General features: G+C 37.8%; 1 protein-coding gene across 2 annotated transcripts; it reads left to right on the top strand.

Moving 5' to 3' along the window:
- The first annotated feature begins 7289 nt into the window (after nucleotides 1–7289).
- LOC106868120 (uncharacterized) lies at nucleotides 7290–53553 on the top strand. 2 transcript variants are annotated; one of them, XM_014913252.3, is made up of 17 exons: nucleotides 7290–7362; nucleotides 14222–14369; nucleotides 16428–16558; nucleotides 19797–19926; nucleotides 21849–21917; nucleotides 22766–22875; nucleotides 25525–25612; nucleotides 30333–30587; nucleotides 32589–32683; nucleotides 35818–35934; nucleotides 37017–37077; nucleotides 38570–38680; nucleotides 41386–41450; nucleotides 41642–41713; nucleotides 45970–46072; nucleotides 51117–51183; nucleotides 52700–53553. In XM_014913252.3, the coding sequence occupies exons 1-17, from the start codon at nucleotides 7352–7354 to the stop codon at nucleotides 52810–52812; spliced, it is 1746 nt and encodes a 581-aa protein (XP_014768738.1). In that variant the 5' UTR covers nucleotides 7290–7351; the 3' UTR covers nucleotides 52813–53553. The 2 variants fall into 2 exon arrangements, with proteins under 2 accessions (XP_014768738.1, XP_052834532.1); XM_052978572.1 differs by lacking the exon at nucleotides 7290–7362 and adding an exon at nucleotides 8303–8331.
- Nucleotides 53554–58370: the final 4817 nt, after the last annotated feature.

Here is a 58370-nt window from a genome sequence, read left to right as displayed (position 1 = left end):
TTGAGAAGACTCGTCAAGCCAAGTGATATCGTAGTTGTGGTTGATGCCAGTGCCATGTAACTGGCACCTTGAACCAGAGGCACATAAAAAGCACCCATTACACACTTGGAGTGGTTGGCACTAGGAAGGGCATCTAGCCATAGAAACCATACCAAATCTGATTGGAACCTTGTGCAGCTCTCCAGCTTACCAATTTCAGTCAAACCATCTAACCCATGCAAGTATAGAAAGCAGATGCTAAATGATGATAATGATGAACATTGCTGGATAATAAAATGACAAGTTAGCAAAGATGTTAAGACATTAGGTAATTGCCAGTGCCTCAAGTTTAACTACTAAGGTAAACTTTGCCTTTCATTCTTTGTGTTGACAAAAGTACCAATCCAGGGCAGTGGATTGGCAGAACTGTTAGTACTGGGCAAGATAGCTTGTGTCTGTTCTGACATTTACAAAATCCAACTAAAACATCTGGTTGATTGTCAGACATAGTTTCCCATTATAACTACCAGCTGCCCACATGTATACTTCTGCATATCTTCCTGCTTCTACTATTTTTGAACTATCCAGCTGCACTTTACTTCTACCCTTGCTTATGTAATGCACCAGCTATTCTTCCACTTGTCATCCCTATTATCTTTCACTTCACACTGAACAAGTCACTCATTCATTCTTCCCTGGATCTGCAGTCATCTGAAATTCTTCCCTCCCTTCTATATTTTTCCTTCACTTATTAAACTTGCCTGAAGTTCAAGCTGAACGTCTACAAAATTAATCTCAATGGGAGCACCCCTCTCCCAGGCTGATAGGCACTGACTACACTCCTCTTCTATAGATCCAGGCTAACCAAAGCCTTGTGTGTGGATTTGGTACACAGAAATTGAAAAAAAAAAGCCTATTGTGTGTGTGTGTGTGTGTGTGTGTGGCAGGAGATTTGGCCATAGAAAATCTACTTCAACAAATTCTAACACATGCAAACATAAAAAAGTGAACATTACATGATGAATTCACTTACAATATTAATTTGTCCTTGTATGTCTATTGAGGACGTGTGGAAATATTTCCAAATCCAGAAGGGTGGTCTGGAGTCCAAAGACCAAAGTGCTAAGTAGTAACTGTGCACAGTATTTCAATATCACTTGGGAAATGAATTTGTTTGATACGTAGTTGACAGTTCTAATTCATATGTACTCAGCCGACTTACTAATTGCAGTTAGGTCTTATGTCAAGGAGAGAGTCATTTCATAGTTACTCAATCTGCTAAAATTAGCCATCAAATTTTCTTTGCACTACATTTTATTATTTTAAAGGGAGTAGATGTTGGATAATGTTGTCTGGAAAGATAGTTGATCATGATGGGAATGGCTTCAACCCTAGATATACTTGACCAAGCTGATGTTGGGCTTTGCTAAGAAACTGCTAAATCTAGCTTTCTGTCTGGTTTTCTCAGGATGAATGATATATATACGAGGGGGTGCTGAAAAATTCTTGGCTTTGGGTAAAAGAAAATACAGGGGGATCAGTTAATTATGATTTTATTCAACATATTCCCCTCTCAGATTCACACACTTATTGCAGTGGTCCTTCAGTTTTAATAAGCTCTGTGAAAGAACTCAGAAGGCTGGGCCTCCAACCAGGCCTTTTGTGATACCCTTAAAGCCAGGAACTTTCCAGCACCCTTGTACAGTCTGACGGTGAATGACACTTAGGGCTGGTTGCCCTGTGAGTTTGAGTTTATTGAAGACTTCAGGAAGCGGCTGGTGTGTCAGGAAGGAGAATTTGGGAGGAATGTTGTAGCTTTTATTATTATTATTATTATTATTATTAGAGATGCTTCTAACAGGCCTTTTGATTGAGGAGTGGCCATTAAGAGGACCATATAAAGATAGTAAAGACCTTGGCAAGGGATCAAAAGGCTCAACTACAATTTTGGAGGTAGTAACCATAGAAAATGTTCTTTTAAGTGAACTGGTTTGGGGTGTATTATTTTGGTCACCTTGTCTCAGATGGGCCATTTTATTAATTCTGAAGGGCGCAAAAGCATTGTGCACTACTTATGACAGTGTAGTTGCTAGCAAACATGGAGACTTTTGATGTATCCACTTTTGATCCTGTGAAACATTGAAGATGTGACAGCCTGAAAGATGGAGGAGGCTTGCACCAAAATTCAGCTGATTTTCAGTTTCAATTGAGTAAACTAGGGTAACCTGAAATAAAGTGCCTTGCAGAAGGATACAGTGTGGCATTGGACAAACAGTTGAGCCCACAACTTTAGGATAGCGAGGCCAGCACCCTAGCCCAAGCCATACAGCTTTTGAAAGGTGATCATGTTAAAAGCAAAGAAAAGTAATACAATAATAAAATTGTTCACTTAAACCATCACCTGCATGGTTACTAGCAATATTTTTGTAATATTTATGCCATTTCACTTGGTTCTCCCTCTCTCTCTCTCTGGTTTAATCTAGTACGTGTTATCTATAACATCCAGAATGTAGGCCCTAGAACTTGATATTTCAGTATATGAAGATGTAGGTAAAGGAGTATATAGATGCTGTCAGTGTGTTTGGTTGCAGTGAGGAGTAGAAGAATTTGATGTTTTGGGCACAAACCCTTTAAGCCCTAAAAAAAAACTTTTTCATTTCACACGGCAACCAATAAACTCGTGGATTTTATTACCATTAATATATAACTGGAATGAAGGAGTCTGTACATGGTTACTCGATCTGCTCAAATAGCAGTCAAATCTCCCTAAAATGACAACTTGTCTTGAAGAAAGAAAGATATATTAGCAAATGTTATCCTAGTGACACAAAAAAATCCAGAGTGGTCACATTTGCAATGCATTTGATCACACATCTGTCCAGTTAGTTCTGAACTGATGTCAATACCAAGAAATGGAGTAGTCTGGAGCTAATAAAGGAAGCCTTTACTTCATTGCCCAACCTGCTGGAAACAAATTAAATCACCTCTCAGCCAAAATCTACAATTCCAAAAAAGAAAAAAAAAGTTTATGTAGTCCTATATGCTCTGTTTTTAGAGGAAACAATGGGTATTGATTGCAATGCTTCGATCATACATCTACTCAATCAGGGCTGACTTGGAGCTAATAGCAAAACTACTGGAATAAATTCAATCCAATATCATCTGCAAAAATTTATCTTGTGCCTCCTAAGAAATGAGATTTGTAACAATAATAAATGTTCCAAAATTTGGTACAAGGTCAGCAACTTTAGCAGGAAGGGGTTAGGTAATACCATCGACTCCAGTATTTGACTGGTATGTAATTTTATTGCACCTGAAAGGATGAAAGGCAAAGCTGACCTTGGCAGGATTTGAACTCAAAATGTAAAGAGTTGGAAGAAATGTTGCTAAGCATTTTGTAAGATGCACTAATGATTCTGATAGCTTGCTGCTTTAATAATAATAGTCCTTTCTACTATAGACACAAGACCTGAAATTTTGGGGGAGGGGGCTAGTCAACTACACTCAACCAGAATCTGGCCTTTCTTCACATAGACTATCTCATTAGTAATCATAAATAACACCCACAGTAAGACACCCAACTTACTGTTACTTGAGGTTTCAGGGTGATGAAACTTGGCACAGTTTGTATAAAACAAAGTAACAATAATATAAATAATAATAATGGTTTCAAGTTTTGGTATACAGCCAGCAATTTCGGAGTTAAGTCGATTACATTGACCCCAGTGCTCGACTGATACTTGTTTTATCGACCTCGAAAGAACAAAATGTAAAATTTACCTTGGCAGAATTTGAACTCAGAACATAAGGACAGATGAAACACAGCTAAGCATTTTACCGGTATGCTAACGATTCTGCCAGCTTGCCACCTTTTAGAAAATTACTGACATCTAATATGCAAGATATGCAAGATAAGGTAGACCACCTGAGAGAAACTTCACGGCGAGTGGGCTTGAGGATCAGCCAGGAAAAGACAAAAGTGCTGCGTATCAACAACAAGCAGGAAGAGCCAATCACAATTGAGGGGGCACCTGTGGAGGACGTTAGTGAGTTTGTCTATCTTGGAAGCAAGATCAGCAAATCAGCTGGATCAAATGAGGACATCACTGCAAGAAGCAAGAAGGCTTGGCAAGCCTTCGCTATTCTTCAGCCAGTATGGAAGTCCACTGCCATCTCAACTCGAACTAAACTCCACTTATTTAGTTCAAACGTAAAATCTGTGCTTTTGTATGGCTCTGAAACATGGAGAGCCACCTGCAGCAACTACAGGAAGATCCAGACCTTCATCAACAAATGTCTCTGGCAGATCCTCCATCTGAAGTGGTTTGACAGAGTACCAAACGCCAACCTGTGGGAAAGGGCCAACCAGGAACCCATACATGTTCAGATTAGACGAGGGAGATGGAGATTGGACACACACTGTGGAAAGAACCCTCAAATGTGACACGACAAGCACTTGACTGGAACCCGCAGGGGAAAAGGAAGCGAGGATGTCCGAAGCAGACATGGAAGCGGAGCATTTTGGACGAGCTCAGGACCACCGGCCTGACATAGGAAGCAGCCAAGAAACACTAATGATTGCAAAAAGTGGAAAATAACTGTTGAGGCCCTATGCATCATAGAAGAAGAATATGCACCATCCTAAGGCAGATGTTGACTGTCTGTATCTACCTAGAAGCTGTAAGGGGAGCATTTTGCCCAGCATTCTAACGAATAACAACAACAATAATGTTTTCAAATTTTGGCACAAGACTAACAAGTTCGGGGAGGAGGTAAGTTCAACTGGTACTTAATTTATCGACCCCGAAAGGATGAAAGGCAAATTTGAACTCAGAAAATAACGGCAGACGAAATACCGCTAAGCATTTCACCCAGCTTGCTAACGATTCTGCCAGCTCGCCACCTTTTAATAATAATAATAATAATAATAATAATAATAATAATAATAACTGAAAATAACGACTGAAAAATGGCATGGAAAACCTCTCAATGGCAAATACCCAAAGAGAGCGAATAATGCAGATATTGACAAAGCCCTTACCCACCAATGATTAATGGCCTCTGGCTTGAAATCAGAAACAGAGGGGTTTATCATAGCAGCCCAAGATCAATGCCTACCTACAAAGAACTACCAGGCCAACATATTAAAGAACGGCAGCTCCCCATTATGTTGTATATGCCAACAACAAAATGAGACCATCGATCATGTTGTCTCCATGTGCAGTCTGCTTGCGCCTACAGAGTATCTCAACAGGCATGATAGAGCTGCACAATATATTCACTGGGTAATATGCAAAAACCTGGACTTGCCCCATGATAAAAACTGGTGGGAACACAAACCACCCCCAGTACTTGAAAATGATCACATTGCACTCCTCTGGAACTTCACCATTCAAACTGACAGAAAGATAGACGCAAATAGGCCAGACATCATACTGAAAGACTTCAGACAAAAATCACGCCTTCTCATTGATATGACTGTCCCAATCGATATAAACGTATCTGTCAAGACCTACCAAAAACTGAGCAAATATAAAGATCTTGAAATAGAAATTAGCAAAATGTGGAATCTGAAGACGAAAACAATACCTATTGTCATAGGTGCCCTGAGAATGACAGCAAAACGGGCTGATTACTACCTAGCTCAGATACCAGGAAACCCCAAAATGGCTGAAGTTCAAAAGATAGTGCTCATGGGAACTGCCCATATCCTATGTAAAATACTGTCTATGTGATCTCAAATTTTAAAGCAAACACATAATTTTCTTATGGTTTCTTAAACATTCACTTGAACAACACTGTACAAATCCAAATATATGGTACCCTAGGCATAACACCTACACGAACTTCTAACTTGTTGTCGCTTGAGGTCTCTGGGTGAGACTTGGATCCAACTTGTACAAATGCAAAACAAAAGTCAAACATAAAATAATAATAATAATAGTAATAATAATAATATAAATGTCAGTCTAATTCATTTTTAGTTTATAGAAAAGGCTGGAAACAGCAGAAATGTAATAGATAGATAGATGAGTTCTTAACTTTTGTATACGATTGCCAAATTCCATCACTAAGGTAAACATAGCTGACGTAATCCATCACTACGGTCAACTCAATGACAAAAAGCGCAACTCGAAAGTAACTTATTTATTGGTCCTTTGAACAATATTTCAACATCTCGTGTGTCTTCAAAAGGTTCAAAATAAAATAAATGTCAGTCTAATTCATTTTTAGTTTATAGAGAGGACTGGAAATGAATTAGACTGACATTTATTTTATTTTGAACCTGTTGAAGACACACGAGATGTCGAAATATTGTTCAAAGGACCAATAAATAAGTTACTTTCGAGTTGCGCTTTTTGTCATTGAGTTGACCGTAGTGATGGATTACGTCAGCTATGTTTACCTTAGTGATGGAATTTGGCAATCGTATACAAAAGTTAAGAACTCATCTATCAATCTAATAATAATAATAATAATAATAATAATAATAATAATGATGATGATGATGATGATTCTTTATTGGCCACAAGAGCTGTGAAAAACATTTAGATCAATATAAAGACAAAAGTTAATGGAGGTCTACATAGAAACGTGTAAATAATAAAGAAAAACTATCAGTTTGCAAAAATTAAAAAAAAAAAACGTTCAATAAGGGGGTAAAAACGTCACCTAAGGGCAATCGAGGAGCTCCACAGATCCTAAGCCACCCTACTCACCAGGAGCATCATGTTAAGTATGCATCTCTCTCCCTTACTCCACACCCTACACGTACCACCTTAGACTAGGACCACTCTCTCGGGCCATCCTTACCTTATTCACTCGCCTTTCAAAAAATTTACGGTAATTTTTCAGATTAACACCCGCACGATCTTCACTAGGGTGTTAGGGTTAGGGTTAGGGTTTAGGGTTAGGGTTACAGTTAGGGTTTTAGGGTTTGGGTTAGGGAATTCCGCCCCTAACCGTAACCCTAACCCTAAACACCAACCGTAACCGTAATCCTAACCCTAACCTTAAAACTAACCCTAAAACCCTAACCCTAGAACCGTAACTCTAACACCCCAGTGAAGATCGTGCGAGTGTTAATCTGAAAAATTACCAAATTTACTTGGAGTGGGGTGCAGCACCTTTCCTCTCAACCCTCATCTTTCTTTTCCAATGGAATTTTAAAAAGTCGATGAGGCTTGACCGAAGATGAAAGTTATCTGTTTTCTGTGCTTTCTCTCTCGTCCAAGAAATACTAAGCAGATATTTTTTCAAGTGACTCATGATAAAGGGACACAACTTAAGTTTGTGACAAAGTTCGAGCCACGTATTTGCTTAGCAAGCTGCTGAGAAGGCATTTACTCTTATTGCAACTTACTTAACTTCTATGTCCAAGATGTGAGTAGTATTTCATTTATTCTTGTTTTAATTTGTTTTTTATATATATCTATTAATTATTTGTCTTAGCCAAATGAAATACCAAACTGATTGTTTTAATTTAAAGATTTGTACTTTCATTGTACGTTCAATTAACTTTCATTTTTCATTTATGTCGTGTTTATCATTTTCTTCGAGTGATGTTTTCCATAAATGGAATTTCGACCGACAGTGTTCTCAGTTTTTTTTAAATGGATCCACAATTAGCTGTTTAAAAATAAATTAAAATAGATGCTATAAAATAATTATATTTGCATGAATGACTGAATGTATATATAATACTTTTTTTTTCAACACGATATTGGTATTGAATGCAAAATAGCAAATACGCTTGCAGAAACTACGGTGCATATATATTTATAGGGATATAAATTGAAATCGACTCCAGGACGAAGTAATAAATCATCTTCGTGGTAATTTATTCCCGAAAATTTCCACGTTATCAGGAATTGTTTAGAAAGGCACCACTATTTAAATAAATAATGAAAGCAAAACCTGACGCAAGTAAACTAAAAACTGAATGTTTGGTTACCTCTTACTAGATTCTTATTCGTTTGACGCAATTGTTTGGTTCATGTTTACTTTATTAACCGGTTAACTTTCAGAAAATTCAGAAGGTTGGATTTTTTCCCCCCATCGAATGTTTTGCAGTATAAAAAATGCGCCAACGAGAGTTATTGGTGAACGACAACAAAAACCGGTATTCATTCTTCTGTGTCATCATGCACACGGGTATAGTCTTGCAGCCCCCAAAAGAAACTTATGAAGTCGCTAGGTTGGCGGTCAGATGGCTTGTATGAAAACTAAACGAGCGGCATTGTTTCAAGTAGCTAGGTCTCACTCATTCCGGGTCGAACAATGCACTTTTCAAAGCTTCCCCATAAATGCTCAATATTTTGAGTGTGAATAGAAAGGTATGCCGTTTGAAAGGTATTTATATAAAATTTCATTAAAAGATATTCATTTTCCTCAAAGTTACGAAGGAAAAAATCGGATCTTGTGAATTTTCCGAAAGTCCACTCTCCACCCTCTCGGAAAATATTTTCCTCATAAATTTCTTTTTAATCGTAATGTATGCCGTTTGAAAGGTATTTATATTAAATTTCATTAAAAGATATTCATTTTCCTCAAAGTTACGAGGGAAAAAATCCGACCTTGCGAATTTTCCGAAAGTTCTCTCTCCACCCCCTCGGAAAAGATTTTCCGCACAAATTTCTTTATAATCGTAATGTATGCCGTTTGAAAGGTATTTATATGAAATTTCACGAAAAAAAAAAAAAAAAAAAAAAAAAAAATTCCTAAAAGCTATGCGGGAAAAACTCGGATCTTGTGAATTTTCCGAAAGTCCTCTCTCCAACCCCTGTTGGTTTATGCACCTTTTTGTTTTCATATTCGTTTCATACACATTTTTTTCCACACCCGTTGCACTAGTTTTTATTTTGTTTTTCGTGATTGGGTAATAGAGTAAACATTAACCCAATTGTGTTCTTTAACTGCACACACAACGTCAGATTTTTTTAACATTAAAAGAAGAAAATATGATATGTCAGGTCTTTTCAATTATTAGCATAATAAATGGAGAGAAATGTCACAGTACCCCAAACGTTTACACCAAGTAATGCAGAATTCAGATCATGTTTTTGTCCTGAACAGAACTGCAGCTGTAATAATTTTTCAACACTAGAAAATGATTACGAATTTGTTTTCTACATACTGGAATTCAAAATTCAAATTTTTAAATATTTGGTAAATTTTCAGATTAACACCCACACGCTAAAAACCCTAACCCTAAAACCCTAACCCTAAAACTAACACCCTAACCCTAACCTTAACTCTACAACCCTAACCCTAAAACCCTAACCCTAAAACCTTAACCCTAACACCCTAGTGAAAATCGTGCGGGTGTTGATCTGAAAATTTACCAAATATTTTTACCCCCTCCCCTTAAATCCTAAAAATTTATGGGCGGAATTTTGGTTCAAGCACCCCACATAACCCCTCAGCTTTTTCTTAACTTTTTAGAATTTTCAGAAAACTTTTGCGAATTTGTGTTCTACACACGGGAATTCATACGATCATGCAAAATAAAATAGAAAAAAACAAGTTTTTTTTTCATGTGTGTTTAGGTGATTTAGCTGTTGTTTTTAGCACATTTCACAACCACCTGATAGTTTCCTCATTTCTTTGGCATTCTGACATGTATTGATGTCCTTCAATACTTTTCTCCCCACAAACACATTTAAAAGAATGATGATGCGTTCTTTGCTGGGATTTAAATGAAAAATTCGGACTGTTTGTATTTTCAACTTGGATTTTAAAAACAAATTCGAAAACGATCAAAACTTTTAGGATTGGGCGGGGTGAGGTAAAAAATTATAGAAGTAAATTTTGAATTACGAATTTCCATAAATTCGCAAAAATTAAAATAAATTTTGAATTATGAATTTCCATAAATTGGCAAAATTTTTCTGAAAATTCCCCAAAAAATAAGTTATGAGGGGTTCTATAGGGTTCTTAACCTAGAATTCCACTCATAAAACCTAATCTACTGTAACAACCATGGAGCCTGGGCAAAAATGCCCTTGAATGAAATGCCCCAATGCAAAGAAATAAAAATGTCCTTTGGTAATATATATATTTTTTGACAAAGCATTTATAGATGTTTTACAAATGCTTTTTTTGAGTATCCCATAGTCTAAAACGAAAAATTTTTTGCAGTGGAAAATAATGTGTCCAATTCATCAATGCAGATTGGAAACATTCGTCTTTCTTTAAAGATATTCTATGAAAATCCTGTCTTTTAAAGGCATTTCAGCTGTGACCATCCTATTCTTGAAAAGCGTTTTAACTGTAACCATCCTGCATTCAAAACATGATCATTTTGTCTTTTTATTTTTAAACCAAGATCTTCAAACAACATTATTTGGGCTTGCATGTCACAATTTGGCATTAAATGGTATGATGTGATTTGTGGGAAATTTAATTACCATGTAATGATGGCTGTGTGGTAAGAAGCTTGCTTCTCAACTGCATGGTTCCGGGTTCAATCCTAGTGTGTGGTACCTTGAGTAAGTGTCTTTGGGCTGGCCAAAGCCTTGTTAGTAAATTTGGTAGATGGAAACTGAAAGAGACTTTCATGTGTGTGTATATATATATATATATATATATATATATATATATATATATATGAGAATGAGATATGTATATGTATATATATATATTTATGTGTGCGTCTGTGTTTGTGCCCCCACCATCACTTGAAAACTGATGTTGGTGTGTTTATGTCCCTGTAACTTAGCGATTCAGCAAAAGAGACTGGACACATTCTCAAAGTAACATGACCAATAAGGTGAAGAGAGCATGGTGACAGAAGACTTAAGGACAGTGAGTGAAGGTTGCAAGAATGCAGTTCCACTTATTTCTTTTCAAGCATCATAATTTAGATGGAAAGAAGAAGGTGCGATCACAGTATGTAAGCGGTGGAAGTAGGGGGATTCAGAATCCATAAGTTGGGTGGTATAGTAAGGTATGCAGGAGAAGAGCTGATGCTAGTTTCCTTAGCACCCACCTAATTACAATGTGAGGGTCTCTGCTGAACTTATTGCTGATTATCACCTTACTGACTGCTCTCTTGTACAGGTTGAATGCTTTCGGCTCAGTTACAGGTGGCCTGGTATAATAGAAGATGGTGGAGAGATGAAAGGATATAGAATAGGTACAGTGGAGCAGAGGGGAAAGGAGGTAGTGGAAAGGTGTGAGAGTAGGAAATAAGCAGTAGGCAGCATGTTGAGGGTACATTATCCTACTGTTTTAGCCTCTTGTGTGCCCATTGTTTACACTAGGTGCACCTCATAGAATTTCTACCAATTCCTTTTCTGAAAGCAGAACACAATCATTTCCTTATTCCTATAAGGATTTTGTGTTCCCACACTACTAAAATTTTTGTTTTAGCTAAGTTACTTTAAGACCCTTCAATTCTGTGTCTGGCATATCTGCTACAGATTCTGCTATAAGAGCTAAGTTAGCAGCATACAGAAGTTCCCAAGAAGAGCTGGTTTCATATTCTTTTGTTATGACATGAAAGACTGTAATAAAGAGAACTGAGACATGATATATCTTTACATGCATGCTAAATTCTCTTCTGAACTTATTGCTGATTATCACCTTGTTGATTGCTCTCTTGTACATAACTTGTACAAGTCATTCATCTATTCCTAGTTTCCTTAACACCTACCCAATTACAATGTGAGGTCCTCTGTCAAAGGCTTTTTTCAAATTGCTAGGTATAGGGGTTTACTCCTAGCCATGTACATGCAATTATCTCACAAAGAATATGGCATCAGTACCTTTTCCTGGGGCCAAGCTGAACTGCTTCTCATTCAGGCTAATTCTGTTCCTAATCAGTTTTGCAATAACCCTTTCTGTAAACAACCCTAACATCATATACATACCATATATATAATTTATGTACAGCATGCCACCATTTCCACAGATTTTGTTAAAATTCTGGCACCTATAGAACTAGTCCAAAGGTACTTACTGAGCCTTTAACTTCAGACACAACATAAAATGAAGTACTTCTTTCTAATGTATAACACCTTACAGCTACTCCACAACTGTGAAATGTAATATTCACCTTTATTTTTATTTTTTCACAATGTATTGAACACACGCACACCTCTAAGGTATTAATCACAATGGATTGGAAATTATTCTTCTCACAGCAGGGTACAAATGTCCAAATGTCTTCTTTAGTAGTTGCTAAGTTTACATTAGGTTTTACTAGGTTTTGATTCCATGCCTGGAACTTTTCTCTAAATCTTCCACAGTCTCTGCTGTAAGAATTTAGTATCGGCATATAGGAGTTCCCATGTGCAACCATTCTTCAACTCCATTGTTATGGCTAGGAGGGGGCTGAGAAGCAAGTCCTGATGGACACCTACTTGCACTCTAAATTCCTCATTGAATTTATTGCCAAATCTTACTTTGCTGATTGCATCATCAGTATTACTATCAACATCATTTAACATCCATGTTCTACTCTGGCATAGGTTGGATGGGTTGACAGGATTCAATGAGTCCAAGGACTGCATCAGGCTCCAGTGTCTGCTTTGGCATAGTTTCTATGGCTGGATGCTCATCCTAATGCCAACTAATTACAGAGTGTACTGGGTTTATTTTTTCATGGCACCAGTACTACTGAGGTTGCCATGTAGCTTCCAAGAGTATACACTTCGAGGAAATGGGTTGTCAGCTTTATTTTAGAGATTGAGAGGACACAGTTTGACAGAAAAGTTGTGGGAAGTGCAGGTTCTTGTAGTAGAGCTGCATAGTTACCTAAATTTAGTTGGAGATCTCTTTACATAGATTGTGCTGCTTTCCCCAACCATTCAAATCACGATTTCCTTAGTAACTCTCAGACAATAGATTGTAGTACTCTGCTCGAAATCAACAAATGCTAAGTAGAGAAGCTTACACTTGGCTAGCAACTTTTTGCAATTGTCTCAGTATGAAGACATTATCTCCCACTCTCTCTCTCTCTCTCTCTCTCTCTCTCTCTCTCTTTCACACACCCACACATATATTAAACCTGTATTTTATTACATTATTTCATATCCTAATCATGCATCTTGATAATAATATTATTAGCCTTGATATTACACATAATGAGTGTTAGCAACATTCACATAAGTGTTCTCAAGAACAACAAATTAACTTATGTAGAAATACTTATCAAAACATATATTTAATATATTTGGTTAGAAAAAAGCTGTTGTATTTTTTATGAAATATGATAAAAATTTTTGTTTCATGTTTCCTTTTCTTTTTAGTCAGCTGCAAGCACTTGATACAAGCTAGAGAGAGATTTGTAAACGACCGTGCGAAAGGAGAAGTGATGAGAATGGCTCCTTTAGTACATGGCATGGTCGATACAAATAAAATATGAAAAAGAAATAAATGAGTATAAGTGCCAGAAGGAAAAGAGAGACACAACCGGGGTAGAATGTTTAAGAGAAGATTTTATCTATAGGTTAACATGTGTGTCTGTGTGTGCGTCATATAAACATAATAATAGACAGGTTGTCATGTATACAAAGCGTGCGTGTACAAACATGGGTGTATGCATGTGTGATAAGTACAGAGCATTGAAAGAGTCTATAATATGACGTAAGAAGAATGTTCAGACACAAGGATGATAAATACCAGTTCGTAGTCAAGGTATATGATAGTTGAAATGCTGTACCAAGAAGTTATGGCTGCAATGCAGAGCCGGTTGAGGTACTGTTGTATAAGAAGTTGTGGCTACGATGCAGAGCCAGTCTCTTGTTACAGAAGGTTTTCGCAGGTTGTATTTGCTGTTAACCATGATGAATTAATTCACAAACAGTGTGGAGATAGAACCTGTGCGAGCGTTGCTGATTGGTGTGTACGTTGAGAGATGATGTTGACGTTGAGAAGATGGAGGCGACAAAGAAAGAGATTGCTGTATGCTGTTAGTCAAGTGTTGATGAGTCTCCATGTAGCTGCTGTTATGTCTCAACGGAACTGGCTGTGTGCTCTGTGGTCAGTGGCTAGACCTCAAAAGGTCTGGAACCGAAAGACCTTGAGACGGTGTGAAGCTAGTGCTTTATACGATGCAGCTGGCTCACCAGAAGTTTAGAAAAGACTGTCTCACGTGACTTCTTTCTAATGTATAACACCTTACAGCAACACCACAACAGTGAAATGTAATATTCACCTTTATTTTTATTTTTTCACAATGTAAGGCTGCGATTGGTTGGCATTTTGCTGTTATCAATAATCACTTTATATTTTTCAGGGGTAAAGGTGGAAAACTTGAAGACTTATTTGAAAGGTTTTGGCAGTGGCGTCTTGAAGACAGCCCTGATTTTGCTGCTTTTTGTGGGAAAATGGAATATAATGATAGAGTAGATGACTTACGTGTTGAAGCTTATATAAAGCAAAAGGTACTGGTTTTTCCATCATTAACCCTTTTATTACCAAACTGCCCATGGATCTATGATGCAAACTTCCTATTTTAAAATGAACTAAATTAAAACCTTCCGTAAAAATTTCATGTTAATTTATGTACTAAACTCCAGTTTAATTCTGATAAAGTTATTTTACTAAATTCTTCATTATTACCAAAATTAATTAAAACAAAGGCAGTATATTTTAACAGGAATTCTGTTATGAAAGGATTAAGAATAAAATTTTATTCAAATTAGGCTGTTACACCCTAGTAATGTTTAAAAAGCTTTTCCAAAACAAAATATCATTGATTTTAAAGAAAAATATCACGTTGTACTCTTAATTTTCACAAACATTTACCACCATCTTTACCTGTGCAAAGATTTATTGCCTTCGACAGTTTTATATCTCCAACATTGTGAAAACTATATCCAATTTTAGTTTTACCTTTACAGCAAATAACAGTTTAAGCTACTAAGTAATTGTATTCAGCAGATATTCAACATATAGTCAGGTCTCAAATATAGGGATATGACTATCTGATTACTGGTGTTCTTAAGCCTAACTTTGTACTATGTTTGCATAGTCTAACACTACTCTAATAGACTGTGTTGGCTGCACACTGCCATGACCCAAACCCTGTTTTCATATATTTCTCTGTTTCTCATGCTTGACTTTTCATTATAAACAACTCACTGAACTCAAGTATTCAAACTTTGTACTTTATACTTCAACTTTCCACTCATTTAATGCATGCTGCTTCTATAACCAATGAAGTTGAATTAATATCCCACCATCAAGCAGGTTAAAGATGTACGGCGACATAATATAGTCTTACATGGAGATACAACTGGAGTGCTGTTTTGAGTAACAGTTGTGGTAAAGCAAGATCTACTAGAGACCTACTCATTCTTATTTCTTTACTGCCCACAGGGGGCTAAACAGGGGACAAACAAGGACAGACAAAGGGATTAAGTCGATTACATCGACCCCCAGTGCGTAACTGGTACTTATTTAATCGACCCCGAAAGGATGAAAGGCAAAGTCGACCTCGGCGGAATTTGAACTCAGAACGTAACGGCAGACGAAATACTGCTAAGCATTTCGCCCGGCGTGCTAATGATTCTGCCTGCTCGCCGCCTACTCATTCATGTCACTCACCAGTGGGATTTTGTCCTTGAGGCTCGTATTGTGTTCAGTATCTCAAGCTCTCAGATTAATCACTATTCTCAATCCTTTCTCCCCAGAGCTTTAGTCTGTTGAAAAATTTTTCTCTGAATATGTCATCTAGCTGCTATTAACTTTTTAAATAGGAACAGTAACAGTATAAATTTCACCAATCTTGGAGAGCTTGTGCAGACTTTGGGTGTAACCTCTTCTTGCAGATCAAACTGATAAAAAAAAAAAACAAGCAGTAGTACTTACAAAAAAAAGTTTCTTCCGTCTGCTACAGCAACTGCTTTCACTATTCTGAACCAGTAAGCTGCATACACTTCCATCCAGATTCATCTGTCTTATTTGTCTCTCCTTACATTGTACTCCCTGCATCTTACCCTAGATCCTGTTATAATTCCTTTGTTAATCAATTCTCAATTAAAGCTGCTGCCCTCTCGAATGCCCTTCTATGTTTTCTTCAAATGTCAACCTACAGAAGTTTAAATTAAACATCAATTTGCCCACAAGTCTGAAAGGATTTAGAGCTTGGCACAGTCTTCTGATATGTCAGTTCCTGTAAAACCTCTGCCAGCATGGAAGGAGGATGTTAAATGATGATGTTAAATAATGATGATGAAAGCAAAAATATTATGATGGAGTGTTTTCACTTCAAATAACAAAACAAGGAAGATAGTCTAGCATATAAAATTCTTTGTTGAAAAACTTTTGGTGTTGCAAAATTCTTTGCTAACAGTGCTTAGCTTAGAGATTATTCACCAGTGATGTTCTGGTTTGAATTTTACTGTAAATAATGTCATGTTGATTTTAAACTTTCTTCTTTAAACCTTTATAAATTGTTACTGTTCTTTTGTTTCTTTTCCTTTTTAATATGGTTACAGCCAATTATAGAAGGATTTTTGAAAGAAGCTTCTGCTATAGACATGTCAGATCTTGATCATGACTCCAAAATAAATCTTCGTTTACTAAAAGAAGATCTTGAGAGCACTCTTAAAGGTTTAGACTTCATGGGGTAAGTTACACTTTATTTCTTTATTAGCTTTTCAATCTCTGTCTGTCTCCTTCTCTCTCTGATAAACACTGCTGCTCTGAATCACCTGATGTGCATATCTCTCTTCTCTGTCTCACATCATCATCATCATCATCATCATCATCGTTTAACGTCCGCTTTCCATGCTAGCATGGGTTGGACGATTTGACTGAGGACTGGTGAAACCGGATGGCAACACCAGGCTCCAGTCTGATTTGGCAGAGTTTCTACAGCTGGATGCCCTTCCTAACGCCAACCACTCAGAGAGTGTAGTGGGTGCTTTTACGTGTCACCCGCACGAAAACGGCCACGCTCGAAATGGTGTCTTTTATGTGCCACCCGCACAAGCCAGTCCAGGGGCACTGGCAACAATCTCGCTCGAAAATCCTACAGGAGCCAGTCAGGCGGTACTGGCAACGGCCACGCTCAAAATGGTGCATCTCATGTGCCACCCGCACAAGAACCAGTCCAGGGGCACTGGCAACGATCTTACTTGGCTTGCCGGGTCTTCTCACGCACAGCACATTTCCAAAGGTCTCGGTCCGTAGTCATCGCCTATCAGCAACTTTAACTCAACTACTACTATGATAGTCAATTGATCAGCAAAAAATGGTTAATTCCTTTGACAATGGTTGGGTTCCAATTCATGAGTGATAAACTTTGGAAATCATTTTTTTCAGTTCTTTCTATAATGATGAATAATTTCTCAGTACACCAAATTTGCAACTTGGGCTTCAATTTTTATTTGAAACTACTTGAATTCATTTACACCAAAGACATTTTTGAGGAAAATATGAATATCAATGCTTTCATTCATACTCTTTTAAAACAAATCTGCTGTTAACAGGCCGTCTTGTAGCCATTTCTTCTATTGTTCTGTAATGTTAAAGTTTAAAATTTACATTGGTGAATTATTTACAGTCTTTGTCATCATCACCATCATTGTTTAATGTCCACTTCTCCTTGCTTGCATGGGTTGGATGGAATTTGTTTAGGTGGATTTTTTACAGCTGGATGCTCTTTCTGTCACCAACCCTCACCTGTTTCCAAGTAAGGTAACATTTCTCAATGACCAGACATATCTTGCAAGATTGGAAATGAAGGACACCGCTTGCATGATGGCGACACTCAGTTACAACTATCATATGATGTCAAGGCCAGAAGAAATAACACATGCATGCACACACACACACACACACACACACACACACACACACACACATGCACACAGACATAATGGCATGAAAAAAGTGCAACCGGTACACTCTGTGAAGTGGTTGGTGTTAGGAAGAGCATCCACTCAAAGCAACCAATGGGTGTGACCCTTGCAAGCATGAAATTTGGACATTAAATGATGATGGTGATTATATACGACAGGCTTCTTTCAGTTTCTGTTTATCAAATCCACTCACAAAGCTTTGGCTTGCCTGGGGCTGTTGTAGAAGACACTTGCTCAAGGTGCTACACAGTGGGACTGAACCTGAAACCACGTGATTTGGATGCAAATTTCTTATTACACAGTATTCTCTTGTTATTCTTTCATTGCCAAAAACTGTGTCTTTGGATATTCTGGTATCTTGTACCTAGTAGTAACATCTATTAGTTCTATCTAGATCTTGATTATAAGGTTTTATCGAGTAAAATCAGAGTTTTTGTTTTTCATTGGAATATCAAGGAAACATTGGATGTGAGATATGTCAATGATCTCTATGAACAAGAGCAACAATGTTTGTTAATGAGATTCATTTAAAATACAAGCCTTTTATTTATAGGGATCAGCTGAAAAGTTCACAGGCTGACCAAAATACTCTCATGGAATGTGACCAAATGAGGCTTATTTTTCAACATAGTCCCCTTGCAGTTCACCCATTTCTTCTATTGAGTTTGCAGTGCTGGGATCCCATTAATGAAGAAGCTTTCATCTTGTTGGTCAAAAAAGTCATCAACAGTCATCACTGCAATACTGCTTCCCAGCCAAAAGATTTCTCATGTCGGGCAACAGATGATAGTCAGATGGGGCCAAATCAGGAGAATAGGGAGGGTGATCAACCAGTTCAAAACTGCACTCATGCACAGCAGCTACTGAAAGTAAGGACTTGTATACTGGAGCATTGTCCTGATGAAAATGACTGCTTTCATCAGTTTTCCTGTGTGTTTAGTCTTCATAGCCTATCATAACTGCCTCAGCAAGTTGGTATAGTACTCTCCATTAATAGTGTAGCTCTTTTGAAGATAGTCAATAAATATGATGCCTTTTGAATCCCAAAAACCTGAGGCTGTTACCTTCTCTAGTCAATAAATATGATGCCTTTTGAATCCCCAAAACCTGAGGCTGTTACCTTCTCTGCAGATGAAACGGCCTTGGCCTTCTTTGTAGCAAAGTGATGAGGCCAACACTCATCCTTGAACAATGTCAGGTTTTCTTGTGTTGTGATCAGCCTGGTGTGTTCAAAAACACACCAGCAGAAACATTCTTTATGCCATATTCATTTTGCAAAATATTCTCACCCCTCTCATGGGATATGCTAATAGCATTCACCATTTGATTTATAGTCAGTCGCCTGTCATCCATCACCATGTGATGAACACATCAATGTTTTCCTCAGTAGTGGCAGTTGCAGGACATCCACACCTTGGGTCATCACCAAGATTCTCCCTTCCCCTCTTAAATTCACCAGCCTACTTTTGCACTGTTGATAAAGCTGGATTATCATCCTGTGCTGTATCAACTGTGTCAGCATGAATGTCCTTGGGGACTAAACCCTTTTTTGTGCCAAATTTGCCAAATTTTATCAGTTTTCAAGAGAAGTTGCTATGAGTTACTTTTGAAGTCATCTTTGAACTGTCGTATATCAGTTTACTTCAAAAGAAGCAATACAGTTATTAATAAGGAAGGTTGAAATTAATGCATGCAAAATTTCACAGCTCTAGAGCCACTCCTTCATAGCAACCAATGAACTTTTCAGCCCACCCTCATATAATCTGAATCTGTTTGCTCTCAACATCCTAAAAGCATTTTGGATTAAACTTTTAGTTCGATTGCTCTATCAGTTATTTGTTTATGAGTATATCTTATATATTTTGTTTCACTGTGTATGACCACTGGTCAAAAAATGACATGTTTCTAAGATTCACATGAGCTCATGAACTCATTATGAGAGCTTACAATCCTTTACTATTGTAACTTGTTTGTTAATTACTATTTTTCCTTATCTCCTAGCTACTACTTTCCTGTCAGTTTCCTAGAAAATCCACACATAAATTTTATGTTCCGTGTTGACTGGATGCAGTTTAAGGAAGAAGCTGACTACCAGAAATATGTTGCCTGTATGAAGAGTTTTGTAAAGCAGGTAAGTTAAACTAACCTCATAATAGATGAATGCAGTGTGTATGAGCAATTATTGCAAGTTCATGGCTTGCAATAATTATCTTGGTTTAATAATCTAGATAATACTAGGCCTAGAGAGATTGCAATGTAATATACAATAGATAACAGAAAATTGAAAAGTGTATATTTGATGATAAAAGATAGAATTGGATGAATTCTGCTGATTTGGCCTATACATATTAGAAGTAAAAAACAAAAAAATAATAAATCTGGCATATATCTAGCAATAAGGATCAAGTAAACCACTGTAAATTTCAAGTTTGTTATCTATTTTTTTTATTGATAAAGAAATGTTGATAATGATGACATAAGCACATCTTGGATGTTAATTTGAGCATGGAGTCAATGACTTTGAGAAATATCAAAGCAAACATTCAATAACAAGTCCATGTATAGAACTAATCATAGCTGTGTTACCATATGGCAAGTTATCAGAGATATACTTTATTAGCAAGATTGAATGCTAATGCTCAACAGATCGAGCACTTATACAAAGAAGGGGTCAAAATAATTTTGACAACTTTCCATTAAATAACCAGTTTTCAAAATATTTTATAAAATTGGTGTTAACATTCTGTTGTGTTGTGCTTAATATCTGACTTTCTGTGAAAACTGAAAAAATCTGCTCTATATAAACAGTAGAGTTAGTAACTGTTGAGCGTTTACTAACATAATTTTTATTTTGAATTTCATATCTGCTGTTCAGATAAGTTATAGTCTTTTGTGCAGTTTCAATAGTAGATGTGTAATGGTGTTGGGGTTCTACTGGATTTGTTGTTATTCTTATTGGCACCAAGTCATCTCTGATCAAACAGCAGTGATCTGTAACATTCCAAACATGACTGTCTTGTTTGTTTTCCCCATGTGTAATGTATCTAGGATCATATTTCCAAAGTATCTTCCTTTTCTAGGGTGGTAGGGTGTGATATGAGGGAGATATACAGTTGCTGTTTCTAGCAGGTTGAATGATTAGGTTCAGGTCTTTTGTTCAATGTACTGGATTTATTAAAATCAAAGCTCATGAGGGATATTAAAATTACTCTGTGCAATATATGTTAATCCCTCAAGCCTGTGAAGCACCTTCTATGTGGTCCCTTGACTTGCTAGAAATAACAGCTAATCTCCTTCAAATTACAGCCTACTGTCTTATAAAGTAGGGACATGTTGGATGATATTGTCTGAATGAAGGACAAGTTGGTCACGGATGGAATGCCTTAGCATACTCTGTTACAGCTGACTTTATTTCCTTGTCTTTATCAGTTTAGCTTTATGGCTGATTCAAACTGAGAACACTGCATTGATCTATGTAAATATCCATTTCTACACATCTATGGTAGCATTTTCTGTAGAAATTGCTGATCTTATTTTGAACAGCAGTGTCTATTAAAGATTTAGATGGGCATATTCTTCTTGTTTTAATTAACCCAGTGGAGGAAATGCAAATCTAAATCCTTGGAATAAAAAAAAAAGTTGTTTGACAGATAAAATTAAAATGGCTTTTTATTGCCAATTTGTTGAAACTTTGTAAAAATGCCTAACACATAATGCTACATATTTCTTTCATTTTTACCTAATGTTAGAGTTTGGTACCACTTCTATTGTAAACTTATCTTTCAGTAGAATTCAGTAGAATTACTATTTATTTTGTAACCTTCATAGGATCAAGAGTAAACTTTACTCGAGCAAGATTTGAACTCCAAATTTAGATTGTTTAAAGTATGTTGTCTAATGCTATTACTTCTGAAACCACTAACTAGATGCTAAATAATACAATAATGTTCTTAAAAGATTTTAGAAGATTTGAAGCTGAATATCTAGGAAAAGTTCTAAAGCTGATTGCTTCTAGTTGCTTCTATATTAAATTCTATAATAATTTTGTTTCAGTTGGGTGATATAGAAACTATTTTACTGGAGGGAATTGAGAAGAAGATGATTTGTCCTATTGAGTCAGTGGTATGTATTATCTAATCTATTTTCATTTATTACATTATCAGTATCATCATTATTTTCTGCCTGCTTTCTGAGCAGAAAGAAACGTTAGGAGTTGGATATGTCATCACATTCCAAGTTATTTGAAGTTATTACTTGCATACATGTTGTTTTTAGTTTAGTTTCTATGACTGGATTCCCTTTGTAATTCCTCATCCCTCTATATGCCCAACTCTGGGATCTTGTCTCATTCTCCCTTCACCTCTACACATTTTGGCAGTCTGCTCACCACTCATTCAATTTCCCATACAACCTTGCAAACTACCTACCTACTTATACTCAGCTTTTGCTTTGTGGTTGGGCCACCTGGGCACCTTAACACCGTTCTGGGCATTGCAGCTCTCTACTGATCATCCCCCCACTTTTTTTTTGCATTATAGATGTGAGTAGTTATACTGGTCCCTCTGCAGGAACCTTCTCTGTTTCCCTCTCTCATAGTAATCCTTTCATTCCCAAGCATGAATCTGACCCTCACCCACCTATGCCTGGGCTCATAATTCTTCAACCTCAATAGTGCAGGTGGCACAACAAAAAAAGGATCCAGTGCACTCTGTAAAGTGGCTGACATTAGGAAGGGCATCCAGCCATAGAAACCATGCCAAAACAGGCATTGGAAATCAATGCTGTCCTTAGACACTTTAGTTCTTGTCGAACCATCCAACACATGCTAACATGGAACATGGACATTAAATGGTGATGATAATTAAAAGAAATATTTTTTTAAAATATCAATATTAATAAAAACAAGTATTAAAATTTAAAAAAAAATTATGTTTTTCTTTTTTTATATTTATAATTTATTTATTTTCAAGAGAGAAGTTCCTCAACAATTAGAAGACTTAATAAAGAAAATAGACAGTGGAACTTCAGTGTTTTTAAACCCATTTAAAAAGACACCAACTAATGAGAAACTGTTAGGAATGTAAGTATTATCCTGAAGTTTATAATTTTCCTCGTTTTTGTTTTGGTGTTCACCTTATATGTTTGTTATATCTGTGGACAATTAGAGTATGCTTTTGCAGCTGGATACTACTTCATGAATTGTTAGTGGATATATAGTTTACAGTGGAGGCACAATGGCCCAGTAGTTAGGGTAGCGGACTCGCGGTCATAGGATCGCGGTTTCGATTCCCAGACCAGGCGTTGTGAGTGTTTATTGAGCGAAAACACCTAAAGCTCCATGAGACCCCGGCAGGGGATGGTGGCAAACCCTGCTGTAATCTTTCACCACAACTTTCTCTCACTCTTTCTTCCTGTTTCTGTTGTGCCTGTATTTCAAAGGGCCAGCCTTGTCACACTGTGTCACGCTGAATATCCCCGAGAACTACGTTAAGGGTACACGTGTCTGTGGAGTGCTCAGCCACTTGCACATTAATTTCACGAGCAGGCTGTTCTGTTGATCGGATCAACTGGAACCCTCGACATCGTAAGCGATGGAGTGCCAACAATAACAACAATATATTTTACAACTGAATATTTCTTCAGTCAGATACTCTACTAGTTTCTAGACACTTCACCATGATATGAGAATTATCCATTGTTTTATATATATCTTTTATCTTTTACTTGTTTCAGTCATTGAACTGTGGCCATGCTGGGGCACCACCTCAAAAGACTTAATTGAACAAGTGCTTATATTTTAAGTCTGGCTACTTATTCTAATGGTCTCTTTTGTCAAACTGCCAAGATATGGGAATGTAAATAAACCAACACCAGTTGCCAAGTGGTGACGGCTGACAAATGCAAACACACACACACACACACACACACACACACTCACACTCACACACACACACACACACACACACACACACACACATCTGCTTTCACACAGTTTCTGTCTACCAAAGTCACTTTGAAAGCATTGACTAGCTTAAGGCTATTGAAGAAGACACTTGCTCAAGGTCCTGTGTAGTGGGGCTGAATCTGAAACCACATGATTGCCAAGCAAGCTTCTTAACCACATAGATGTTTTTGAATTTATGTTCATTTATATATATTTATATTGTGAAGGCATGTAGCTTAGTGGTTAGAGATACTCAGCTCACAGTTGTAAGTTCAATTCCCAGCTGCATGTTGTGTCCTTGAGCAAGACATTTTATTTCACGTTGCTCCAGTCCGCTCAGCTGGCAAAAATGAGTAGTACCTCTATTTCAAAGATCTAGCCTTCTCACATTCTGTGTCATGCCGAATGTTGTTTGCAAAAGTATTTATGCTAAAAGGGAAATAAAACTGTTCTAGGCTAGACGACAAACTGTTTTACCGAGAACTTACAGCAGTTCTATGATTTTCATAGCATAATTTTTTGATTGGCAGTGAGTTCCACAGTGTATTAAGTTGTTGTAATACAAATGAAGACTACTTCCTCACTTCATCTTCAAAGTGTATCTTAGGTAAGTCAGTTTGAATAGATCAGCTCACTTCAGTTGACATATACACTTGAACTTAGCACTATAAACTCATGAAACATCATTTAAACAATGTTCTTTCAGAGGATAACAGCAAAAAGTTCCCTACTGTTACCTACCGGAGCAGTTCTTTACAGATAAATGGACTGTTTGTTGAGTGTTGTCTTTACTAGTGATACAGAACAATGATGGGTCATCAACTACTGATGCTTCAGCTGAGTATCCTATTGTCTTGGCCAGTTGTAACCTTGTGATGTACTTAGTATAGTTGAAATGTTTAAAAGCTTATTACTAATTTTAATATTTTGTGTCCATATTTCTTTCCCTACTTGCATGAGTTGACTTGTTCTGCAAATTTAGGTGTTTGTTTGAGTTGCTGTAATGTGTATTTTAGAGTGTGAGGATTTTTAATAGCTGCTATTCCATTAACTGAATAATATTATTGTTATTTAGTGTTTAAAATCCTTGCATGGAAAAACAATTTCATTTGACTATGGCTATTTGCCTTGTCTTGGACTCTCACCTCCTTGTGGAGTTGTAAGGATGTGTTGTAACATACAGTATTTCAGACATTTGGGCAATTTAAATGTGGCAGAGTTCATCCCTCTTTAGATCTGACTACAAGTGATTTCTTCCAGAAAGAGAGAGAGAGAGAGTGGAGGGGGGGGGGGAGTCGACTCTAGTACCTAATTGGCACTTTATTTATTGACCCCGAAGGAATGAAGGAAATTCTGTCACTTATTCTTACTCCTATCACCCAGTGCATTTTCATGATGAACTGTACATTGGCATAATTTTATCAGGAATGTTAGATCCTTTCAACCATTTTCCTTTTTGCATGAAGAATGCTGTTTATAGAACCCTATGCTTATCTAACCATTAATTGCAATTCTGATTAAAAGTCAGAGTGTAAGGCAAGCTGGCAGAATTGTTAGCAAACCAGGTAAAATACTTGGTGGCATTTCATCTGTCTTTATGTTCTGTGTTCAAATTCTGCTGAGGTCAGCTTTGCCTTTCATCATAAAATAAGTACCTGTTGAGCACTGAGATGAATATAATCAGCTTACCCCCTCCCCTGAAATTTCTGGCCTTGTGCCAAAACTTGAAACCAATAATATATATGTGCATATGTATACTTTGTGTTACTCTATTTTACTTTCTAGGGTGGAAGAAACTAAAACACAGCTATCTGAAATTCTCCAGAATCAATTGAAGCCAGCGTTGCAAAAGTTAAAAGAATTTTTTGAAAATGTGAATTATTTAAAAATTATATTTTTCTTGTGATAGTTTTGTTACATGAAAATGCGAATATTATTTTTTATTATGATAAACTTTGAAATATGTTGTATATGCATATGTGCGTATATTGTGTATGCACATATATACATGTGTGTGTATGTGTACACATGCATGTGATAATGGATTCGAGTATTCATTACACAGTTTACATTTTTATTTTATGGTAGTCAAAATAGTAGATGTTAATATATTGGACAAAATTTTAAAAGCCATTACATAACTAGAGTATCTATAAAAGAGTGAAAAGGGCCAAGTAGATATGTATCAAAATCTATCAATGTAAGAGGGGGTGCTGTAAAGTTCCTGCCTTTAAGAGTATTGCAAAAGACCTGGTTGGGCGCCCGACCTTCTGAGTCCTTTGACAGGGCTAAGAAAAATTGAAGAACCATTACAGTAAGTGTGAATCTGAGAGGGAAATATGTTGAATAAAATCATAATTAACTGTTCCTCCTGTATTTTACCCAAAGCCAGGAACTTTTCAGCATCCCACTGCCTTGTACATGTTCACATGCTACCATTTTTACATTACTATGGTTTACTAGCTTTGGGAATATGTGGCAGATTTCTGTTAAGTAGATTTCTTAGTTACTTGCAATAAATTTATGACTTTGTGGTAAGTAGCTTGCTTCCCAACCACATGGTTCTGGGTTCAGTCCACTGTGTGGCACCTTGGGCAAGTGTCTTCTACTATAGCCTCGGGCCAACCAAAACCTTGTGAGTGGATTTGGTAGACAGAAACTGAAAGAAGCCTGTCATATATATGTGTGTGTGTGTATGTGTGTGTGTGTGTATGTGTGTGTGTGTGTATTTATGTGTGTCTGTTTGTCTCCCCCCCCCATCACTTGACAACCAATGTTGGTGTGTTTATGTCCCCGTAACTTAGCAGTTTGACAGAAAAGACCAATAGAATAAATACCAGGCTTACAAAGAATAAGTCCAGGGGTCAATTTCTTTGACTAAAAGGCAGTGCTCCAACATGGCCCCAGTCAGATGACTGAAACAAGTAAAAGAATCAATGAATACTCAAAAATAGGTTTGCTTCTTTTCTGTTTAGTAATCAGGATATGAATATCAGCTTTTGAAAACTTGCACTTCATAAAAGGATATGTTTGCTGCATAGTTATTTTTTCATTCCTCCTTTTTAAATTGAAAATTTAACACTCCTTAAACTGTATTTATTTAATTGAAATAAGGTTACTTTAAGAGTATCAAGAAGTGGGTGACATTTCTATCCACAAGCATTTTGTTTCTGTTTATATCTATTGGAAGCATAGCCATCTTCAAGTTGGTTCTAAGTAGTTTATTTGGAGTGTGTGTTATCTGTGGAAGGCACTTAGTAGATGACAATGAGAGTGGGAGGTAGTTGTTACAAAGATTAGTCTGACCAGCTGTAAATGCTTGGGTAAAAACTGTAAATGAAAAATTAAAAATATTTCCAATGTTGAGTATGTTGATGTAGCTTGGCTACAAGGAGCCAAGCTACATCAACATACTCAACAATGGAAATATTCTTAATTTTTCATTTACAGTTTTTACCCACAACATCCTATAGCATCAGGTGGCAGCTATCATAACCAGAAGAGTCATGATAGCTGCCACCTGATGCTATAGGATTGCTTATATTTTCAGTTTCCTGATACTCTCTTACAGCTTGTGTCTAGTGTTGAATAAGAGTCATGAGTGACAATTATCAAGAGAAAATAAAACAAAACATTTCTGACGTTTGGGTTATTAAGTTTTAGCATATTTTTTTTAAGGAAAAAATATCAAAACTGAACAACTTTAACATTTCAGTTGTGTGCATGTGTTTATGTATGTATATATATATATATATATATATATATATATATATATATATATATGTCAGACACCTTTGAAATAGTGTGAATGAAGTGAATTATAATGTGTATATTAGAGGAGGAGATGAAGAGGAAATTTTATTTTGTTACATTTGCTTTTACATGCTGTGTGTATGTGTATATATTAATGTTTGTTTTTTATGTAAAGCTATATAAAAAATCAGTTGAACATTAAATTAAAGGACCATTAATATTTTTCAGTAGAGTACCATATGTTGTTTTACAAGGAAAAGGTTGAAAGTGACTTTGAAGTTTTGGCATACTTGTCATTGTCAGATTATGGCTTGGTTAGGCCTTCAGATCTTTTATATAGTTTATTGATGACAAGAGGGGTGGGTTGTTCATTTGATAGGTGAAACTATGAATATGAAAATTAGGCATGGTTCTAATCTCTTTGTAGGGAGAAAGAAGTGTTTGTGTAAGAAAACAACAAGAAAAAGTATATGCGTGGCAAGTATATGTTGGGGGTTTGGGTAGCTTCGATTCCAGGACCAAGTGATGTGTTATGTTCATGAACAAAACAGTTCATTTCATGTTACTCCAGTTCTCTCAGCTGGCAAAAATGAGTAATCTTGTGATGGACCAGCATCCCGTCTAGTTGGTGGAAATATATGCTACAGAATCTGGGAAACTGGTCATATGAACCAATGGCTCAGGGAGAACCTTTGATCTTTTTTTCATGTGTATGTAAATATATGTGTATGTATGTATACATGTATACAAATATGTATGTATGAAAGCATATATATATGTTTGCAAGCTTATGTATGTATCCTTGTCTGTCTGTATGTATCATCATCATCATCATCGTCGTTTAACGTCCGCTTTCCATGCTAGCATGGGTTGGATGATTTGTCTGAGGACTGGTGGACCAGGAGGTGACACCAGGCTCCAATTTGATTTGGCAGAGTTTCTACAGCTGGATGCCCTTCCTAACGCCAACCACTCCGAGAGTGTAGTGGGTGCTTTTACATGCCACCGGTACGAGGGCCAGTCACATGGGTACTGGCGACGACCACGCTCGAAATGGTGTATTTTACATGTCACCTGCACAGGAGCCAGTCCATTGGCACTGGCAACGATCTCGCTCGAATGTCTTTTCACGTGCCGTATATATATGCATATACAAATGCATATTTTTAGGGAAGTGTATGCCATATATATGCATTCATTTAGCTGTGCATGTATCGATGTGCATTTGCTTTATCTATCCCATAGACACACACACACGCACCATATGCATACACATACTCACACACTCCAATAGATATTTTACTTTAACAAAACTTATATCAACCCAACCCCTTCTACAAACTCAATTGAAAATTTACTTGAAGATAAGTTTTCAACACTAATCACCAACTGTGACCTATCCCTGACCTATATTTGGGTACAAATTGAACATGCTATGCTCATATTTATAAATTTCCTGGTATGAATTCTATAACAGCATAATACCAATCTAACCACTAAAAAGTTTATATATTTATGAATTATAAATGCAATGAACAATAAAAAAAAAATGACATAGAAGGGACAAGGCTTAATCAATGTGATGTTAGCTTAAAGCATTAATGGGAAGATAAAGAGTCTTAACAGAAGAAAGAGAAAAGCACAGGGTTTGTGTGTGTGTGTGTGTGTGTGTGTGTGTGTGTGTGACAGAGAGAGGGAGAAGAGAGAGAGAGAGAGAAGAGAGAGAGAGAGAGAGAGAGAGAGAGAGAAACTTGATTAGGGGATTTGCCATGATAGATCGCTAGCCACTAAACCTTTTTCTATTTTCTCTCCTTGTTTATTTCTGTGTTCCTTTCTGTCGAAGAGCATAGGCTCGAAATGTAAAAGACTTTCTCACTTCCCGAGCGTTAAACTAATACATCTGTTTGTTGTTTATACATCTGTCTTTGTCTTTTGTTTTTCGTAAATTCTCACTTTATATGTTCTACTTTACTTGATGTTTTCAGATTCTGAACAACTATCTCTAATGGGCTTGCTTCTTTTTCTTCCTTCATATCCTTAATGACCCTTTCTACCATATAACAGTAAATCTCAAAGTAGCCAGTCTCCCTGTTGGATCCACTTGAGCACTTCGCTCTTTTGCCTATTACACATTCCCCTCTTTCAGTGACTGCTTGTAATATTGCTTCTCTACTTCTTGTCAGTGTTGATCTGGACATGTGTTCCACAATTATTCTACATTTACTTTTTTACCAACGACACCCTAACTTACTCTGATGGATTGCTTTGTAGTCTCGAAAACCACAGTTGCACTCCTGGTCTTCACAGAGCATAGAATGGAAAACTTCTTAAGCTCAAAATATTTGACACATAGCTTTCCTTCTAGCTACCTGCTAGTGTTCCTTACTCTCTTCACTCTCCACCCCTCTCTTGACAAACCTAGATGTTACGGCTCTATTGTACTGTTTCACCATTGTAGTGTATCACTTACTATTTCTTTAGTTCCAGGGCATTTTTCGATCTACAAAGCTGGTTTGTGGTTCTCGGTTCTCATTGGTTAGCTCTCACAAACATTCAATTAGTTTTACATAGCACTTCTTATAATCTAGGTATCATAGCTGGGCCTTTTAACTCTATATACCTTCCTGCTCCAGTTTTATTGCTTGCCTACCTTGCTCTCACTCTCTGTGTGTGTGAGAGAGAGAGAGTTTATGTTGGGTCATAAATGTGAAATATATAAAAATTTTATTGCATGTCTATGTAGGTGTGGTTGTATTGCAAGTGTGTTTCCATTTCATTTTGTAATAAAAAAAAAAAAAAATTGTGATGGTTCTTAATTGTTGGTTTATGTTTTCCTCAAGGTATACCTGAAACATTCCCGTCAAGAACCAGGTGCCTGTTATTTGCCAAATGGGAAGGAGTTTTATGATGCTTGTGTCCGTTTCCATACATCATCCAACCTAAGTCCTGAAGAGATCCACAAGCTTGGGCTGTCAGAAGTTGAACGTATCAAATCTGAAATTATGAAAATCTACAAGGCTGAGAATCTTCCATTGGACATGAAAGAATGTAGTAAATTACTTAAGACAAGGAAAGAATTCTTTTGTCAAACAAAGGTAGGCATGGCATTGTTGTTGATTACATATAGATACATAGTAACCCCTTTCATATCCTCTTCATATGTTGGGGCCATAGCAGAAAGCCACCATTCCCACAAACATCATGTAGAGTGTTTGATGAAAGAAACAATCCCTCTAGTGTTGGTACTAGTGCACCCAGTACACACTGTAAAGTGGTTAGCAAATGAGTGAACCTGACCTCCAACTGTGACTAAGGTGATCTCTAGTGAGAGCTAAAATCATGGTTTAATACAATCTCACAGTAAACTTTTAAAATGTTCTTTTGTATTTATGCATGTAAACTAAAATGGGTTCCCTGATGTCTGCTGCCAAATGTGATTGGCTGTAATGTATATCACCTGGTATGCTGGATGATTGCATGAGTGTTTTATTGTGAGTTGTGATAAAAATTACCAAACATGGTAATAATTCAGATAGAAATGTTGCAAGATCAAATCTGAGAAGAAACCTGTTACAATTTAATCATGTAAATTCAAACCAGTGGCCCATCTCAGTTACTTCCCGTAGATAATTTTTTTTTTTAATTCAGCAAATTATGGTGGGTGACACGTAAAAGCACCCACTACACTCTCTGAGTGGTTGGCGTTAGGAAGGGCATCCAGCTGTAGAAACTCTGCCAAATTAGATTGGAGCCTGGTGTTGCCATCCGGTTTCACCAGTCCTCAATCAAATCGTCCAACCCATGCTAGCATGGAAAACGGACGTTAAACGATGATGATCATGATGATGATGGTGGCTGAAAATTATAGTTCTTTCTCTTTTCAAATAATCTATGACAACTGATTGATGGCAATGTTGATGAGGTCAGTTTTTTGGGGATGCAAAAGACATTGTGTTTATTGACTATCTTCAAAAGGCCACACCATCAATGGAGAGTACTATGCCAACTTACTGAGACAGTTATGAAAGACTGTCAAGACCAAACACCCAGGAAATCTAATGAAAGGTGTCTTTTTCATCAAGATAATGTTGCAGTACACGAGCTGTGTGTTGCAACATTGGTTGCATGACTTAGCTTTGAATGGGTTGATCACTTCCCCCACTCTCCTGATTTGGCCCCGTCTGATTATCATACATTCCCCAACATGAAAAAACTTTTGGCTGGGAATGAGTATCACAGTAGTGATGATGTCATATCTGCTGTTAACTTTTTTGACCAACAGAATGAAAGCTTCTTCACTAATGGGATTAAAACAATGCAATAGCAATGGAAGAAGTGTGTGGACTGCAAGGAGGACTATATTGGAAAATAAACCTCATTTGGTCACATTCCATGAGAGTATTTTGGTCAGCCTATGAACTTTTCAGCTAACCCTCATTGTATAATCTCATTGCTACTCATGCAACTCATTGATGAGCTGATGGAGCCTTTAACTAATCCTTCAGCTTGCTAAAAACAGCAGCCAGATTTCCTTTAAATGATCCATACTGTCATACAAAAAAAAACTAATCGATATAGTAGATGTTATTGTCCAGGCTACTATATTCTTGAAAAATGTCAGGATGGTCATACCATTGAATTTGGGCTACTCTATCAGGACTAACTTTGGACTAAAGAGTAGCAATATCAACTTCATTATAATTGATGTTTTTGTTACCTGTTAATATTTATATTTTTAATGTAACACGTATGTATATAGCCAGCCCAAGGCTCTTTTCAGCTGCTTTTCAGCTGCTTTTCAGCTGCTTTTCCTAATATAGTAATAGCAGTCAAACTTATTGGTAAGTGAAGTTTGCAAGGAAGCGGGCTGTGTTTGGTTGTATTTGAATGTTGTCTGATGGTACCCATATTACCTATAGATATGCATTTTGTTAGGACGTGATATCCACCATCTTTTCTCTTCTTGTTATTCTATTATCATTTTCAGTGTTATCATCATCATCATCATCATCATCATTAGTATTTGATAAGTTATTTAACATTTGTTCTTTGATGTGTTACCTCTGATGCTAAGACTAGGCTCTTTCTCATTGCAGGAAGAATTATTAGAATATGTCAAGAAAATTTGTGAAGATGAAATCATGCCACTAATTCCAAAATATTTTAAAGATCTTCCCGATATAGAAATGGTGTAAGTAGAACTAAATTTTGTCTTTTAATTATTCCTGTTTTCCAATTTTTTAAAGATTACTCTTTTACTTGTTTTAGTAATTTGACTGCGGCCATGCTGGAGCACCGCCTTTTTAGTCGAGCAAATTGGCCCAGGACCTATTCTTTGGAAGCCTAGTACTTATTCTATCAGTCTCTTAAACACACCACCATCGGTTGTCATGCGATGCTGGGGGAACAAACACAGACACAAACATATACACACACATATATATATATATACATATACATATATACGACGGGCTTCTTTCAATTTTCGTCTACCAAATCCACTCACAAAGCTTTGGTCAGCTCGAGGCTATAGTAGAAGACACTTGCCCAAGGTGCCACGCAGTGGGAATGAACCCGGAACCATGTGGTTGGTAAGCAAGCTACTTACCATACAGTCACTCCTGCGCCTATGTTCTCTTTTTAAAAAAAGAGGGTGTATATATATAAAAGCAGGCATTGCAGTATATCTTTGAGCAAGACATTTTGTTTTATGTTGCTGCAGCCTACTGAGTTAAAAAATGAGTAACGGTCTAGTGCTGGTGCAACACTTTCTCTCTTTAGCTGTTATATCCCAGATATTAAACTGGGTCAAGGGCAAGCAAGTTGTTGGGTGATTGTATTTGCTTTTGGTCACATGAGCTCTTGAGAAAATAAGTGAAAGTATGATACAACAAGGAAGAAAAAAACAAACAAAACTAAAGAAAGAAATCGAAAGGAAGCAGTGATGAAATTTTGTGAGAGAGGGAGTATAGAACAAAGGAAGGGTGGGATGCATGTTGTGATAGGGAAAGAGAGAGAGGACGGGGTATTAGTCAGTCAGTGAGCAATTCTGATTTCTATTTTCAACACTAGCTCGTATATATACACCCACTATTGTCCATTTTAAAAGAATATGTCATTTGAAATTTGAATATCAAATTCTGTTTGTGACTATGAGCCAAAATATTGTAATGGTTGTTTTTCAATATGCCAAAAAAGAAACATTTCTGTTTAATTGTAATAGAAAACATAGGAAATATACCAAGTGTAATCTAGCTGTATCAAATGGATGAGGTGTAGATTATGTACCAGATCTATAGAGCAGAAAACCATAATTCTGAGAAATCGTTCATCATCATCATCATCATTTAACGTCCGCTTTCCATGCTAGCATGGGTTGGACGATTTGACTGAGGACTGGTGAAACCAGATGGCTACACCAGGCTCCAATCTGATTTGGCAGAGTTTCTACAGCTGGATGCCCTTCCTAACGCCAACCACTCAGAGAGTGTAGTGGGTGCTTTTACGTGTCACCCGCACGAAGACCAGTCAGGCGGTACTGGCAACAGCCATGATCAAAATGGTGTATTTTATGTGCCACTCACACAAGAGCCAGTCCAGGGGCACTGGCAACGATCTCACTCGAAATATATATTATATTATGGTTAGACTCAAAGGTTTCATCATCATCATCATTACTATCCTTTCATGTCTGTTTTTCATGCTGGGATAGGTTGAACACCAAGGTTTTGTAAACATAGCTTACTTCATAAATTTAAAAGAAATAGATAAATATTTTGAAATTTCTTGGTAATGGTGTAGCTTACATATTTTTGAAATTTGGTAACTTTTGATTGTTGACAGCTTTTTACTGTCTTTACAAAGTGTTCAGTTAGTGTATAATGTATTATTTACTTTGCAAGTTACTAGGCATCACAATTAAAATTCTATGACATATGAGCAACTTAGTTTTTGTTTGTGGCAGATGTTCAGGTGCAATAAAGACTGTAAACAAACAGGAAACAACTTCTATCTCATTCCAGGGTGAAAAACTAGAGGTAGTCGATAGCTTCCGCTATCTGGGCGACCAAGTTAGTAGTGGGGGTGGGTGCGCTGAAAGTGTAGCTGCTAGAATAAGAATAGCCTGGGCAAAGTTTAGAGAGCTCTTACCCCTGCTGGCGACAAAGGGACTCTCACTCAGAGTAAAAGGCAGACTGTATGACGCATGCATACGAACAGCCATGCTACATGGCAGTGAAACATGGGCTGTAACTGCTGAGGACATATGTAAGCTCGCAAGGAATGAAGCCAGTATGCTCCGTTGGATGTGTAATGTCAATGTGAATACCCGTCAGAGTGTAAGTATCTTGAGAGAAAAGCTGAACATTAGAAGCATCAGTTGTGGTGTGCAAGAGAGACGATTGCGCTGGTATGGACATGTGGTGAGAATGGATGAGGATAGCTGCGTGAAAAAGTGCCACACCCTAACAGTTGAGGGAACCCGTGGAAGAGGTAGGCCCAGGAAGACCTGGGCTGAGGTGGTGAGGCAAGACCTTCGTACATTGGGCCTCACCGAGGCGATGACTACTGACCGAGACCTTTGGAAATGTGCTGTGCGTGAGAAGACCCGGCAAGCCAAGTAAGATCGTTGCCAGTGCCCCTGGACTGGTTCTTGTGCGGGTGGCACATGAGATGCACCATTTTGAGCGTAGCCGTTGCCAGTACCGCCTGACTGGCTCCCGTAGGATTTTCGAGCCAGATCGTTGCCAGTGCCCCTGGACTGGCTTGTGCGGGTGGCACATAAAAGACACCATTTCGAGCGTGGCCGTTTTCGTGCGGGTGACACGTAAAAGCACCCACTACACTCTCTGAGTGGTTGGCGTTAGGAAGGGCATCCAGCTGTAGAAACTCTGCCAAATTAGACTGGAGCCTGGTGTTGCCATCCGGTTTCACCAGTCCTCAGTCAAATCGTCCAATCCATGCTAGCATGGAAAGCGGACGTTAAACGATGATGATGATGATGATGATGTATATATATTCATGTATGTGTATCTTTATATCTATGTTTGTCCCCTCACTATCGCTCGAGAACTGATGCTGGTGAGTTTATGTCCCCGAAACTTAGCGGTTTGGCAAAAGATACCGATAGAATAAGTACTAGGTTTACAAAGAATAAGTCCTGGGGTCGATTTCTTCTGCTAAAGGCAGTGATCCAGCATGGCCACAATCAAATGACTGAAACGTATAAAAGAGTAATCATATATAAAAACATGAGAAAAAAAAAAAAGCAACCCAACACGTATAAATTTATTTTCTTGTCCTCTGTCCTTCTCTTCACCTTGAAAGAATCAAGCCTACTCCTGAAGGTATGGATAGTTCTCCAGCCGCCTTCTACTTAGCTGGAACACCAGACGGTTCCCGAATGGGCACTTATATGATCAACACCAGTAAATTTGATGTCAGGTAAGAGTTTGTTTCTTAATTTCTTTTTGATACCCAGCTATTTATTCCTCATTGTTTAAAGCTACATATGAAAGTTTACTGGATATTTTTCTAATATAAGTGTGTTATTGCTACTACAACTCTCTCAGAGAATAAATTATGTGAAATAGTTAATTAATATGGAGTAACTACTGTATAGCAAGCACTAGTGTTTAAGTGGTAAAAGACCCCTTTGGTCATGAATGACCATGGGATTGCACCTAGAAAGTTCCCCTCTGAGGCACAAGTCTGGGTAATGTTTATGGAAGACCAGCAGTCACCCATGCATACCAGCCTCCCCTCTCCATGCCACTGATGTTATCCAAGGGAGACAAAGGCCGATACAGCTTAGCACTAGTGACGTCGCAACTCATTTCTACAGATGAGTGAACGGAAACCACACGTCGAGCAAAAGGGCAAAAGCTCGCTCGATCTCGATTTTCAGTACGAATACGGACCACGAAAGCGTGGCCCATCGATCCTTTCCGAACAGCGGCAAGCTATGCGTCCGCCGAGAGGTGTCAGAATAGAATAAAGCGTCTTGCTCAAGAACACAACACACAACCTGGTCCAGGAATCAAATTCACTCTTTCATGATTGGGAGCCTGACGCTCTAATCACTGAGACATGCACCAGCAAATCTGAGTCTGTTGCCATGTTTAACCCTTGTTTGTTGCTGCTTCACTTATTCCATTAAAACATTTGAGAAGAGTGTAAGTCCCTGAATTATCATTCACAGGAGTCAGTATGACTAATCACATGTTAACAGATAACCTAGTTTACAACTGATCAAGTAACTGACTCTATTTATCTTACTCATGCATTAGGTGAATAAGCAATTACTTTTTAATTGATTGTAGAAGGATGTTTTTTTTTAAAAAGAAAGATATATTTATTGGTTAAATCTATTGATGAATGTTTGCCTATAAATTATTTGAAAATTTTGTTTTTATTCTGTTGTGTATTCATTTCCATTTCCCTGGTCAAACAAAAGAAAAGTGTAATTCTTCTTAAAATGTCTGATTATTTTCTTCTAAATATATTTCAAATTTTTTTCTTTGTAGCCCTAAATATGAAATACCTGCCTTATGTTTACATGAAGGAATTCCTGGTCATCATACCCAGGTTAGTTCTATCTAAAATTTTCAGATTGGAGAGAAGTTCTAGTAAATCCAACATTCATTGTTAATTTGGGAGAATTAGTATGTTAAAGTTAAATATTAACTTAGATATTTTTTAACTGAGTCAGATCTCAGTAATGGTATTTTCACAGCACAAGCATCACACCAGTTCCTGTAATAACCATACACTTTTTGAACTTAAATCTCGATATTCATCCCAGAACCATGAGAAGTAGTTGTGAAGATCTTAATGGTGGTGGTGGTATTATTGCTGGGTATCTCTAGTTAGCTGTGTTGTTGTCGGTGGTAGTGGCCTTGTAGTGCAGCCCCTGTTATCCTTGACTGAGCAGGCATATGATGTGTAGATATCAAATTAAATGATTAAATGCTATTCAGTACTTTAGTTTTTCCACCTGTGTGGCACCTTGGGCAAGTGTCTTCTACTATAGCCTCAGGCTGACCAAAGCCTTGTGAGTGGATTTGGTAGACGGAAACTGAAAGAAACCTGTCGTATATATATGTATATGTATGTGTGTGGGTGTTTGTGTGTCTGTCCCCCCCCTCCACAACATCGCTTGACAACCAATGCTGGTGTGTTTATGTCCCTGTAACTTAGCGGTTTGGCAAAAGAGACCGATAGAATAAGTACTAGGCTTCCAAAGAATAAGTCCTGGGGTCGATTTGCTCAACTAAAGTCAGTGCTCCAGTATGGCCGCAGTCAAATGACTGAAACAATTAAAAGAGTAACCACTATCTTTATTGATTGAGTATCTTCTCATTACCCTAGGTATGATTTTTGTTAGGTCAGTAATATGGAGATCTGCATTTCTGTCTCGCAAGTGATTTTTTCTCACCTCTGAGGCTGTTAAAACATATTTAGCTACTATATTGTTCAGAGTGAGTAACTTGTGCTGAAGTTCCCATCATGGTAACTAGAGTTGTTGTTTAGCCTCTGGTCAGTTCTGATCAAACAGCCCTATACACAAAGATATTCTAGCCATGACCATTCTATCTTTTGTTCCAGGTTTGGTATTCTCTGGATGACAGTAGACAATATATCCTTCCATTTCTAAGAGGGCAGTGTTGAAATTGAGGGAGACTTGACTATTAATTTCTAGCAACTCTAGCAACTGCATAGATCAGGGGTTTTCAAACTTTTTGACTTGCGGACCCCTTTATATTTCAGGCTTTACCTTAGGGACCCTCTTATAAATGCTTATGAAATTTATACATAAATATTTGCTTAAAATAACATATATTTTTACATTTGTTTATTTAACAGTATTTAACAAATATGTTTATTGTCAATTAAAAGATTTCAATTAAAAACCATATATAAAATCAAATTGCCCATAAAAAGTATTTGCTGTCCACGGACCCCCTGTCTTGTCCTTGCAGACCACAGTTTGAAAACCACTGCCATAGATCTCTTATTTGTAACATGAGTTTTATTAATGCTATTCTGATTTTCTCCGATTTTATTTTTTTCACTTCAGGCATCAGCAGCCTTGAAAATAGAAAACTGTCCAGCATTTCGATGCTTCATGCAGGATATGAAATATTATCTCGCACCTTCTCGCTTTTTGCTTCATACTGCTTATATGGAAGTAAGTAATTTTTTGTTAGTTTTTATTTTTTAATATATTTGAAGATATTTACTTTCATTCCTCGGATCATCATTATTTGGAAAATATTAAGCTGCCTAATGTTGTTACACCTGTGTGTTAGATTGACAGTGTGACTGCACCTTTGTGTGTATCTGATATGAGTAATGTGTTGATTTGGTAGGTCTAATTGGCTGCTCTGCATATGTGTGTGTGTGTTGTGCATGCATGTATGTGTATGTGAGAGTGTGAATGACATTTAGAACTCACTTATGTATATGTGGTTTGGCTAGATTTATCAAAATAATTCTTCTATGTGTTTGTGTGTGTGTATTTCAAATTAATGGATAAGATTTTAATAAAAGCAATACTAAGCAAAATTAGTGCTGTTCATAAGGTTTTAATACTGCCTAGCATATTGATAAACATGTACAAACACACACACACACACACACATTTAATATAAAAAACTGAAGACCCCCATGAAAATCTTTAGGAGCTCTAGAATTGAAGAAAGATAATGTACATTACCCACTACCCTACATATGTATTGTTAAATTTTTCTATCCAAAGTGTTTTTTAACCTAATATTTACATGCTATTATTTATAGCTTTTCTAATTCGAACTGCTGCTCCCAACTATGGTCAACACAATATAAAATTCACTGCAAAACTAAAAGAATTAAAACACTTCGCCCTAGAATGAAGGTGAGAAAGATATGCAGTGATATACATCTGGAAAATCCTGGAAGGCTCTCTGAACTTTGCCCAGGCTATTCTTCTTCTAGCAGCTACACTTTCAGTGCACCCTTCCCCGCTACTGACTTGGTCACCTAGATAATAGAAGCTATCAACTACTTCTAGTTTTTCTCCCTGGAATGTGACAGAAGTTGTTCTCTGCACATTTTCAGAGTTTATTGCTCCTGAACATCTGCCACATACAAAAACTATCTTCTAGTTAGCCTTCCTTTGATATTGCTGCACCTCTCATGTGTCCATAGCTTACACTGGGTACATCTTATAGAGTTTCTACCTATGCCTTTTCTACAGATCGAGCAGGGCCATCTGCCTGAAGGGGTTTGTGGTTTGTCTACCTTTCTACTTATTAGGACTTTGGTTTTTGCTAGGTTGACTCTAAGGCCCTTCGATTCTAATCCTTGCTTCCACACCTGAAACTTCTCCTCTAGTTCTGATAGCTACTCAGCAATTAGTGCAAGGTCATCAGCATAGAGGAGCTCCCAGAGGTATCCTGTCTTGAATTCCTCTGTTATTGCTTGGAGGACTATGATAAATAGGAGGGGAATAAACCTTGGTGGACCCCTACCTCTACCCGGAATTCTTCACTGTATACATTGCCAACCCTCACCTTACTGACAGCGTCACTGTAGATGGCTCGCAGAAGCTGTCACTAACCATTCATCTATCCTTAGTTTCCTCATTGACCACCAGATAAGGGATTAGGGGACCCTGTCAAGGCTTTCTCCATGTCAACGAAAGCCAGGTACAGAGGTTTATCTTTGGCTAGGTATTTCCCCTGCAGCTGTCTTACCAGAAATATAGCATCAGTGGTGCTTTTCCCTGGTACGAACCCAAACTGCATCTCATCTAGACTGACTCTTTCCCTAATTAGTTGGGCTATGACCCTCTCCATGACCTTCATTACCTGATCCAACAACTTGATACCTCTGTAATTATTTGTATCTAAAGCATCATCTTTACCTTTATAGCAGTTGACTATGGTGCTGCTACACCAGTCATTGGATATGACTCCTTCATATATCACCTGGTTAACTATACGGGTGACTATGCTATAACCGACACTGCCAGATATTTTGAGCATCTCTGCAGTGATTCCTGTTGGGCCGGCGGCTTTCCCTGTCTTCATACTCTTAATTGCTTTATCTGCCAAGGTACTGTCAACTCAGATAGCTGGTCCCTCTGTTGGCTCGACATTCGGCAGACTCTCTTTCTCCCATTCATTTTCTTTATTGACGTACCTTTCATAGTGGCATCTCCAAACCTCTCTCTTTGCAGCCTCGTTTAGTGCAAGTGAGCCATCATCCATGCAGACACATTTCTCTCCTACGACATCATGATTCTCTCTCACACACTGTCTTGCGACACAAAATATCTCAAGTTTATCACACAGCTGCAGGGGAAATACCTAGCCAAAGATAAACCTCTGTACCTGGCTTTCGTTGAAATGGAGACTGCTTATTTTGATCATCGTCTTTTGGTTTTCTGTAGCTTTGCTCTCTTTTACAAACCCAGTGAACATACATATATTTCCTATTTCAAAGAAATTCGAACAATACATATAAGACCCAAATTAAAAAGATTCTCAACAATTCAACTTCTCTAGTTGACATTAACACCCCCACCCCCAATAGGGGCCTTCATTCCTACATTTTAGAGCTCCATGATGTCCATTTTTCAGGAGCAAAATCCTTTTAATAGGTTCCATAAGACTGGAATTTTGGATTCTGCACATAAAGATCAGTAGTATGAGATACATGTGTCATGATTAGAATTTTTTAGGGTGTGTAAAGAGGGAAAGAACCCTCATCTGCAATTTTGATGAAATTCGAATAACACATATTCCTGTACATTAGAGAAAATATAACAGAAAAGTCTAATTCTTTAATTGCATGTAACACGGGCAACGCTGGGTATCTCTGCTAGTGTATATTTTATTTTGCTTTTGACAGGGTTGGGGCCTTTACTGTGAAGCACTTGGAACAGAGATGGGATTGTATACAGATAACTATAAACTGTAAGTAAATGTGAACACAATACAGTTTGACGTTCTTTTTAATGCTGTTTCAACATTAAAAAGAACATATTATAAAGGAAAACACTTGAGAAAGTTAAACTATTAATTCATCATTTACTTTTGGAAATAGTATTTTTATGTCTGTATTGTATCTTAAAAGCTGTTTACTTGTATAATTTAAAAACTTTTAGGTTGGGCCGTTACAATTTTGAAATGCACCGAGCATGTCGCCTTGTGGTTGATACAGGAATTCATGCCTTGGGGTAAGTCTGTTATCAAGATATTCTATATTTTCTGATGTAGTTAAAAATAAAAAAAAATAAGGGGTGTTTAAAAACATGAAATATTTTATTGACTTTTAACCTATAAATAGTGGTGTGTGTGTGTGTGTGTGTGTGTTCAACCAATTTACAGTTTTGCTTCACATTTTTTTCCTGTGGTAGCATGGGTCTGAAAATTTGGATATTTGCAAATGAATTGTTTTTGTTGTTTGTTGCATTTTCTTGTGCTAACTCAACAATAATATAAGAGGGATTATCAAGAAGACTGGCAGAAGAAATTATTAAGCAGACTAGTAGAAGACTAGCAGAAAGACTACCCTCCGGGCAGTTTTCTGCTTGCCACTTGATAATATTTTCACATTTGATTCCTAATTCTAATGATTTTCTATGATATTTTACATCTAATTGTTTCTTTGTATAATAGTGCTCACTTGCTTAGTAAATATTGCTTTCATTATTTTATCATAATCATAATCTCTCTTTTTTAAACAAACATCAAGGTAGTCCAACTATGTTTAATGTGCAACTATAGCAACAAATTCATTTGATAATTCTTAGATAATAACAGATAAGAAATAAATCACATATCAATTAAAGGGAAAAGCAGTTTCATTAACTACTTTTTGTTGCAGACCGTCATAAATATGCAGTTAAGAATAAGTAGGTATAGGTAAATAGTCTATGTTCAGATGAATATTGCTGCTTAGTGAGCATAAAAGTATTCCAAAATAAGGCATTTAAGAGGAAAGAAAAAACATTGGACAGAACGTATTTAGAAAAGAATCTAGGTTAGTAAGTTAAGATCAGAGACCATTCTAATTGGTGTAGACAAGTGGTACAAGCATGATGATCCACATTTTATATGGTGTAAGTTAACATCTGTTTCTATTTTATGGATATGATCCAGACTATGCATACGTGTGTGTGTTTGTGTGTGCGGAGTGTTTTTTGTGTGTGGGGAGTGTTTTTTGTGTGTGGGGAGTGTTTTTTGTGTGTTCCTATCACAGATAAAAGAGCAATGCCTTTGACAAAAAGAGGAGGAGATGCAGGATCATAGGGCATTATTGCAAGACAAGTTACTCTGAGCCACTTACCAGATTTGTTGATGGAGTAAGATTCCTTCCTTAGTGCCTTACAGGTGGAGATTGAGATGGTTGTGGAACAGTACAACAGATAGAAGGATAAAAGCTAAGAGACGGAACTGGAAATGGTGGAGGAAATAGGTGGGGAAGGAAGGAACACTATCAGATTGGTAGAAGAGTAGTTTGATTTAAATATCTCGAGTAAAGGAGAGAAGCAGTAAATAAGAGGTTTGTCAGTGTTCTAAACCGTAAGGACCAGAAGTAATCTGTCAGGGTAAACCATGACATTGATCAAAAGTGCTTATGAAAGATTATGGTGCACATGACCTGCTGAATAAAGAGAATATGTGGGGAAAGAGGAGTTACAATTGGTGTCTCCAACAAGAAGGCTAGCTGCTGAGGTTAATTGCTATATTATTGAAAGGGCCATTAAGGATATGAAGACAGCGAAAGCCTATGATGTGGGCAGCCTGGTGTGCTTTTGATCAAGTGTCAGATGATGTGGCACCCACCAAGTAGAAATGTTCATCGTGCCAGGTTTGGAGTGCAGAATATTCTCAAGTCTCTAAAGGGATATGCTAACAGCATTGGCTATTTGATTCATAGTCTATCACCTGTCATCCATCACCATGGGGTGAATACAATCAGCGTTTTCCTCAGTGGTGATAGTTTAGGTCATCTTCAAGATTCCCTTCTCTCCTAAATTCAGCTGCCACTTTAGCACTGTTGATAAAACTGGAGCATCATCCTCTAATGTAGCAACCTTGTCAGCATGAATGTTCTTGGGGGCTAAACCCTTTTTCTGCAAGTACTTGATAACCATGATGCCAAATTTTGTCTATTTTCAAGAGAAGTAGCTATTAGTTACTTTTGAAGTCTTATTTGAACAGTCAGATGTCAGTTTAGCTGGAAAGAAACACTGCTGTTACTAATAAGAAGTGTTGAAATCAATGTGTACAACATTTCACAGCCCTAGCATTACTTGTTCATAGTCAACCTATGAACTTTACAGCCCACCTTTGTACATGTTTGGATTGGAGAAGCCCAAAATTCAATTGTGCACAAATGAGAGTATTAGCAAAAGAGAAAACTATTATTACCAACTAAGATGTGGTTATGCTGGATATGCAGAAAAGGAGGAAGTAGAAATTCTATACTATGTACTCAATGCAGATAATGTACAGAAAAACAGTACTGTACAATTTTTTGCATCAAGTGGTGCTGATCTCTAATTGTAGAGGGAACACGTGGAAGGAGTAGACCCGGGAAGACGTGGAGATGAAGTGGTGAGAAAGCATCTACAGATGTTGAGACTCACAAAGGAGATGTCAAGGGACCAAGACTCCTGGCAATTTGCTGTGTTTGTTTTTTGACCTTGTCTGTGTGTTATATTTTTCCATCATAAGTGTGTGTGTGTACGTGTGTGTGTGTGTGTGTGTATTGTATGTATATGTGTGAGTGCATGTGTGTGTGTATGTGTGCATCTTGACATCACATGTCAAATAGACAGTTTCATGAATTGTTGGTGCATCTGTTTTTATTCTATTATAACCATATTCTAATGTCAACCACCTAATTGTAAACTGACATTCTGATATAAAAACATCTCTCTCTCTCCTTTGTCTGTCTGTTTCTCTCTCTCTCTCTCTCTTTTGTCTGTTTGTTTCTCTGTCTCTGTCTCTGTCTCTCTCTTTGTGTATATATATATATATATATGTATATATATATATATATATATATATATATATATATATATATATATATATATATATATAAAACCAAACAACCTAGCTAAAACCAAAATCCTAATAAGTAGGAAGGTAGATAAAACACAAACCCCTTCAGGTAGATGGCCCTGCTCAGTATGTAGAAAAGGAGTAGGTAGTAACTCTATAAGATGTACCCGGTGCAAGCTATGGACACATAAGAGGTGCAGCAACATCAAAGGCAGGTTAACTAGCAAGTTAGTTTTTGTTTGTGGCAGATGTTCAGGTGCAATAAAGACTGTAAACAAACAGGAAACAACTTCTATCTCATTCCAGGGTGAAAAACTAGAGGTAGTCGATAGCTTCCGCTATCTGGGCGACCAAGTTAGTAGTGGGGGTGGGTGTGCTGAAAGTGTAGCTGCTAGAATAAGAATAGCCTGGGCAAAGTTTAGAGAGCTCTTACCCCTGCTGGCGACAAAGGGACTCTCACTCAGAGTAAAAGGCAGACTGTATGACGCATGCGTACGAACAGCCATGCTACATGGCAGTGAAACATGGGCTGTAACTGCTGAGGACATACGTAAGCTCGCAAGGAATGAAGCCAGTATGCTCCGTTGGATGTGTAATGTCAATGTGAATACCCGTCAGAGTGTAAGTATTTTGAGAGAAAAGCTGAACATTAGAAGCATCAGTTGTGGTGTGCAAGAGAGACGATTGCGCTGGTATGGACATGCGGTGAGAATGGATGAGGATAGCTGCGTGAAAAAGTGCCACACCCTAACAGTTGAGGGAATCCGTGGAAGAGGTAGGCCCAGGAAGACCTGGGCTGAGGTGGTGAGGCAAGACCTTCGTACATTGGGCCTCACCGAGGCGATGACTACTGACCGAGACCTTTGGAAATGTGCTGTGCGTGAGAAGACCCGGCAAGCCAAGTAAGATCGTTGCCAGTGCTCCTGGACTGGCTCTTGTGTGGGTGGCACATGAGATGCACCATTTTGAGCGTAGCTGTTGCCAGTACCGCCTGACTGGCTCCCGTAGGATTTTCGAGTGAGATCGTTGCCAGTGCCCCTGGACTGGCTTGTGCGGGTGGCACATAAAAGACACCATTTCGAGCGTGGCCGTTTTCGTGCGGGTGACACGTAAAAGCACCCACTACACTCTCTGAGTGGTTGGCGTTAGGAAGGGCATCCAGCTGTAGAAACTCTGCCAAATTAGATTGGAGCCTGGTGTTGCCATCCGGTTTCACCAGTCCTCAGTCAAATCGTCCAACCCATACTAGCATGGAAAGCGAACGTTAAACGATGATGATGATGATGATATATATATATGCATATATGAGAAAGAGCATGTGTACACTTGCATTTATAGATTTTTGTATGTTTAAATATACAAAAATGTCTTTTAAGTCATAATTTTTGTGAATGATTTACAAATATTTATCTATCTTCAGGTGGTCACGTCAGAAGGCTATTGATTATATGAATGAAAACTGTCCTATTGATTCCTTATCCATTTCAAATGAAGTTGATCGTTATATTACATGGCCAGGACAGGTACAGCTGGAATTTTCAGACAATGTTTCTATTATTCATGAAATTCTATTGAAATATATCTTTTCATGTATTATTTTTGTTGCTTTTTTGCGTTTAAATATAAAAAAAACTAATTTGAATAATATTGTGAGAAATTTTAATAAATCATTGAAATTTATTACAAAAAATAGTAATGTTGATTTACTCTTTTACTCTGTTATTTGTTTCAGTCTTTTAACTGTGGCCATGCTGCAGCACCACCTTTAGTCAAGCAAATTGACCCCAGGACTTATTCTTTGGAAGCCTAGTACTTATTCTATCGGTATCTTTTGCCAAACCGCTAAGTTATGGAGACGTAAACACACCAATATCGGTTGTCAAGCGATGTTGGGGGGACAAACACAGACACACAAACACATTGCGGAGTCACTATCAGAACTAGAGGAGAAGTTTCAGGTGTGGAAGCAAGGTCTAGAATTGAAGGGCCTTAGAGTCAACCTAGCTAAAACCAAAATCCTAATAAGTAGGAAGGTAGATAAAACACAAACCCCTTCAGGTAGATGGCCCTGCTCAGTATGTAGAAAAGGAGTAGGTAGTAACTCTATAAGATGTACCCGGTGCAAGCTATGGACACATAAGAGGTGCAGCAACATCAAAGGCAGGTTAACTAGCAAGTTAGTTTTTGTTTGTGGCAGATGTTCAGGTGCAATAAAGACTGCAAACAAACAGGAAACAACTTCTATCTCATTCCAGGGTGAAAAACTAGAGGTAGTCGATAGCTTCCGCTATCTGGGCGACCAAGTTAGTAGTGGGGGTGGGTGCGCTGAAAGTGTAGCTGCTAGAATAAGAATAGCCTGGGCAAAGTTTAGAGAGCTCTTACCCCTGCTGGCGACAAAGGGACTCTCACTCAGAGTAAAAGGCAGACTGTATGACGCATGCGTACGAACAACCATGCTACATGGCAGTGAAACATGGGCTGTAACTGCTGAGGACATACGTAAGCTCGCAAGGAATGAAGCCAGTATGCTCCGTTGGATGTGTAATGTCAATGTGAATACCCGTCAGAGTGTAAGTATCTTGAGAGAAAAGCTGAACATTAGAAGCATCAGTTGTGGCGTGCAAGAGAGACGATTGCGCTGGTATGGACATGTGGTGAGAATGGAGGAGGATAGCTGCGTGAAAAAGTGCCACACCCTAACAGTTGAGGGAACCCGTGGAAGAGGTAGGCCCAGGAAGACCTGGGCTGAGGTGGTGAGGCAAGACCTTCGTACATTGGGCCTCACCGAGGCGATGACTACGGACCGAGACCTTTGGAAATGGGCTGTGCGTGAGAAGACCCGGCAAGCCAAGTAAGATCGTTGCCAGTGCCCCTGGACTGGTTCTTGTGCGGGTGGCACATGAGATGCACCATTTTGGCTCCTGTAGGATTTTCGAGCGAGATCGTTGCCAGTGCCCCTGGACTGGCTTGTGCGGGTGGCACATAAAAGACACCATTTCGAGCGTGGCCGTTTTCGTGCGGGTGACACGTAAAAGCACCCACTACACTCTCTGAGTGGTTGGCGTTAGGAAGGGCATCCAGCTGTAGAAACTCTGCCAAATCGGACTGGAGCCTGGTGTTGCCATCCGGTTTCACCAGTCCTCAGTCAAATCGTCCAACCCATGCTAGCATGGAAAGCGGACGTTAAACGATGATGATGATGATGATGATGATACATATATACAACGGGCTTCTTTCAGTTTCCATCTACCAAATCCACTCACAAGGCTTTAGTCGGCCCAAGGCTATAGTAGAAGACATTTGCCCAAGATGCCACGCAGTGGGACTGAACCCAGAACCATGTTGTTGGTAAGCAAGCTACTTACCACACAGCCATTCCTACACCTATGTATAATATTATGGGGGATATAATAAATTTTTTTGCCATTAGGCCAAGTGATTAAGAAATGTTGTTTTGCAACCATGTGGTTTCAAGTTCAGTCCTACTGCATAACACATTGGGTGAGTGTCTTCTATTATAGCCCTGGGATATTGTAAATTCAGAGTGAATATAGTAGATGGAAACTTTGAGCAAACCTGTCAAATATGTGTGTGTGTGTGTGTATGTTGTAGGTCTTTGAATTTGTGTTTTTCCTCCACCACTACTACTGCATGACAGCCAGTGTTGGTTTGTTTATGTCCTCATAACTTAGTAGTTCAGTAAAAAGTACTAGGCTTACATAAATAAGTACTGGGGTCGACTTGTTCGACTAAACACTTCAAGGCAGTACCCTAACATGGCTGCAGTCTCATGACTGAAACAAGTAAAAGATAAAAATAGATTTTAAAATTAAAATTCGATTAATAAAATATTTAAAATCTTTAAAAAATATAATAGTGTATGGTGTAGAAATATCGAGTCTTTACACATAGTAGTTTCCCTTCTCTCTTCTTCTCTCCCTCTCTCCCTCCCTCCCCACCTCCACATCTTTTGTCATTGATACAATAACCTCAGTTCTTCCCTCTGAACTAGTTAACTACTTAATTGATCTACTCATCTTTCCTCCTCCTGTCACCGTTACAATGTCCAGATTTTGTATTTGTCACTTTGAAGATTTCAGTTCTGAGGATACCAGATTAGTCAAAAATCCCCCTCCTTGTTCATTGTTTTCCTAAGCACATTGTTCACTAGCCTCTGGGGGTAAACAAAAATAATGAACATTGGTTCATTTCCCTAACTATTTTCTAAGTAGTTTCAATTGCTTAAAGATTACCTAAAATATAAAGATTAAAAGATCTATCTGTCTATCTTGTTAGGCAACTTGCCTGGACCAAGTCAACACTTCCATGCTAGATGCCCTGATTTTCCATAGCAGTTTTCATATCCCCAACTTGAGACCCAGAGTCTTTTAGAAGTTGATCAATCATCATCATCATCATCATCATCGTTTAACGTCCGCTTTCCATGCTAGCATGGGTTGGACGATTTGACTGAGGACTGGTGAACCAGATGGCTACACCAGGTTCCAATCTGATTTGGCAGAGTTTCTACAGCTGGATGCTCTTCCTAACGCCAACCACTCCGAGAGTGTAGTGGTGCTTTTACGTGCCACCGGCACGAGGGCCAGTCAGGCGGTACTGGCAACGGCCAATATATATTCTTTTTGGTTTCTGTTTGATGGATACCATATCTCCTGACATTTGATCAAAAGTGCATCAGGCTGATCACATTATGGGAAAATCTGACATTGAGACAGATTCAGCTGATTTCTTTGCATGTTTCCTTAGCCAGGATGAGTGTTGGGTTCAGTACTTTGAGGCAGAGACAAAGAGACAGTCCATGCAGTAGAAACACCCATCCTCACCTGCTCCAAAGAAGGCCAAGGTAGTTTCATCTGCAGGGAAGGTGGTGGCATCATGTTTTTGGGATGCAAAAGGCATGTTTATTGACTGTCTTGGAAAGGGCCATACTATTAATGGAGAGTACTATGTCAAGTTGCTGAGACAGATATGAAAGGCTATCAAGACGAAACGCCCAGAAAAAGTGACGAAAGGGGGTCTTGTTTCATCCGGACAGTGCTCCAACACGCAAGTCGTTGGTTTCAATGGCTACTGTGTGTGACTGAGGCGATTTGATGATTTTTAAGCGTTTATGTAGTTGCTTTACGTGCTTGAAATAGTATCTGAAATAGTATCTGAATCATTGCATTGCCTACCAAGGATAGTTGTGGCTGTAACACTTTAACTATAGTTTTGGTCAGTTGAGGATGCCTTGCAGTTGTTGCTAAGTTATTCTTCTGTTTTTTTCCTTAATTCTATTGATACTATACAAAACTCGATCTCTACTTTTTTATGCAGAGCGCTAATCACAATGGCCATAGTCATTAAAAAAAAAAACTCTCAAAGGGAGGCAATTTCAGTTGAAGTAAATACTAAGTTGTCTCCCTTACATGTCATTGTTGTACCTTTATTTTCCAGTCAATAATTTGAATTGATGTTTGAATTTGTGAAGACGAAACCTTAATGTTTAGTAAACGTAATTCATTGTTTGACGTCTGCTTTATTTTAAAATTGTCCTGAATTAAAAAAAAAAAAAGAAAAAGAAAATCACTTAATTTTGAATTTGTGATTAGATTTATTAATTCGTAATGTACTTCGTCTGTCTGTCTGTCTGTCTCTCTCTCTCTCTCTATATATATATAGTGCGTGTGCGTGCGTACGTGTTGTAGATGGTGCGTGACCTAGTAGTTAAGAGTGTTAGGCTTACGTTCTTAAAGTTGAGGGTTCAAAACTTGGAACTTAGACTTGGCAATGCATTGTGTTCATGATCTTAATTTCACATTGCTCATCTGAAAACGAGTATGAGTGGACTGCTGGGGCAGCCGTCTCTCCCTCCAGCTGCTGTATTCTTGATATTTCACTGTGTCAAAGGTGGAACAGCTAAGTAGATGTCTTTGTCTACTCAAGACTACACAAGCATTATTCCTCACTGTATTTCTGGGAAGATCTTTGAACACCTTGATTTTGGCCACCAGTTCGGCCCTGGTGTTGCAGGCAGAGCAGTTAGTGTCTTTCTCAACTGTGCCCCACACATAGTACTCCATAAGATTACAATCAGGGGAATTATGAGGCCAGAAATTGGGATTAGAGAAGTTGTTGAAATTCTCTGACAACCACTTCTGATTCTTTCTGTAGGTATGGTAAGGAACTGAATGCTGTTTTCACACATATAGCCTTCCTGTACCAATCCTCTCCAGCCAGAGTTTGACCAAAGTCTCCAGTAACTTCATTTAACAGTCTGAATTGAGCTTAAGTCTCCATTCAAAGATGTGGGGTGAATTCTGGCACTCTCTCAGAAGAGAGTTTTGTGCTTAAGAAAGGCATCAATAGTTTTAGTACAAAGCAATGCAGGAGATAATTCTAATCCATGATTTCTTTGAATTCATTTCAAATTCCAGATATAAATTTTATTCGTAATAATTGTTTTAGTTTGCTTTTATTGAATTTTCAGGTTTAATGTCTATTATTACTTACCTTTCTAATGAAATTGAATATGTTATTAATCTATCTGAATGTCTTATTTTGCAGGCACTTGGTTACAAAATTGGAGAGCTGAAAATCTGGGAGTTTCGAAGGAAAGCTGAAAAGGCTCTAGGTAAATGTTTCTTATCCATTTGTTGTCTTTTAGTTTTCATAGAAGTTATTCATTTTGTCTCGTTTGCAGTGATTTCATTGAATTGTCCACTTTTACTTTCTCATATCATAATTATATATTTTTATTGTCTGTTTGTTATTTTTTTCTTGAGTCTTTTGGATATTCAATTTTAAAGTTTGATGAGATGTTTTTCAGTAAATTAGGCAAAATAGAATAAGAACTAGGTTTGGGACAATGGTGTTGGTATCAGTGTCTGTGTATTTTCCATGTTGACACGGGTTAGAAATAGCATTGAACAAAGCAACATTTATGATGAAAATTTATGAAGCAATATTATTTCTACATGGAATAAAAATTGATTGAATTAATTGTAATTTTTTTGTAATATTAAGTGGGGTGAGTTGGCAGAATCATTAGCATGCCAGGCAAAATGCTTAGTGACATGTTGTCTGTCTTTAAGTTCTGAGTTCAAATTCCACTGAGGCTGACTTTGCTTTTCATCCTTTCGGAGTTCAGAAAATAAGTACCAGTTGAGCACTGGGGGTCAATGTTATCGACTTTCCTCCTCTCCTGAACTTGCTGGTCTTGTGCCAAAATTTGAAAACAATATTTTGCAATATTTATTTTGTCCCCTGCTTTACAATGAAAGGTAATATCAACCTTATGGAATTTTGTCTCAGAATGTAGAGGTCAAACTTTCTCATATTAGGATACATATTATAGGTATAGCTATGGCTGTGTAGTTAAAAAGTTTGCTTCTCAGCCATGTAGTCTTGGATTTAATGCTACTATGAAGCATCTTGGGAAAGTGCTATGGGCTGACCAAAACCTTGTGAGGGGATTTGGTAGACAGAAATTCTGTATGAGGGGGTGCTGAAAAGTACCTGGCTTTAAGGGTATTGTGAAAGGCCTGGTTGGAGGCCCAACCATCCAAGTTCTTTTACAGGGCTTAGAAACACTGAAGGACCGATGCAATAAGTGTGTGAATCTGAGAGGGGAATATGTTGAATAAAATCGTAATTAACTGATTGTCCTGTATTTCCTTTTACCCAAAGCCAGGAACTTTTCAGCACCCTCTCATGTACATACATATGTATGTGTACACATGTGTCTGTGTGTCTGTTTACATTCATGCTTCTCTGAAATTCATACAGCTGCAGGTGGTGACATTGCTGTAATTTTCTGGTTAACTGGTCATTCACTGGCTTTGCACCTTTGAAAATGTATGGAATGAAATACTTGAAAAGCAGGTAAAGCTTAGTGACAGAAGAGTCATCTAGCTGTAAAATAATCCGTTAGTAACATAGTTGTTCAACCCATGCTAGCATGGAAAAATGAACGTGAAAGTAAAGAATTAAGCAAATTTTGATTACTAATTCTAGTTCTTTTTTACAATAAAATTACCATTGCATTGAATTCCTTGTCATAATGACCGAGATTTGATACTATAATTATTCATTTGTGTCATATTTAACTGAACAATATTTTTTTAGAAAAGACATGTTCTTTATTGTAGGTAGCAAATTTGATATTCGGGACTTCCATGATGTTGTGTTGAAAGCAGGCTGTGTTTCCCTGTGTATACTTGAAGAACTGGTTGATGACTACATTAAAGAAACACTACAGTAAAATCTAATTGGTCAACAGGAACATATCCAATAATGAAACCTGTCAAATGATACTGAAATAACATATCCACCTGTATAATCCTTCTGATTAAGACCTTCATCGCCAGTAAAGAAAGAATTATTTCTAATCATTTATCAATGAAATAAATCTCATAATTTGACATATTTTATTCTCTAAAACAAAAAATTTAACTTCTATTCAGGAAAATATCTTGGCACTAGTTTCTTACTTAAATATTGATTATTTTTGTATTTGATTTTTGAATGTTTTTAAGCATTGCAATATTTTTATTGTCATACTGCGTAAGTAAGCTCCTGGTGAATTAAGTTCATGACTTTGGTTCAACTCCCAGTTGTAGCTATTTCACTACATACTCTAGGGATTCGAAAATTTGACATCAAGGAAAGAGTTCTTCAAGAGAAAGTTGACAGATTTTGCCCGTCAACTTTTCCCTTAAGAAAGTGTCTGTCCAAAACTTTGTACTCTTCTTATTAATCTTTACAAAATAATGCAAATCTTACTGATGCAGACTAACACCTACTTATGTCACTAATATCATTGTGAATGGCTTGAATGTTACATGACCTTACTTTCCTTTCTGAGGATTTTGAAGGAACAATATAATTTTTGCTGAAATGTAAGCTAAAATACTGCATTTCTGTTACCAGTATTAATACAAATGCCATGTACACTTTTGAAATTTTGATCAAAGAAATAAAAGCAATTCTATTATTTTATAAACAGTTTGTGTTTGTTTTGTGAATATGTTGATGGTTGCTTTGTAGTTTAATTTATTAATTACTAATTTGCTTAATTTACTTAATACTAATTTACGTAATTCATAGAGATGGTACATCAATCTGAAAAAGAAATCTTCCTATGTAAGTTGTTAAGTGATGTAAGCTAATTAATTGTCTAGCAATACATGTTATACCTAATTTTCAATTAGGGAACCTGAATCCTGTAGAACTAAATAAATTGCATAAAAATGCAATTAAATTTTTCTAGTCAGATATGAACCCATGGTCTAGTAGTTCTGAACCTAATCCACATTGTTATTTAACCTTTACTTTGTTTCTGTCACCTATAGTTATTAATCTTTTGATGACAAGATAAGCTGATTGATTACAATCAATGAGTTAAAATAAGTAAATAGTGCAAGTGAATTATTTACATTGGGCTACAGAGTTATGAAATTAGTATTTGTTTCATGTCTCAGTTATAAGAATTGCATTAAGTAATCTATGTAACTGTAAAATATTTCCCTGAATTATTTCGGTTTGGATTTGGTTTATGTGAGTTTGTGTGTTGAAGCATATTTTGTTGTGTTTGGGGGAGAGGCATTCTCTTTTAGTGCCTTATAAGATGCATAGAAGGTGCTTGTAAAGACATGAACATGACATACATTGGAGAGACATCTAGGAGCATTGCGGAACAACTAAATGAACATTTAAGACAATATGATGACGAAAAACAGTCCTCCATACTCTACCAACATGGAGGCAACCTGGGTCAACATGACATCCACATTTTATCTAAGCACCCAAAGGACCCAACACTCACACAAATACAGGAGTATGTCCTCATAAATGAAACATCACCAGTACTAAATAGGAAATATACGTAGTAGATATCGTACCCCAGACCCACAGGTTGAATAGAATAGTTAGTGGGATGTTATGAAGATAGATGTATGTATGTGTGAGTGTGTGTACATGTATATGCACATGTATGTAGGCATATGGATATGAATGTAAACAGATCGACATACACACGGATAGGTACATAGGTTATATGAACAGACAAGCACACGAACACACACACACACACAAATGAAGACTGAAACACATGACCATATATACACACACAAGGATACATATAGAGACATATGTCCACATGGAGATACACATCCATACATACAGACACAGTAAATAGTTGCAAAACACACACACACACACACACACACACATGCAAGCATACACAGATCTTTGGCTAGGCTAAAAAGTCACATTCGATCACAGCACCGTTAAGTTAAGCTTCGTGCAATGGCCATACTCGATAACGAGGGGGCAGCCATCATGTATGTATGTATGCATGCATGCGTGTATGCATGTATATATGTGTGTGTATGTGTATGTATATATGTATGTATGTATTCTGCCTGCATATTCATGTGTTTGTATGTTCGTGTTTGTATTTTTGTGTGTGTGTCTGTGTATGTTTGCATGTGTTTGTGTGTACTTCTGTCACCTTGTGTGTGCATGTCTGAATGTGTGTGTGTGTGTGCATGGGTTTTTTGCAACTATGTACTGTCTCTGTATGTATGGATGTGTATCTCCATATGTGTGGACATATGTCTCTATAGTTGAATAGTTGCTCCATATATATATACATATGCATATATATATATACACATATACGTATATATACATGTATATATATACATATATATATACAGATACTAATAGACATACACGGCGTCGCTCGGGATTTAAATAGCATAGTTTGTATAGTATGGTACAGTTAAGTTGAAACGTGTGAAACGGGGAAGTGCAGCATTGACGACAAAACATTTGTGGAGTAAATGAAGGGCTTATTCGACTGACATGTCATGCGTCTGTTTGGAAGATTCCAGGCCCTAATCTTGTCATGGAAAAGTGGGTGGGAGTATGTGATTTTTGATCGCACCAAAAAGCTCTCAGTGGATATACTCTCCTTTGCGGCTGTCGCTGCCGCTACCACGCTGAACAACCAGCAGACATAGGAACTGCATCTACGTGATAAATTAAGCCTGTGGGCGCGCTCAACAACACCACATGAGAGAAATCTACATGAAAGAAATGACGTGTTAAGTGGGAGGTGGTGGGATTGGCAAGGAAGCACTTGAAAACAACACTGTCATGCGATATTTCGGTTTGGAATCAATAGTCGTGGTTCACCCGTACACTCCTTCGCGTAAACAGCGTGCGACCATTGAGGACAACTCAGCTCCCAAACGAAAACAATTCTGCATACAGTGTCCGGGCACGCAAGGTCACATTAAAGACACGGTCTCTAACTAACGTAGTTGGGTCTTAGACACCATAAATTAGTAGGCTAATGTACATGTGATATTTCGATTTGTAATCAATAGCTGAAGAATATTTGTATGGAATTCGTCTATGCTTAGAAGGAAGACTTTGATACTGAAGGTGAACGAAAATAGTTGAATAGTTGCTCAGGACTGAACAGCATATTTTTCATATTTAACATAGTACGTTCGAAATGGTTTTTATTCCAACAAATTGCTACCTATGGTACTACGGGAACAGGCTATTGTTGCTACCATTTAGACAACGCAGTTTGAAGTCTACATCGGTTCATCCATTTAATACAACCTACTTATATAATTTCAGTAGCTGTTTTTTCCATTTTGAACAGAAGCAATGCGTGGACCATGTGGGCAGTCGTACGGACCCCAGGACAGGGTATTTTCTGCCTCCAGGAGCTCCATTACTCATTATGTGAAAACTTTTAAAAGTCTCAAACCATCTCTGGAACATAAGTGATATGTGTTCCCAGTCTGGAGAAAATCAGTTGCGAACTTTAGAAGTTCTGCGGGTATGTATACAGACAGACACACACATTCTCAGTTTTATGCTACCTCCCCTATAACCAGTGAGGCAGTTACAATAGAATACATCAACATTAGCGAAGAAGATGTACTACTAGCTATACATGAAGTGGACACAAACTCAACTGCTGGCCCTGATGGTTTCCCAGCAATCCTCCTTAAATCGTGTAAACATGCCCTGGCAAAACCCCTCCAGATCCTCTTCCAGAGCTTTCTCGCAAAGGCAGACTGCCAAGCAAGCTGAAGGAGGGAATAATATGCCCAATCCATAAAGGGGGAAGCAGAGCAGATGCCAAAAACTATAGGCCTATCTCTCTGACTTCACACATCAGCAAAGTCATGGAAAGGATAGTCAGAGGAAAACTAATTGCATTCCTTGAAGAAAATAAATTGCTGAGTGATACCCAACATGGCTTTCGACCAGGTAGGAGCTGCCTGACCCAGCTCTTACAACATTATGACTGGGTGTTGAGGCAGTTAATCAACAACTCAAATGTGGACGTAATATACCTTGATTTTGCAAAAGCTTTTGACAAAGTGGATCACGGCGTGATGTGCCACAAACTGCGTGATCTTGGCATAGCTGGAAAACTTGGAGTGGTTACATGACTTTCTGAAAGATAGAAGTCAGGCAGTAGTGGCTAATGGAGCCACCTCTATGAAAACACAAATAATGAGCGATGTTCCACAGGGCACTGTCTTGGGACCATTGCTTTTTATAGTCGCTCTCTCAGATATGCCTTCAAGTGCCCGGATAGCCACACTTGCAAGCTACGCAGACGATACGAAAGTCTCGCAGAAAATACAGAACTCCAGTGATGTTGCACATCTGCAGCAGGAGTTGGACTCAGTTTACAGATGGGCTGAGGATAATAATATGCAGTTTAATGCTGAAAAATTCCAAGCCCTGCGCTACCAACGCTCAAAACTGAATATGAAACTTACAGAGTACACTGGTCCGCAGGGAATTTCAATCCCAGAGCCTAAATCAGTGAGAGACCTGGGTATCGACATGAGTGATGATGCCTCTTTCCAAGTGCACATTACCAGGATGGCAACAAAGTGCAGACGATTGGCTGGATGGATCCTGAGAACATTCAGAACCAGAGATAAGGAAACCATGATGATCCTCTGGAGGACATTCGTCCTCAGCCGCCTGGACTACTGCTCACAGCTGTGGTCACCCATCAGTTTGAAATTAACAGCAGACCTTGAAGCAATCCAGAGAAGATTCACAAAGAAGATTTTCTCTTTGAAACTGCTCTGCTACTGGGAAAGGCTGAAACAGCTAAGACTCTACTCCTTGGAGAGAAGGCGGGAGAGGTATGCAATAATATACATCTGGAAGATCCTGGAAGGAATTGTGCCAAATTTTGGCATTGAAAGCTACACTAATGCTAGAACGGGACGACACTGCATAGTGCCAAAGATCCCAGCAATGCCATCGCGCTTCAGGACCAGTTACTGCAACAGTTTGGGTTTCAGGGGCCCACAGCTTTTTAATATTCTCCCAAAGAGCCTGAGGAACGTGCACAAAGTAGATGTAGGGGTTTTAAAATCAAAGCTGGACCTCTTCCTGTCGAGAGTCCCAGATGAACCTACCTTGTGGCAGGAGGTGCAAATGAGGGTTGCTAAATCAAACTCCATTCTTCACCAAGTGCCACAAATTGTAAGAGGCTCCCTGTAATAACAGTGTAGCAACACGGCGGTGCATCAGCATGGCCGCAGCTCTAAGCTGAAACTATAAAATAAATATATATATATATATATACATACATATATATATACCTATACATATATACACCTATATATATACATATGTACACATATACATATATATGTATATATATATATACATATGTATATATATTTATATACATACATTTATAAATATATATATATGTGTATATATATATACATATGTATATATATTTATATACATACA

The sequence above is a fragment of the Octopus bimaculoides genome, chromosome 2 (assembly GCF_046866305.1).
Source record: "Octopus bimaculoides isolate indiv1 chromosome 2, ASM4686630v1, whole genome shotgun sequence".
Classification (NCBI taxonomy): Eukaryota; Metazoa; Mollusca; class Cephalopoda; order Octopoda; family Octopodidae; genus Octopus; species Octopus bimaculoides.
This window is presented reverse-complemented; position numbering and strand designations above follow the sequence as displayed.

Coding starts and splice junctions, on each gene's coding strand:
- LOC106868120 (XM_052978572.1), top strand. Junction 35,935..37,016: donor ACCAGTAAATTTGATGTCAG/GTAAGAGTTTGT, acceptor TTTTCTTTGTAG/CCCTAAATATGAAATACCTG. Junction 51,184..52,699: donor GAAAGCTGAAAAGGCTCTAG/GTAAATGTTTCT, acceptor TCTTTATTGTAG/GTAGCAAATTTGATATTCGG.